A 72089-nucleotide genomic window follows, 5' to 3' on the forward strand; every position below is an offset into this window, starting at 1 on the left:
GCTGCGCGTTTACTCCGGTCGAGGCGCTTGCTATGGCTTAGGGTTTGGAAAGAGGGCGGCGTGGCACAGAGGCTCGGTATTTATGAAGGCCTTGGCGTTCGAGCGGCTCACACCAGACAGAGATAACGGGGTCGAGACGGCCATGTTCTAGGCCGAGTCCGGTTGGAGACGGCTCGATAGAGGGGATGACTAGGCGGGCCCGCCTGTCGGTGAAACAAAGAGGTGGGGCCTAGGCGTCAGCAAGAAGAGGGAGAGGGGAGGGCGCGCCTGCGCTGCTGGGATTTGGCCCGTGGTTTGGGCCGTTGCTGGGCTGCGCGAGGGGAAGATGGATGCGCCTGCTGGGTCGCGGGGGAGGAGCAGGCTAGGGGGAAGAAAACTGGGCCTCGGCCACTAGCCCAGCCGAGAGCAGGTAAGCCCTCTCTTTTCTTTTTTTTTTCTAAATCATTTTCCAAATAGAATTTTGACCAGATATAAAACCAAACACACAGTAAAATAAACGAATATTTTGACATGTATGCACAAGCATGTTCCTAACCTTATGATAGATTTTATTTTCCACAAAAATTATTTAGGTGCTAAATTAAATGCCCACAAAAATTCTTAAATAAATCAAATTAAATCCTATTAATTGAAAATCAAATTTTGGGTGTTACAACATGTGGCTGAATGCCCATATGCACAAGCGCCTGCAGTGGAACTTCTTTACTCAACAATTTCCACACGACTTTGCCGATGATTATGAACTCACAGATGATGAATCGGCAACCCGTCCGCCCCTCAACTTTGGCGAAGCAATCATAGTACTTCCTAGGACTGAAGCCAACGAAAATCAAATCGGCAAATTGTTTTAGACCCTTTACAATGGCCTTTCTCGTGAGCATCGGGCCTAGATGCCCTATATCGATGAAGCGTCTAGATTCCCCCTCCTCTTCAATCTCGCCGATGAGGCGCTGAATAAAGATAATGACTTGATGATGGCCATCATTACTCCCCGAGCAATTCCAGTGAACACATTCAGCAGCGGGATGAACACTAATGTTACTTATGAGTTTTACAATCCATCAGCAGTAGCACGTCAATTGCCTTTCGATCAGGCTTTGTTGTGCCAATGTGATTAAACCGAGAGAAACAATCACCAGTAGCCTCGACTTGATCAAGGTAGCTCAACTTCCTCCCGATGCCGATACCACAGACATTGATCTATCCACCTGGGTGCCGACTTCTTTTATTACCGAATCTTACAAGTCATGGTGGCAAGAATGGAGAGGTCAGTTATTCGCAGCATCGGCCCACACATATCGGCACCTTATCGACTCCGCGCATGTTATCCCCGATAACGCAGTAAGTTTTCTCCCAACACTTAATCCTTTCTCTGTTTTTAACTTTATCGGTCACTAATTCTTTCATTTGACATGTCCATGATCCAGCACCAGCAATGAGCAAAAGTGGGCGGCCTTTCGATCTTCGACCAGTATCTCTGATCTCACCAATCGGTTATAATGCCCCCACTTTGGCAGCCTTGACTCATCGAGGAGCCCGTTTCAAGAAGATGACTACCAAACGATCAACAAGCACTCCATCAGTTGCTGCTGCAACCCTTGCAAAAGCATTCAAGGTAAAAATTCTATTTACTTTATTTCATGCCGATTTCAAACTGTACTGACATTACTTTTCAGGGCATCACGACTGCAGATGGCTCATCATCGGCAACCCCTCCTGCATCAGATACCATCACCCCTGACGAACCTGCAGAGGTACTTTCTCAACTTTATATTTACCTCGTTGAATATCATATCATATATCTATTCTGCAGCAACAAACTGATGCATCGGCAAGAGCTTCTGGCGCTCAATCGTCAAGTGTCGATGCCCCCCAGCCAACAGTCGCCAAGGCTCATACCAAGCGAAAGGCCCCAACAAGCACCAAAACCCAGCCGAAGTGGCCAAAAGCTATACCATCTTCGTTACCTCAGCCGACACCTCTGAATCGGCCGATGCACCTGAGCAGACAATTGATTCGTCTGACCATGGTATGTCATTGGCCGTCGAACCTGAACAAATCATCGTTGCTTCCGCACAAGGTACGTCATCGGTTGTTGTATTCCAAGAACTCACCGCAGATGAATTTGCAAAGAAATTGTCATATTCTCAGAATTAATCAATTTCGTAGCTAAAGACATCCCATCGGTAGATCTAGCCAATCCTCATCAGGGCATAACCCAGATTGCATCCTCTAGCCAAAGGCAAGAGATTGCCTTGAAACAGGTAAGTTGTCTGTCTTAACCGATTTGCTCTATTCATACTTACTTCCAATCGACTCATTCTCTCCCCTTTTCCTTAGGAACAAGATTCTCCCGATAGCCTATTCTGCTTTGCCATCGACATCTCTGATGACGAAGGGGAAGAGGCAAGCTCTTCATTGGCGCTTGGAACAATATCGGCAGAAGTTAGATCCAAGCTGGAAGATCTATTGGACTTACTGCGGCAAGACACAGCTTAATTGGTGGACGATTCTGATCCAGCAAAGGCTATATTTAAAACAATCCGTGACCAAGTCCCTGCTAATGTTGAAGAAACACTTATCCAAGCCGCTCATCTAGAAAGCCGCCAACTCCAATATCAAAAGGCTGCTCAACGTATTGCCGATAGAGCTACTCAGGCTCAACTCAAAGAAGAAATGCTGCAAGTGAAGCATATTACCGATGAAAAGCACAAGAGCATCGGCAGTTTACAAGCCTCAGGTGCCGAGTTGAAACAGAAGATCTCAGACTTATCGGCAAGGAAAGAAGCTCTGCTAGCTAAACTTAAGCAAGTTGAAGAAGCACTGACTCAGGCTGCACAAGAAGAAAGTCAGCTGCCCAAAGCAAGAGAGGGACTCAAGCCCGGAAAGCTCTCTTGATGAAGAAGAAACTCAAGCCAATAGAGGGCTTAGCCGATGAAGACACCAAAGAGACAGAGGAAGCCAACCAGACTCGCCTACGCGCAATATCGGCCATTCAGTCTTTGCTAAAGTTGTAAATCTCTTTATCTATAGTATGTTGCATCGATACTCTTTATAAACACTAATATTTTGTCCACCCGATAGGATTGTTATCGGCACTTAAACTTTTATGCGTCAACCCAAATACTTGGGTAGTATTTCTTTAAATACGTTCTATTTAATGCTCTGGGAAATTCAACCCCTTCAAGGGTTTCTAAGATAAATGCATTGCCAGGAGCAGATCGACTTATCCAATAAGGACCTTCCCAATTAGGAGACCATTTACCAAACCTTGAACTTTTAGTCCCAATCGGTAGAATCAACTTCCAAACTAAATCTCCATTAGCAAACTCTTTGGCTTTTACCCTCTTTTCATACCACCTGGCTACTCTCTTCTTATTTTCCTCAATGCTAACTAGAGCTTTCAACCGATGACCCGCCAAATCTTCCAACTCATCCTTCATCAGAATATCGTAATCATCGGCATTTAACTGATCCTGAGAAAATATCCGCCGAGAACCAGTTTTAATCTCCCAAGGTAGTACTGCATCGTGTCCATATACCAACTAATAAGGCGACACTTTAGTCGCACCATGACACGTCATCCGATATGACCAAGGGCTTCATTTAACATTGTATGCCACCGCCTAGGGTTTTCCTTGATTTTATGCTTAATGAGTTTAATGATCCCTTTGTTAGAAGCCTCGTCCTGCCCATTAGCGTAAGCATAATAAGGAGAAGAATTTAAAACTTTAATTCCCATACCGATTGCAAACTCATCAAACTCTCCCGATGTAAACATAGTACCCTGATCGGTAGTGATTGTGTGAGGAATACCAAATCGGTAAACAATATGCTCCTTTACAAAGTCAATCATATTGGCTGATGTCACCTTTTTCAAAGGAATTGCTTCAACCCACTTAGTGAAATAATCGTTAGCAACCAGTATAAATTTATGCCCCTTGCTTGATGGTGGATAAATTTGACCGATAAGATCAATAGCCCATCCCCGAAACGGCCAGGGTTTAATGATAGGGTTCATGGCCGATGCAGGTGCTCTTTGAATATTGCCAAACTTTTGACACCCTTGGCATCATTTACAATATTTAAAACAATCTTCAAGAATAGTCAGCCAATAATATCTGTTTCTTTTGATCATCCATTTCATCTTGAAAGCCGATTGATGTGCTCTACATACTCCTTCATGAATTTCACTCATCAAGCTTTTTGATTCATCATCGCCAAGACATTTAAGCAAAACCCCATCCAAAGTACGATAATATAACTCATCATCGAGAAGCACATACTCAGTAGCTTGAAACCTAATGCGTCTTTCAACTCTCTTAGATGGGTCTCTTAAGTAATCGACAATTTCCGTTCTCCAGTCATCAGCACCAACTGCCGATATGAGCACCTCTAGGATGGGCTGATATCCCGAGGCGTGTTGAGCTAACCGGTTGCTTCTTCATTATGTAATCGGGGAATATGTTCTAGACGGAAATCTTTAAATTCCTTCAACAATTGCAAGCATCTTTCATAATACGAAATTAAAACTTCACTTCAACATTCATAAATCCCAATTTATTGATTTATAACAAGCATAGAATCACCGAAGACTTCAACAGCATTGGCACGTATTTCTCTGAGCAATTCCAACCCTTTCACCAAAGCTTGATACTCAGCCTAATTGTTTGTCGATGTAGCAACAATCGGCAACGAAAACTCATACTTCCTTCCTCGAGGTGAAATTAATACAATACCGATACGTGCTCCTTGATCACATGTAGATCCATCAAAGAAAAGCGTCCAAGGAGCGACTTCCAAAGAACCCATTGTATTGCAATGTTGAGTGACAAAATCAGCCATAACTTGCCCCTTGACTGCCTTGGCCGATTCATAACGTAGATCAAACTCTGATAATGCTAAAATCCACTTGCCGATTCTACCGCTTAAAATCGGCATTGACAACATGTATTTGACCACATCATCTTTGCATATGACAGTGCATTCGGCCGATAGCAAATAATGGCTCAATTTAATATAAGAAAAGTACAAACATAAGCATAGTTTCTCAATGGCCGAATACCTCATCTCAGCATCCACCAACCTTCTACTCAAATAATAAATGACACGTTCCTTCTCTTCAAATTCTTGAATAAGAGCTGAACGATAACAGTATCATCGGTTGATAAATACAATCTGAAAGGTTTCCTGTGCTGAGGTGGAACCAAGACCGAAGGATTTACCAAATATTTCTTAATTTCATCTAGGGCCAACTGTTGTTCAGTTACCCACACAAACTCCTGATCAGCTTTCAATTTAAGTAAAGGATTGAAAGCTTTGATTTACCCGATAGATTAGATATGGACCTCCTGATGAAATTGATCTTGCCGATCAATGATTGTAGTTCAGTCTTATCGGCAGGAGCAACTACCTTGTTAATTGCATCAATGGATCTTCTACTAATTTTGATCCCCCTCTGATGCACCATGAAACCCAAGAACTGGCCTGCCGATACACCAAACGCACACTTATTAGGATTCATTTTCAAACCATGCTTCCTTGTGCACTCAAGTATCCTTCGGAGGTCGGCTAGATGTTTTACAAAATCCCTAGACTTAACCACCACATCATCAATGTAGATTTCTACTAACGTGCCGATGAACTCATGAAAAATAAAATTCATGGCCCTTTGATAAGTAGCACCGGCATTTTTCAAACCAAAAGTCATGACTATCCATTCAAACAAACCAACATGACCTGGACATCTAAAGGCAGTCTTAGGAATATCCTCCTCGGCCATGAATATTTGATTGTATCCCGCATTGCCATCCATAAAACTAATAATCCGATGTCTAGTTGCAGCATCAACTAGCAAATCGGCAACAGGCATTGGATAGCCATCCATCGGTGTAGCCTTGTTGAGGTTCCTAAAGTCAATGCACACGCGAAGTTTTCTATTTTTCTTATAGACAGGAACAACATTAGAAATTCATTCTGCATACCGACACTGCCGAATAAACTTGGCTTCAATTAGCTTGGTTATTTCGGCCTTAATATCAGGAAGAATATTAGGGTTACATGGGCGTGTTGGTTGCTGATGTGGCCGAAATTTAGATTTGATAGGTAACCGATGTTCAACTATTGATTGGTCTAATCTAGGCATCTCAGTATAATCCCAAGCAAAACAATCTTTATATTCCTTCAACAAATCGGTTAATTGTTGTTTACACTTAGAATCTAATTTAGCACTAATAAAAGTTGGCCTTGGCTTATCTCCACTACCAATATCTACTTCTACTAAATCATCAGCCGATGTGAACCCTTGTCCTAACTTTCCATCATCGGCGAATCTATCCATTAAAACTCTTCATCAGAACCGACTTCTTGGATCGGTGGAATCTCATAATCGACAAATCTGAGGAAATCTTTCTCCCAGGCCTTTCCTGATATGCACTTGGTCCGCTCATAAGTGTCTGACTCTGTTGATGTAATGATGTAAGAAGAATCACTAGGGACAACCTCAATCTTGTCTCTAACCCACTGAACAAGGCATTGATGCATTGTAGGAGGAACAAAACAATTGGCATGGATCCAGTCCCTTCCTAAAAGTAGGTTGTACGCACCTTTACCATTAATGACAAAGAACGTTGTTGGCAAGGTCTTGCTGCCAATGGTCAATTCAACGCATACCACCCCTTTGGCTGGCGACACATTGCCCTCAAAATCCTTCAGCATCATATCGGTCTTGGTCAAGTCTTGATCTCCTTTGCCAAGCTTTCGATACATCACATAAGGCATAATATTAACTGCAGCTCCTCCATCAATGAGTACTTTAGATATTGGCTGCCCATCAACCCTGCCTTTAACGAACAAAGCCTTGAGATGTTGTCTTTCATCATCAGTTGGCTTCTCAAAAACAGCCATCATTGGATCTAGTGCCAATTGAGCCATTTGATTAGAGAGAAAAACTTCTTCATCATCACTAGAAGGTGCGAGGAACTCCATCGGCAACATGAATACCATATTAATCTCTATCGATGGACCTTTACCCATGTAATCTGACTAGTGCCGATTTTCAGGCTTATAAGAATTTTCCTCCCTATACAAATCATCTTGCTGCTCTCGTTGCATCCTCCTCTATGTCCTTGTCAAACCCTCCGGACACCAACGGGGAAGCTTAGTCTTCCAAACCGGCTGATAACGGACTTTAGTTGATTCCACACGATGTATATTAGGATCCCTATAAAATATCTCCTCATCGGGAACCCTTGCATTTGCCATCTCCTCAAGATCTTCTTGAATCCTTGGGAAATAATTGACACGTCTACCAAGCCTTTTGATGTACGCTAAGCCTGGCCCCAGCCGATCACGTACTGATGCTCTACCCCTGATCGGCCCATTAACAGACAAACGCCGATTATTAGGCTAAAATCTCTGATCTGGCCGATTGTTTCGATGGTAACCATTACACTCAAGGCAACTTTCAACCGTCGGCAACTTAATACCCCGTTCCCAGCATTGAACAAAGAACAGGCAATCCCAATGATCCTTATGCCGATTCCATTCTTCCTGACACCTTTCTTCCTACTGTCGTCGATATCGGTTCTCACGCTGTTGCCAAGTCTCCCATTGTTGCCTATGGGTGATCACGACACCAGATCAGGGAGGCCTTTTAGAACCGCTACTTTCCTTCAACAGACCCTTTCCTTTTGCGTCATCGGTAGTTACCTGATGCTGGGGATCCACCGAGGCGTTTTTCTCAGCAACTTCTGATGTTAGAATCTTGGTCTTACTACCTTTGGCATCCAACATGTTTGCGGGAAAGGGATGCTAGTCAATTTTCATCAGCTTCTGAGTCTTAGAGCCATAAAACTTAATTCTTCCAGATTCTATGGCCGATTGCAACTGTTGCCTAAACACTATGCACTCATTGGTACTGTGTGAAGTCGCATTATGCCATTTGCAATACTTGATCTTCTTCAAATCCTCTGCCGATGGAATCACATGATTTGGCAACAACTTAATCTGACCTTCCTGAAGCAAAAGATCAAATATCCTATCAGCCTTAGTGATATGAAAAGCAAACCTCTCTGGCTCTTTCTGACCAAAAGGACAAGATATCAGCTTCTTGTTTTTCACCCACTCTGCTAAGCCGATGACTGGTTCTTCATCAGAATCAGAGTCTCCTACCTCATCGACAAATGACACCTTTTTATTCCAATTCTTTTTAGGCTAAAAAACCCTAGTGTCTTGATCAGAAATTCTTTGCACCAGATGACTCAGGCTTTCAAATTCTTGAGAGGCATACTTATCTTTGATATGTGGTAACAACCCTTGAAAAGCCAGATCGGCCAGGTACCGATCATCCAATACCAGGCTATAGCACTTGTTCTTGACACCCCGCAGCCTCTGCACAAAACATTCTACTGATTCATCATTACGATGTCTTAACCTTACTAAATCGGTAAGCTTCTTCTCATGAACTCCGGAAAAGAAGTATTTATGGAACTGTTTCTCTATATCGGCCCAAGTAATAATAGAGTTTGGAGGCAATGATATAAACCATGTAAAAGCCGATCCAGACAAAGATGATGAGAACAAACGAACCCTCAACTCATCTCTGTTAGTTGCTTCCCCACATTGAATAATGAAGCGGTTGATATGTTGCATTGTTAACGTATCATCTTGTCCAGAGAACTTGGTAAAATCTGGCACCTTGTACCGATTTGGAAGAGGAATCAGGTCATATGCAGGAGGATACAGCATCCGATAAGAATAAGTGTTGACTTTCGGTTTTATTCTAAACTGATCTCTTATGATCTCTGCTATCTTATTGGCCCAATAAGCGTCGGTGTCCTGCCGATGCGCTGGCTGTATCTCTGGCATCTGCTGATATACTTCCATGTGCCTTTGTGGTACATGATCTCCAGCAAACAGTATATTGGCCATTATTTGTGGTCCACCAATCTGCTGAGCAAGATTTATCGGCTGAACTGCTAGTGCTTGATTCTGAAAGCCGGCCTGCATGTAACCTTGTTAAATTCCTGCAACTTGATAATTTTGCTGTGCTGTATGCTGAAAAGGTAAATGTCCTATCCAACCATTATTAGTATTCATCGGCACAAAGCTCGCCGATGGCTGGTAGTTTGCTGTCATTGCCGAATTAACATAGCCAGTTTGAGACATGAACCTCTGCTGCGTCGGCAATGGATTTGCCGATGAACTTGCATTAGATACTTGAAACGATGGCATCTAAAAATTCCCGACAACTGGTCGTACAGTAGTTGTCGTAGCATACTGAGGCGCTTGAGTCATCGGCGAAGCTGGAGGAGCCGATAGCACGGGAGCCTTCCCTGCTGTGTTAGGTGCTTGAGATAAACCAGAATTATTTGCCAAGAACTCTGGAGGCATACCATATCCCCACCAATTAGGAGGAACCTGACTGTTTTGGAATACAGACCCTGACATAGCTAATGCCGATAGATCTGTGTTGAGTTGAACTCGCCCTCCTCCTGAAGGCATTGGATCTGACCTCATCGGTGTAGATTGATCATTAGGCACATCTGTCGTACTTGGAGGAGACGTAACTTCTGTACCCGCAACGTCTGAGAGAGCCGATGCAGCAACAACCGATGACAGCCCTGGCTGATGATAAGTTGGGCTAGCATAAAGTGGTGGTGCTTGTCCTTCTTTGAAAGTTCGGATCACGGCATTGTAAACAGTGTTGGACAACACATTGGAGTGGTTAATTAAAGCATGATTAATTGTAGAATTAACCATCTCTTGAAGTTTACCAGGATTGGAGTCAAAGGTAACCTGCCAAACCGATGAGAACTCGTAAAAAGGAAAATATGCGAATTGACGAAGTCATCGAAAAAGTAGATGCAAAAGTAGGAGTAAACTTGTATTTGATATTGATTGATATCTGATTACATTGCCCTATGATCTATATTTACACCCTGGTTCAAAGAGTTACAACCAAATACGACTAGGACTCAATTTTTAAGGTAAAACAAGACTCTTACATAAAGACATACTCTAACAAACATAGAAAGAAGAAAATAAGATCTATTTATTCCCGTGTCCATCTCATTCACGATGAAGTCTCCATCGGCTCCTGCCCCATCGGCAAGCTACAAGCTCCACCAGCAGTAATATTGACATCTTTCCTCATCGACATCGGCAACATAGCACTATAAACTCTATCGGCAATAACCCCTGAATCGGCAAACATCATCTCTGATCTTATTAACCAACACTTCTGATTTTAGGCTAAGAGAACTCTTCCGCCGATCATCATCTTCCATTGACACCACTCTCCATCGGCTGATCCTCATCGGCACCTTTTTATCAGTATAACGCAACAATCTCTCTATTGTCGATTGGTCTATTTGATTATCTTGACCCGTGTCAAAAACGGTGTCAACAACTTTTCACCTAGAGAACTAAACAAGGCCTGGCTCAGGATATGACATATCGATGGAAGGAGAAAAGAGTTAAAGGTGGAGAGAGAAATTCAACAGTCAATGCTCCGTTTGCTTGTCTTATAAGCCATATTTTTTTGTCAGCCAACAATAATATTTTAAGCTATAATTTTGCATACAAACAAATAGACTCAATGTTCACACATTACTAGGATGGAACAGTTCTGAATCACTTTTTCTACCATCGGTTAGGTTTGGCATTGGAGCTGCCCTAAAAACTTCTCCCTTTTATTTATTTATATTGTAAAGTTTATATAACCCATGACGTTTAGCAACGTGTCTACTTTATCTTTGATCTACAAAGTTAGGTATTCTACCTCATGACCTATCAGAACTGTTTGATTATATCATTATATGATTATATGAAAGGGAACACATGAAGGGAGTTTACATGGGCGATGAAACCCAGGAGACATGGTAATTCTAGGGTCCTTAATTTGTACATATAAAAAATTTGTACATATAAAAAGGTAATATTTATGAGTTGTGTGGTAACAACCACTTGTACAATGCTATATAAGTTGTTTTATAGTCCTCAATTTTTAGCTTATGAGCTGGTTGCTTCGTGAAACAGTAACCTTTTTTTTCTTACCTTGCTCTCTCTTCTCTAGGTCATAAAAAATTTAGGCATTGTTTACTTCCACCTAAAAATCCAAATTTTTTCAAGATTCCCGTCACATCGAATCTTTAAACGCACGCATGAAGTATTAAATATAAACAAAAATAAAAACTAATTGCACAATTTGGTCGGAATTGGCGAGACGAATATTTTGAGGCTAGTTAGTCCATAGTTAGACAATAATTACCACAAACAAACAAAAGTGCTACAATGTTGTGAATTTTTTTTCCTTTGGGAACTAAACAAGGCCTTAATGTGGCACCACATGAGACAACCTATGAAACTGCTTCTATATACTAATGCACTTGCCCTATAGAAAAATAGTATAGTAACAAAAGAAGTATGTAGCAATCAAAAGGTGTGTGTAGGATCGTAGCGTCACCACCGTGTATGGTGCGGTACGATGACCGTAGTTCAATCTTGCAGTGAGTGTGACTCTCGCGATACGATGACCGTAGTTCAATCTTGCAGTGAGTGTGACTCTCGCGATAGAAAGAATTATAGGTACTGCAAAGATGTTTGGTGGGATTTTCTCACTTCTCGTAGTTGCAGATTTAATTTAATTACAAATAAACAAGCCCAAAGCATCCATCCCAAAAATTGAGGATATGAACCTACAGAATTTTGCAGCAGCCAACTCCGAGAGGAAAATGGAAATCTCGGAAATGAACCTTTTGTTTTGAAAAAAAAATCTAATAGCGGAAATGGCGCTGTATGCATTATAGGTGGAACGTTTTTCAAAAGAATAGAAACGATATCCATCAACGGAGAAGCGAGAACCACCCATGGATATCGTATCGCCATCCTCCGTCAATCATTCAACGGTCGGCTCCTTCATTTCAATGCTATATATACGTCACGCACTCATGCCATCATCCTCCGTCTATCACTCAACGGTCCGGTTCTTCCTCCTCTCCATCTGCATTTCGAATCTGAAAACCCCAATTCCTGATATAATCGCAGTGAACAGGCAGGGCATTCGAGCTCAAGGATAGCGGCGGCAATGGGGATCGACCAGCCCATCAAAGCATGTTCTTTTCTCTTCCCAATTAAATCCGCTGCCATCGACTTGTTTATTTATCACCAAGTGCATTCATTTATTCAGTTCGAAAAAAAGTGCATTCATTTATTATCGCATATTAATTAATCTCGTTGACGATCTTGGATCGGTTCTTTAATTTATTTACTGCGATTTCTCCGGGTTTTCTTGAATCGACTCGTAATAATGCAACATTCGTTTGTATTCTCGCTATTGATTCGATTGTCTGAATATTCTGAATCCGTCGCCCTGCTTCTGTTGGTTTCTCTCTGAAACCAGAGGAAAAGGGGGAGGCCCGCTGGATCCCGATCTACCAACTCCGAGATGGAGGAGAAGATGAAATTGATCAAGTGGAGGACGGACTTGCTGGACAGCGGCGCCGGCAGCAGCGAGAGTGACAAGGATGATGATGCCATACCAATGGTGAGGGCCTGCGACCTGCGTCGCATGACTTCACACTGCTGCCTGCATTTCTCTTAAAATAAAACGTTCTGATTCAGAGTAGTACCATCCCGCTGAACATACTCATGTGAAATGTGGCGTTTTCGTGGCTCTACTAACTAAAGTTACACGATTGCAGGATGATGAGCTTGCTATTGTTGTTGCTAATGAACCTGCAGCATTAGCAATTCATTGTGGTGACACGGACGATGATGACGGGGAGGTTATTCCTATAGAAGTGTACTGCCACTTTATTTCTCTTGTACACAGTGTCAATCTTATACAAGTATATACACTAGATTTGCAGTTCTTCTATTTTTTTGCCCCCTTGTGGACAGGAAACAGTGGCAAGTCCATATTGAATAATCATGATATTACTGTGCCATTGGACATAGCATCGTCATTATTATGGGTGTTGGGCCTAGGACGGCCCAGCCTGGGCTGGTGTCAACAGCACCCGTGTTACTGTAGGGTGGCCTATAGCGCCCTTACTAAGGAAGGGATAAGGATAGGAAAGAGATTAGACTAGATCAATTAGAGGAATTTGATCCGTTAGAGATATGATTAGATTTGGGTCAATTAGAGATAGGATTGGATATGATTTGACTGGGCCTTAAGTGGACGCCAAATGATCTAATGATCATAACATCTAGTATCAGCTTGCTTTGGTTTCGATCCATTCCCATGGCTTCTGCGGCGGACGCCTTACGTGCCCTTGCTGAGGGGCATCATCACATGTCTGAGCAGCTCTGCTATATGTCCACAACGTTGGATCGCATAATGGCATTGCTCGAGGCGACGGAGGAATGTGAACGCCTAGCGGCAGTATGCCTACAGGCAGCAGCATGTGGACTCATGTGCAATTCTTTGTAGCATTACTACGCTTAATGTATTACATGACCAGCAAAGAACACTCTATCTGAAATCAATATTTTCACGTCTTTGCTGAATTGTGATATTGTTCTGAACTTATTACTCTAACCTTTCTGATCTTTGAATATTCTCATTGTTGAAGATTGTGAGGCCAAGAAGAGTCGGGCCTAAGAAAAGAAAGCTTCCTGGTGTTCCTCAGACACAAGTAAAGATATACTATCCAGCCCACCAGCAAAGAACACTATATCTGAAATCAATATTTTCATGTCTTTGCTGAATTGTGATATTGTTCTGAACTTCTACTCTAACCTTTCTTATCTTTGAATATTCTCATCGTGGAAGATTGTGAGGCCAAGAAGAGTTGGGCCTAAGAAGAGAAAGCTTCCACAAGTAAAGATATACTTTCCAGCTCCATATTTATATTTGTTCATTTGATACAAAGCTATTAGCTATATATAGAATAGAACTGAAAAGAGCTCTCAGTTTTTCATTTGTAAGATCATAACAGGCTTGATACTATAAAATGGACACTTTATAATTTTGTGGGCTGATTCAGATTTCCTTAATTGGATCTGAAACTCAGAACAGAATACTCGAGAACATATAGTTTGAGTGGATTTTGTTTTTTCACTTTATACTGCTCTATCAGAAACATCTCTATTTTTTTCTTTTCAAATTTGATTTTTCTTGTCTTTCCATTAGTACTAGGCTGAAGGGTTGAACTAACAATGAACAAATTGTGACCTTACAGGGATATGATGCTAATGGCCATCACATAAGTGTAAGGTAAGTATAGTCTTGCTTTATTTTTATATTGTCGTGAGTAAACTGTACCTGAAGTTAGCAGGTACCCTTATGCACTTATTAAATAGTTGTAATGTTGACGAAAATAGGGAATCTGCTGTGGCTAGAGCTGAGGAGATACAGTCAAATTTACCAGCAGAACATCCTAGCATCGTCAAGCATATGCTAAGATCCCACGTTGTCAAGGGTTTTTGGCTGGTAAGCTGATGCTTGTTATGTTTGCTCAATGCTGAAGAAAATTTCTGCTTCTTACGAAAAACATGTTTGAATGAATAGAGAATGCGGGGAAACACTATATTTCTTTCAGAATATCAAATTGGCAGAATGAAGGCTTGAAAGGTTTAGGGCAATTTTCCCCTTGTTCCTGGGACCTGAACATATCATTGTTTCATTCATGAAAATTAAGCTTAAGGAGAGCATAGCAAATCTAGGAAACAAATAGTGTGCAGGCTAATGGCATTTCCTGTTTATATTACAGTTTGGCACTTCATTGAAAGATTCCGTGTTATTAAACAAAATAGACAACCACTAATTCAGTACAAGGCACCTGAGGAGATCAGTATCTCTTTTGCTTCTTTGTATTTGACTTTCGTGTTCCTCGTTTAGGGTTTACCAAAACACTTTTGTGACAAGCATCTTCCGAATAGAGATGTCGGAATTGTGCTAGAAGATGAGAATGGAGAGGACCATCACACGACTTACCTTGGATACAAGCAGGGAATCAGTGCTGGGTGGAGAGGTTTCGCAATTGATCATGGTATTAAGGTTGGAGATGTTGTGGTTTTTGAGCTTGTAAAGTCGACCAAATTCAAGGCAAGTTTTTTTTTTCATTAAACTGGTACTAGACTGCCAGTTCCATTTATTTTTTAGTAATAGAAAAGAATTTAGTAACAAGGAAAGATTTTTCCCAATGTACTGTGGATCGCTTAATCTTTGCATTCATAATCTTTGTTTTATCTACCTAGTCACTTAAGTTCACTCCTGACTATGCCTTTTCCATTCAGGTATATATTGTCAGAGCAAATGGATTTACGACAGCAGATGTAGATTCCAATCTGCAGAATTTGGAAGCGCGCAAGAAAGGTAAGTAAGTTCTTGCTAAGTTTGCAATTATGAATCCATCACACATGGACACATATATAGGCTGACTACTGAATCTCCTGAATGAAGTAGGAGAAGAACAAAGCTGTGAAGATGTCATAAGTGAGGAGGACACCACAACCAATAATCGCGAAGTGCCTCCAAGTGATGGCAGCAGCAGGAATGGCATCGGGATTTCAGATTCAGAGATCGATTTCGATGACGTGACAAGTTTCAGCGACGTCAACGTCATCCTGGACTGCCTGGCCACCGACTGCGAATTCCATGATCGCCTACGCAGGACGTACTACGAGCTCTGCTGCTCCCAGAAGTCGCTTCTTCACGGGCACCTGCTGAAGCAGCTGCAGCCCACCCTCGTTGCGGGAGTGATCATGGAGACGGTCAGCATCGCCGACGGTATCAGGGCCTGCAAAGCGGAAGCCTCTTCCCGCGAGGACTTCCTGGTCTGGAAGAAGACGCTCGAGTCCTTTGAGCTCCTGGGCATGAACGTTGCGTTCTTGCTCAATCGCGTCAACGGACTCCTTGGTGCTGCTTCTCCGTCGAGAGAATCCTATGCAGAGTGGCAGGACAAGTACGAGGAGTTGAAACTGGAGCGGGCTCGTGCCGGGGACAAAATGAAGGCTCTTGAGCTTCGGCTGTCGAATGTGAAGGATGTGCTGCAAAAAGTGGATTCAGAGATGGAGGAGCTGCAGTCCAGCTTGAAGAAAAGCGATGAAGCGCTTCAGGAGCTAGCCTCTGCGCCATGGTGATTCTCAATTGTGAAAGTTGCCACGGACAACATTTTGGGCCATTGCATCATGTTTAATGATGCTGAGGTTGCTAGTCATGAGTTATTGGTTAGTACTAACAGACTTCTGTTTTCCCGGTAGTATTACACTCTTCTGGTAGTGTAATATTGTAGTTCCTGCATCATGTGCTTTGCTCTCAACTGAAAAAGGAGGTGGTAATTTTATGCAAGTAAATGATATTTTATACGACATAGCTTTAGAAAACTGTGGTATAATGAAAATGTGGTTTTTATAGGTCAAAAGACATACAAAACTTTGTGTATAAAATTAAGAATAGAATTGTTTTTTTAGAATCGAGGTAATAGGAAACAGCGACAGGTCGGTCCCATCCTGCCTGGAAGATCTTGCATCGAATATGCCGTGTGCCGTGTGCGTCTCGAAAAAAATCTACAACGACATTTCAGAGGGATGTTTTTTTTTTTTGGAAAATCATTTCACAGGGAAAGGGAATGACAACTGAACCCGGTCGCCCCTTTCGGCCTTTCCTTTACCGGGATTCATGCGTCCGAAGAACAACCGATCAAAAAATCCCTCTCGGACCTCGAGCTCCGCGCCGCAATCCAGTTGAGAAGCTTAGAGCAACTCCACCACCAGATTGAGAAACTTGACCCTCCACGCGTGCTATCGGATTTGGATTTGTATATCCTCCGCCGAGGTATGAGACAGGAGGCGGCAAACAGCATAGTGGTGACCCAGGAGGACGCCCTGCACCACCGCGAGGAGCTGCAGCCGCCCCCCTGCCGCCAGGACGATCCGCCAGCACCGGCTGCGTCGCTCTCATGGCCGTCGTCACTGTCGGAGGGCGAGCCGGCGTCCGCGGCAGCGGGGGAGGAGCTGTTGTTGGTACCACCACTCAACTTCGCCATGGTGGACCACGGCGTGTACCGCTCCGGATTCCCGGACGTCTCCAATCTTCCGTTCCTTGAGACCCTCCGACTCCGCTCCGTCCTGTGAGTGTCGCCCCCAATCCACCGACTGCCGGCCTATTGAACCAACCATTCTTGATTGGTTCTTGAATGCGCTTGCGTCCCAGGTGTCTGTGCCCGGAGCCGTATCCGGAGGCGAACCTGGAGTTCCTCCGTGCCCACGGGATCAAGCTCTTCCAGTTTGGAATCGACGGCTCCAAGGTGAAGAAAACTCTACTGCTAATAGCACTACTCATTCTCTTTCTGATTAATTAAGTGCACACTCATTTCGATTGGTATACTTGCTTTGATCGTCGGACATCTTGGATTAGTTCTATTGTTATTTGTTACTTGGAAATTAGTCCTTAGAAAACCACACTTGTTTGTTGTTTGGTGAAAAGAAACAGAATGGCAGAGTTACTAGTGTATATTCAGTTACTCACTCCCTCTTTCCAATTGTAGGTATAAGAAAAAAGTTCTAAATTTAACCAATTTTTATAAGACTATAGTAACTTAAATTTCAAATAAATGCATTATCAAAGCACGTAGTGAATTAATTTGATAATGTAGGTGCTGGTGGATTTTTCTAAAAGTTTGATCAAAGTTAAAAATGTTTGACTTTAGGACAAAGCCAAAATAGCCAAAATGAACTATGGATTTAAACAGAGGGAGTATTAAATTATTACTCCTACTAGTTCTTCATTGTGCAGTTGATTAATTGCATTAATATTGTTTATTATTATTTTAATTTATTCTTGTCATTGTGCGGATTCCTTATGTCTCAGAGTAGCTGTCAACACAGAATGGCTGTCACACTCATGGCTTTGATGCTGGCAGTGGCTAATGTTCGCCAAATCTTCCCTCTTGTACTTCATATAGTGCCTTCTAAGCACAATTTATTAAAAGATATAGACATATGTCTTGTCCAAACTGAGCTTCTGTCCTGACCAGCACTTTTGCCTGAAACCATCTATCCATTAAGTTTCGCATCGAATAAAATCTTGTTGATATATTTGGTTTAGTTAGTGGGATTTGCTAGACCACACTTTGTCACATGCTCTTGTGGGATAAATGAATAATTTTCCTTGTAAATACAGCAAAAGAAATAAAAAACAACACATGTGCAAACAAGATACTATGCCATACATAGGCCTAGTTTAGAAACTCCAACCCCCTCGGGATCTCAGACTTTTCCGGACATGCCATTCTAATGAGCCGCTTAATTCTCCAGAGGGGCCTTTGCATCCCTGATTTTGCCTCACCCTTACTTCCAAACTAGGCCTTATTCAATTTGAGAATATATTTATGTCCAAAGCGTCTTGATTTTTGCTAAAATGTAGTGGTTAGATGTGTAAAATTTACACTGGGGTATTTTAAATACTGTGTACAAATCCATTTTAGTCACCTGATCTGTCGCAACAATCATTGTAAACCCCATTTCCTGAGAATTCATCTACCTCCTGTCCAAATAATAAAAGAACTGCCGCATATGACTCCTTTGGTTCTCTCCAATTCAGGGAATGCACCAAGAACCCTAAGGTTTGAGAAGTATGTGGGCATGGTGTACTTTGCGATTTTTTATTTTTGCTACTGTCTACAGTTGTGGATTCACCAAGAAACCATGAAAGTATAGGTTTAAAACTTAAGATGCTTGGACAAGAATGGTTTTCTATGTTTAGAACATTATTGATTCCCAATCTGATTATTGCAAGCAGAAGTGATGTTATTTTATTATGAATTCTTTTTCAATTTTACGCTTGGAGTTTTCTAACATAACAACAAAAATATCATAGCACCTTCCTCTCATCCGTATATTGGAGATATTTATTATGATTTTGTATTGCCCAAGACATTGCATCGGAGATTTGTGTATTTTTGTTGGTTAGTGCAATGGGGATTAAACCCTTTGTTGCAACATACTCCTTCCGTCCCAAAATAAGTGCCCTTCTCATTTTCCGAGGTGTCAAACACTTTTAACTTCGAGTAAATATATATGAGAAAATATCAATAGAAATATTAATATTTATAGTACATAATTAGTATCATTAGATAGATTGTTGAATCTGTTTTCATAGTAATGCTAATGTTTTTCTACAAACCTAATCAAACTTTTCTTATGTTAACTTTGAAAGTACATAAGTTTTCAAGTATATTTTTCCTGCTCTTCTGCAAAGTGAATTGAAAGGCAAGGAAGGTGGACATCTGCTTCCAGAAGAACTAGGACTAGTTTGTTTATTTGTGCTATATCTCGGGAGAAACATGTTCTATGGCTTGCATTTGGCAGTGTGGTTATTTCGAAATCTGGTTTCAAAAGTTGGAATTATTTCTATCATGACAAAAAGATAGGAAGCAGTCTTAGCTGGCACCTAGCATTGCCTGAAGACTGCTGTCTTAGCTGGCACGTAGCGTTACCTGACCGTGGTTAATTAAGCACTAATGATCTTAGTTTGAGATTGCCTAAATCTTTGTAGGACATATTAAGCAAGCTCTTGTGGTGGCAACTGTTATTAGTATTGTTTAATACAAGAGTTTTAAGTGTCAAAATTGGAATAATATCAGAATTGGGCTTTTGAAGTGTTTCTATGTATTATGATGATGGCAGTGTAAAATGATACCTTTGTAGTTTTACTTTTGGTTAATATCATGTAATTGATCATTATTTGCTTGTATCATAACATCATGTTGTTAGTTAATTTTGCCTTGTTTTTCACGAAATGGCACCTTTCTCATATCCTATAGCTTAGTTTTAGACTTTTGATGCTGAAAATAACAGGAGCCGTTTGTGAACATACCAGAAGATAGAATCCGCGAAGCTCTAAAAGTTATTCTAGGTAATGAAATTCCTTGTAGCTCATTTATGTTCTTCTTGTGTCCTGATCTGATGGCAATTTCTCTTATAGACGCAAGTAACCATCCGGTTCTTATTCACTGCAAGCGAGGAAAGGTAAGCAGCTTGATCGTGTCATGCACTCAAGCTGTGCTCAAAGTTCCCAATAAACTATAAGCTTGACATTGAAACATGAACCAAAATTTGCAGCATCGAACTGGCTGTGTGGTTGGATGCTTTAGGAAATTGCAGCGCTGGTGTCTAACTTCAATATTTGACGAATACCAGCGTTTTGCTGCTGCCAAGACAAGAGTTTCTGATCTCCGATTCATGGAGCTATTTGATGTATCTAGCATAAAGCATTTGCCAGCATCGTACCCATGCTAGGAAGCAAGCCTCAGCTGATGTCCGTGCTCCGAGACTGACATTCTCCCTTGCTATGCTATCCTTTTGAGTCTGTCTGTTTGATAGTAACATCGATGCATGATAAGAACTTTTGAGTTCTAGTTCCATTACGATGTCATCTTTTTCTTTTAAGAAAAGAATGCCATCCCTGGAAATGCTTAAGGGTAGTCTAATTTTGGGCTTGACCTACAAAACCGGGTAAATGGGACATTAAACTTCCGTTTTTGGTTTGATTTACCCCTGGGTGGTTTTCCAGGGCGGTTTTGGCCAGCGTGGCAGCCCAGCAAGAGGACGGCCCATGGGCTGAAAATGGCTGCCCCTACCCTCGTTTCATCCCCACCCCTTTCTTTCCCCACCCCCGCCGCTCGCCTCTCTCTCCCCCCGCCGGCGAACTAGGTTTTGGAGGTCGCGACACTTCTTGTTGGTGCCAGCTGCTGCCATGGCGGAGTCAAGCGCGCGTTCTTCTCGTGGCTCGGCTTCTGCAGGTCGTGGCGGTGGCGGCGGCTACGATGGCCTAGGGTCGCCGGTGGCGTACCACGTAGGCCCCCTGGACTACACGCCGGCGAAGTACTGCTACTGCCAGCTGAAGGCTTGCCGCTGGATCTCGTGGAGTAAGAAGTCCCCGGGGCGGAGGTACTGCAGATGCCAAAGGAGCGGGGTAAGCTTGTTTCTCCAACATTGGCATTTGTTGTTTGATGCATATCGTAGCTGTTGGATGATTGGTTGAAGTTTGTACAGACTGTTGCAGAATGTGCCTACTTTGTTTGGGTTGATGATGAACCAACTGAGTGGTACTCAGAGCTTATTGGTGATCTGCGTGATGAGGTGTGGAGGATGAGGAAGCAGGTTATGGAGCAGGGGGTTGATGTTGGCTATGTCAGTGCAATGGAGCATGTTCAACAGCTTCAGAAGGTGAATGAGTTCTTGCAAAACGAGCTCATGAAGAAGGAATCAGAACTTGAAGCTAAGGACAAAGCTTTGCAGATGAAGGACAAGGAAATAGAAGAAGGCAAGAGCAAGAAGGGTTCTACTGAGTACTTTAGGTTGTTGTGTTTGTTCTTCATGGGTATGGTTGTTGCCATGGTGTGTAATGGCAAGACTGGATGATAGATGTCAAGTCCAGTAGTTGTAGTTGTGTGTCAGTTATCTGTTGGACCTAAGTAGCTCTAGCTTTTGGATGGTGTGTAATGCCATATTTGCAATGGGTTGTAATGACTTTATGCAGCTATTTGATGTTAGAATGAACCTATGCTCAGATCATAGTTGTTTGCTTATTCACTTCTGAGATGAAAATGTGAGATGAAAAGCTAGATGCCATGAAGGCTTAATAAAGTAGAAGTTCCACAGACTTAGAGTACATAGTTTCAGCTGCTGCTACTACATGCAGTCTATGGTTCTGTGACAGAAAGATTCCTATCTTACAAACAAAAGATTTCTGTCACAGAACCAAAGCATTTGTAGCTCAGATCATAGATTGTTCAAGCATCTGTTCATGCTCCTATGTTACCAGCCAGAGTTACACACAAACCACAGTTACACATAAACTAAACCAAAAGTGTTGCACATCAAACACAGCAGGGCTTCAGTAGTTGTCTCCAAACATGAGATGAGCCAGTCTTCCACTTGAACTTCCCCTTGCTCTTCCTCTTCCCCTTACACTTGAACTTCCCCTTCCACTTGAACTTCCCCTATCTCTTCCTCTTCCCCTTGCAGGAGTTGTGGCACTTGAAGATTGGCTTGCAATTGGGGCTTGACTGCTTTGGGTTGGAGGAGCACTTGCTTTGGACTTTGCCTACATATGTATTAGAATATAAGACACTACTACAGTACAAATGTATTACAACATAACACTATATTTGCAGATTCTTACCTTCTTAGTTGTTGTCTTCTTGGTGCCAGCACTTGCCCCAGCACCTGCTGCCTCTGCCTCCTTTCTCTTCCTTTTCTTCTCTCTGGTGATGTGAGCCATGTTTTTGTTGGAAGCATGGGGGTTTTTGGGACACCTTCTTGAGTTGTGATCACCTTTGCCACACAACCTGCAAGTCATTTTGATACCAACCTTGCTCAGCTTTACTCCTTTAGGTTGTTCCCATTCCTCCCTCTTCCTCTGTGTCTTGGGCCTTCCAGGCATCTTCACATATGCTGGTGGAAGTGGCCTAGGCATGTCAGATATTGGCCAATTTGCTGCACCCTCTACAGGCATCAAAACATGCTCATATGTCCTCATGTATGCTTCTTTGCTGAAACAAGAAGCAATGTAATCTTCCAAGTTCTGGTGCCCTTTGTAGATTGAGCTAATAGCATGACAACATGGCAAGCCTGACAGGTGCCAGTACTCACAACTACATTCCCTAGTGAGCAACTTCACAATAGACTTCCTGTCTTCCCAGTCTTGGACTTCATAACCATCTGCCCCATTCCATAACACAATACACTTGCCAGATAACTCAATGTTCATCTTCAGCTTCTTAAAAACATTTGGACAAATGTTACCAGTCCACTTGTCAGCTCTTGCTCTATTCTCTTGTATCCTAACCATCAGCTTCTTTCTTATGGCCTCACACATAGAAATCACTGGGTAGAATCTGGCTTCCATGATGCTATGGTTGAAGCTCTCGCACATGTTGTTATCCACTGAATCACAGTTGTTGCCACGCCTGAAGTAAGCCCTACTCCAGTGCTCTGGTGAGGTTGTCATCATGTCTGCTGCACCCTCAGGCGTGTCTTGAGCAAGGTAGGCCCTGTACACATTGAAAAGCACCCTGTTTGAGGCTTTGGCACACCTCCACCATTTCTTCTGTAGTTTCTTGTCGGTATACTTCTTCCTCCTGTTGGCATAGATGTGCCTAGCACACATTCTATGTTCTGCATCAGGAATTAACTCTTTGACTGCCTTCAAGAGACCCTGCAAGCAAAAGAAATTAGGTAACATCCAAAATTTGAAGTTCTGCATATGAGATAGTAGTCAATCATACCTTCTGCTGATCTGAGATTACCACCCACTGAAGCCCTCCATTGTTGATATTGAGATCCTTCTGCAGCAAGGACAAAAACCAATACCAACTATCATAGTTTTCTATTGGAACTGCAACCCAAGCTACTAGGTACATCTGGTTGTTTGCATCTCTTCCTATTGCACAGAGCAGATTACCATTGTGAGCACCTTTGAACCAGCAACCATCCAATCCAATAACCTTTCTACATCCAGCCAAGAAGCCTGTTGACACCGTTTTTGGGCACGTGTCTAGGATGGCAGGATAAGGTGGCAGTACGATGTTTACAAAGCGGGTTGCCGATGAGGATGGTTGCCGATGAGGGAGAAGTTGAATGTGACTAAGTCCACGGGCAGTAATATGGTGCCGATGGCTAGATAAGAAAGTCTGCCGATGACTATGGCAAAGGATCTGCCGATGATGCAAAGGAGGAGTCTGGAAGCTGCCGGTCGTTATGTGGAGGAGTTTCGGTTTGTCACGAGGGATAGTTTTGTTATTTCCTTAATTATTTGCATCGTTTCGTATACGGTTTCCGTGTAATTTGGAATTCGAATTCTAATCGTGTCTGGTTGTAGCTCTTTGAGCAGGGTATAAATATAGACCCTAGGGCCTTGTAATAATCAATCAAGAAATCAATCAAACACACGTTTTTACTCATATTCCAGCATTTACTTTTCGACGACTTCGTCATACTTTTTCCTTTTGTTACGAGTTCTTAGGAATTCGTCGACTTAAGCTCGGCGTGTTCTCAAGTTCCGCGTGAGTACCTCTTAGCCGTGACATCCGGGCGCATCGCTGTTGTCAGGACTAAAGTATTCGAGTTATCACCTTTGCCGATAGCAAGGTCAAATCGGCTGGCACGCCTTAACGTTTGAATCGGGTATTAGCCCTTTGTGTTTGCAGACCAGTTTTGCATCAACACATCTTTTGGCACGCCCGGTGGGACCAGATTCAAGATCAAGATCAACATGTCGATCTCTGACCTCGATCAAGAGAACGTCATCCCCGTGACGGAGGCCAACCTCAAGGATGAGCAGAAGCAAGCTATTGCCCAAGCCATGGAAGAGTTCAAGCAGCAATGCCTGAGGTCTTTCAGCATAAACAGGAGCGGCGAAGTGGTCCAGAAAGATGCACTGCCGGCACCACGGCAGGTTACCTTTGACGCCAATCCTGGCAAGCTTCAAGATATGGTTGACAATGCCATCAATCGAGCGTTGATTAACCAAGCTGGTGTACTGTCTAATACGGTTTTCAATGCCGTGGCAAGAACTTTCAAGGAAGGACAAATCCCACCAGATTATGTGGGCCCCTCCCATCATCAGCCAACGGCACCAGAGGTCACGGCTCCATCGGCTGCCTTGACGAATGCAAGTGCACAATCTGCCGTCCCTCCAAGTACATCGGGGACTACTGGTGCACTATCTATGCCGATGGCAACCAACCCACAAATTTCAGTTGGGCAGCATAAACTGACAACAGATATGTTGGCATCGGCAATGTCAGGGTTGACTCTTCCTCCCAACTGGTGGGGTTACGGTATGCCTCCAGAGTTGACGCCGGGAACATCACAAATAACTGACATGAGGGGCAAAACTCCTATGACATTGGCACCTCCCAATGCGCCGGTGAACCAGAGTCCTCGGTATACCACAACTACTACTGCAAGGCCTCACACTGGAAATCCTCAAGATTCAATGTTCCAGATGCCCAACGCATCGGCAGAGTCAATGCTGATGCAACAGAGGCCTATGGCCCAGTCGGGGTATGTCAATTCAACGACGGTACCCAATTACCAATCATCGGCAGCACCTATGCCGATGAACGCTAATAATGGATGGCTTGGACATCAAGCCTTTCCACAATCGCCCCAGCAGAGTTACCAGACTACAGGGTTCCAGCAAGGGCAGGTCTATCCCGGGTTCCAAGGTCAGGGGATTCCCAACCAGCCAATGAATTTTGGACAGCAACTCGGAGGACAGCCAATCGGTGGACAGCAGTTTGGTGGTCCGCAGATTGGAGGACAGGTGATCAATACAATGTTCCGTGCAGATCACGTCCCGAACAGACACGTGGAGGTTCGCCACCAAGTGCCAGATCCGCAGCCGCCTCATCGGCAAGATGCCGATGCATATTGGGCCGATAAGATTGCTGAAGTAATGAGGGAACAATTTGGGATAAAATCCAAAGTCAACACTTATTCTTATCGGACACCGTATCCTCCCGCGTATGATTTGATCCCGCTTCCACATCGGTACAAGGTACCGGATTTTACAAAGTTTTCCGGACAGGACGACACGTCAACCATGGAGCATGTCAACAGGTTCATTATTCAATGTGGAGAGGCTGGTAACAGGGACGAATTGAGGGTTCGTCTATTTTCGTCATCATTGTCTGGATCGGCCTTTACTTGGTTCATATCATTACCTCCCAACTCAGTAATTACTTGGGCCGATCTAGAGAAGCAATTCCACAAATACTTCTTCTCGGGGGTTCATGAGAAGAAGATCACCGACTTGGTCAAGTTGAGGCAACGTAATGATGAGTCGGTTGAGGGATTTGTGCAGAGGATACGAGAGGTCAAGAATAAATGCTATAGCCTGGTTCTGGATGATCGGCAGCTAGCCGATTTGGCTTTCCAGGGTTTGTTGCCGCATATCAGGGATAAGTATGCCTCTCAGGAGTTCGAAAGTTTAAGTCATTTGGCGCAGAGGATTTCTGATCAAGACATCAAGCCTTTCGAGCCTAAGAGAGCATGGAATAAGAAAGTGTCATTTGTTGATGAAGCAACAAGCTCAGATTCTGATGAAGAACCAGTAATCGGTTTGACAGAGTGGGTAAAAAACAAGAAGCCGATGTCTTGTCCTTTTGGGCAGAAGGAACCAGAGAAGTTTGCTTTTGACACCGCTAAGGCTGATAGGATATTTGACTTTCTACTTCAGGAAGGTCAGATCAAACTGTCACCTAACCATGTGATCCCATCGGCAGAAGAGTTGAAGAGGATGAGATATTGCAAGTGGCATAATGCAACTTCCCATGACACCAACGAGTGCAAAGTATTCAGACAGCAGCTGCAATCGGCTATTGAGTCAGGGAGAATCAAGTTTGACAGTTCCAAAGCCCAGAAGCCGATGAAGATAGACCAACATCCTTTCCCGACAAACATGTTGGATGCTAAGGGGAAGGCTAAGGTCTTAACATCGGAGACAGCTGAGAAGAGTGCATCGGTAGATCCTCAGCATCAAGTTACTACTGCCGATGCAAGAAGTAAGGGCTTGGTCCAGGAAGGAACTAGCTCAGGAAGGCCTCCTCGATCTGGTATCGTCATAACTCATAGAAGACCTCGAGAAAATTGGCAACGACGGGAAGATCGGTATCGGCGCCAGCAGGAAGATTATCGACGGGAAGAAGAAGGATGCCGACAGGAGTGGAATCGGCACAGGGATCATTGGAATTGTCCATTCTTCATCCATTGTTGGGAGGAAAATATCAAGCTTCCTACTGACAGAGACTGCCCTGAGTGCAACGGTTATGATCGGTACGATAGGATCGATCGGCATTATCATGATGATGAACGGCGATTTAATGGGCCGATCAGAGGAAGGGTGTCAGTTCATGACCGGCTGGGGGGCAGATTTAGTGGGCACAACAGACTTAGTAACCGTGTCCAGTATTTTCCCAGGAACCAAGAAGAGCTCGAGGAAATGGCTGATGCGCGGGTTCCCGATGAATTCATATTTTGCAGGGATGCTAACACGCATCGTATGGAGTCAAGGGAGAACCGACGCCCGACGGCAAGGCAAAGGCCACTTCCTCCATGGTGCCCTGGAGGATTAACCAAGACACAGAAAAGGAGATTGCAACGTGAAAGGCAAGAAGAGCTAAACAAGGGAGAGAACTCTGGAAGTCGGCAGCCGTCAGACACTAAGAGGGAAGGTCCATCGGCAGGCGTCAACATGGTCTTCATGTTGCCGATGGAGTTTCTTGCACCAGCCAGTGATGATGAGTTGGAATTTTCTGATAAGATAGCTCAGTTGGCTCTGGATCCGATGACGGCTATCTTTGAGAAACCTGCCGATGACGAGAGGCAGCATCTTAAAGCTCTGTTCCTCAAAGGAAGGGTTGATGGGCAGCCAATGACCAAGATCCTAGTTGATGGTGGAGCTGCTATTAATATTATGCCGTATGCAGTATATCGGAAGCTTGGGAAAGGGGATCAAGATTTGACCAAGACCGATATGATGCTCAAAGACTTTGAAGGAAACGTGTCTTCAGTCAAGGGGGCGATATGTGCAGAGTTGACCATCGGCAGCAAAACCTTGCCGACAACTTTTTTCGTGATCAGCGGAAAAGGTGCTTACAACCTATTATTGGGAAGAGATTGGATTCATGCCAATTGTTGTATCCCATCTACAATGCATCAGTGCTTGGTTCAGTGGGTAGGTGACAAGATTGAGATTGTCCCAGGAGATTCTTCTTATGTTATCGCATCGGCAGAAGCGGATACTTACGAAAGGACCAGGTGCATTTCAGGAGAAGTTTGGGAGAAAGATTTTCTCAAAGTTGCCGATTATGAGATTCCACCGATCCAAACAGTCGGTTCTGACGACGGTTTTTAATGGATAGATTCGCCGATGATGGAAAATTAGGCCAGGGATTCACATCGGCCGATGATTTGGTAGAAGTAGATATAGGTAGTGGTGATAAGCCTAGGCCTACTTTTATTAGTGCTAAATTAGATCCTGAGAGTAAGCGACAATTGACTAGTTTGTTAAAGTAATATAAAGATTGCTTTGCTTGGGATTATACAGAGATGCCTGGTTTAGACCGATCAATTGTTGAACATCGGTTACCCATCAAGTCTGGATTTCGGCCACATCAGCAACCAGCCCGCCGATGTAATCCTAACATTCTACCTGATATTAAGGCCGAAATCACTAAACTTATTGAAGCTAAGTTTATTCGGCAGTGTCGGTATGCCGAATGGATTTCTAATGTTGTTCCGGTTTACAAGAAGAACGGGAAGCTTCGGGTGTGCATTGATTTCAGGAATCTCAATAAAGCTACGCCGATGGATGGATACCCAATGCCTGTCGCCGATCTACTGGTTGATGCTGCGGCTGGTCATCGGGTCATCAGCTTCATGGATGGTAATGCAGGTTACAATCAAATATTCATGGCGGAGGAGGATATTCCAAAAACCGCATTCAGGTGTCCTGGTCATGTTGGGCTATTTGAATGGATAGTCATGACTTTTGGGTTGAAGAATGCTGGTGCTACTTATCAAAGGGCTATGAATTTTATATTTCATGAGTTCATCGGCAAGCTCGTAGAGATTTATATTGATGATGTGGTGGTTAAGTCTGGAGATTTCTCAAAGCATCTTGCCGATTTACAAAAAGTGTTAGAGTGCACAAGGAAGCATGGATTGAAGATGAATCCCAACAAGTGTGCATTTGGTGTATCGGCAGGGCAGTTTCTTGGTTTCATGGTACATCAGAGGGGTATTGAAATTAGTCGAAGATCTATTGATGCCATCAATAAAATAGTGGCCCCTACCAACAAAACCGAGCTCCAATCCTTGATCGGCAAGGTAAATTTTATCAGGAGATTTATATCGAATTTGTCTGGTAGGATTCGTGCTTTCAGTCCTCTTCTTAAATTGAAAGCCGATCAAGAGTTTATTTGGGGAGAAGAACAGCAGTTGGCTCTGGATGAAATCAAGAAGTATCTAGTAAATCCTCCAGTTCTAGTTCCACCTCAACAAGGGAAGCCCTTCAGATTGTATTTATCTACCGATGGATCGGTTATCGGTTCAGCTTTAGTTCAAGAATTTGAAGGGAAAGAAAGGGTAATTTATTATTTGAGTAGGAGGTTGATTGATGCTGAAGCCAGGTATTCGGCCATTGAGAAACTATGCTTATGCTTATATTTTTCATGTATCAAGCTGAGACATTACCTGTTATCGGCCGAATGCACTGTTGTTTGCAAAGATGACGTGGTCCGATACATGCTATCTATGCCGATTATGAGTGGTAGGATCGGTAAATGGATTTTAGCGCTGTCGGAGTTCGATTTGCGTTACGAATCGGCTAAGGCAGTCAAAGGGCAGATTATGGCCGATTTTGTGACTCAGCATTGCGGTCTAGTGGAAACCTTGGAAATTGTACCCTGGACGCTCTTCTTTGATGGATCTACCTGTGACCGGGGGGCAGGAATCGGCATTGTATTAGTTTCCCCTAAGGGGAGGAAGTATGAGTTTTCCTTGCCGATTGTTGCCACATCAACAAATAATCAGGCTGAGTATCAAGCTCTGATCAAGGGATTGGAGTTGTTAAGAGAAGTTCGTGCTGATGCTGTTGAAATATTCGGGGATTCTATGTTGGTTATAAATCAATTGGCCGGAAGCTATGAATGCCGAAGTGAAGTTCTCATAACTTATTTCGAGAGAAGTATGCAACTGTTAAAGGAATTCAAGGATTTCCGATTGGAGCATGTTCCCCGATTGCATAATGAAGACGCTAATCGGTTAGCTCAGCATGCCTCGGGATATCAGCCAATGATTAATGCGACATCGGCAGTCGGTGCCGGTGATTGGAGGAAAGAAATTATTGATTATCTAAAAGATCCATCCAAAAAAGTTGAAAGACGGGTTCGATTTCAAGCAACCAAGTATGTGCTCCTTGAAAATGAATTGTATTATCGAACTATCGACGGAATTCTTCTCCGATGCTTGGGTGATGATGAAGCTAGAAGTTTGATGGGGGAAATCCATGAAGGAGTGTGTGGAGCGCATCAGTCAGCTTTTAAGATGAAGTGGATGATTCGAAGGAATGGATATTTTTGGCCAACCATACTTGAAGATTGTTTTAAATATTTCAAGGGATGTCAAGGTTGTCAAAAGTTTGGTAATATCCAGAGAGCACCCGCATCGGCTATGAATCCTATAATAAAGTCTTGGCCGTTCCGGGGATGGGCCATCGATCTGATCGGCCAGATTTATCCACCATCTAGCAAAGGGCATAAGTTCATTCTAGTTGCCACTGACTATTTCACTAAGTGGGTTGAAGCTATTCCTTTGAAGAAAGTCACATCGGCCAATATGATTGATTTTGTGAAGGAGCATATTATTTACCGATTTGGGATTCCCCAAACGATTACTACCGATCAGGGCACCATGTTCACATCGGGGGAGTTCGATGAATTCGCAATCGGTATGGGAATTAAAGTGTTGAATTCTTCTCCTTATTATGCTCAAGCCAATGGGCAGGCCGAAGCGTCTAACAAAGGAATTATCAAGCTTATTAAACGAAAGATTGAAGAAAATCCTAAGCGGTGGCATACATTATTAAATGAAGCATTGTGGTCTTATCGGATGGCTTGTCATGGATCGACCAAGGTATCACCCTATCAATTGGTGTATGGACATGATGCAGTGTTGCCTTGGGAAATTAAGGCTGGATCTAGGCGATTATCTTTTCAAGATCAATTAACTTCCGATGGTTATGCCACTTTGATGACCGATGAATTGGACGATCTAGCAGGGCATCGGTTAAAAGCTTTAATGAGTATAGAAGAAAATAAGAAGAGAGTTGCTAGATGGTATGATAAGAAAGTGAAGGCTAAAGAGTTTGCCGATGGGGATTTGGTATGGAAATTAATTTTACCAATTGGGTCCAAAAGTTCGAAGTTTGGAAAGTGGTCTCCTAATTGGGAGGGTCCTTATCGGATAAGTCGATCGGCTCCTGGTAATGCCTACATTCTAGAAACCCTCGAAGGAATTGAATTTCCCAGAGCATTAAACGGCAAATATTTAAAGAAGTACTACCCCAGTATATGGGTCGATGCATAGAAGTTTAGGTGCCGATAACACTCCTATCGGCTGGATCCAAATGCTTGGGGACAAGACTTGGTGTTTCAAAAGTTTAGGCGCCGATAACAGTCCTATCGGCTAGACTAAAAGCTGAGGAAGCAGGAAAGCGCAGATACAATGCCGATGGGTGTTAAGCAGCGTCTGGATTGCCGATATAGCGCGTAGCCGAATTTGGTTGGCTTCTTCTATCTCCTTGATGTCATCATCGGCAGAACCTTCTATCGGCTTCAGCTTCTTCTTCAGTTGGAGTGCTTTGCGACCATGAGCATTTCGCTCGCGCTCAAGAAGCCTGATGGTCTCTGGCAATTGGCTCTCTTCCTGTTGGGCTTGGGACAGAGCGTTCTCTACTTCCTTGAGCTCCGCCAACAGGGACTCTTTTCTTGCTGATAGATCGGATATCTTCTGCTTCAGCGCGTCTCCGGAAGATCTCAGGATACCGATGTTCTTGTGCTTCTCATCGGTCAAAAGCTTCTCTTTCCTCATTTCATCGGAGAGTTGAGTCTGAGCGGCTCTATCGGCAAGCCGCCGAGAAGCTCTTTGGTACTGCAGCTGGCGACTCTCCAGATGAGCGGCTTGGAACAGGATTTCTTCAACATCGGCTGGGATTTGGCCTCTGAGAGTTCTGAACAGGGTCTTGGTAGGGTCGGAATCATCAACCAATTGCGCTGTGTCCTGGTGAAGGAGAGCTGACAATTCTTCCAACCTGACCCTGACCTCTGCCGATGTGATGCCGACCGTCTGAGAAGTGCTTGCTTCTTCACCTTCTTCTTCAGAGAAATCGATGGCGAAGGAGAACAGGCTATCGGGAGAATCTTGTTCCTGGGAGGGAAAGCAAAATTAGCTCATACTTAGAGAATCGGCAAATAGTGCTAACGGTAAACGGTGACTTACTTGCTTCAAGGCGATCTCTTGTCTTTGACTGAGAAGTGCTGACGGAGCTGCAGGCTGATCGGCCAAAGATGCCGATGGAGCTACAGGTTGATCGGCTGAGATTGCCGATGGAACGATATCAACTGAAAGAAGACAAAAGGAGTTATGAGACTAAATAAGAATAAGTTCATCGGTAGCGATATTGTTAAAGTATGTTACCTGGAGGAGGGACAACGGTTGTCTGAATCGGGAGAACTGCCGATGGTATAATTGGACCCACCGGACCAGTTGTTTGTTCACCCGTGTCAGCTGATGTATCTTCTGTTTGAGATCCTTCCTGTTGGGGTTCTTCTATCTGTGGTGCTTCCTGCATAGGTGGGGGAGATGGTGCTTGCTGTGGCTGGGCTTCTGGAGAAGAAGGAGAAGACTCCACCGGAATTGGAGATACCGGAGGAGGAGGGGGAGTTGCTACCTTCTGGCGCTTTGTTCCAGTCTTAGCACCCGTGGTGCCCTTTCTCTTGGGTTGGCTAGACTGGGGGGCATCGGTACTCTCACACCTGGCTTTCGCCGATGCGCCGGTTTGCTGCAATAATGAACAAGAGTTTATAAGCATAAATATAGCCGATATAAAGATAGTCAGCATAAAGGAAAAGATTTGACAAATTGCCTTGAAAGCCCGCGCAAGAGTGGGAGCAGCAACCGTTGGTGATGTCTGAGTTCTTCTGGTGGTGACTTTCCTGAGACGTACACCCCGATGCACGATGGAAGCTAGAGTGGGAGCATTGTGGCCGATTGAGGAAATCGGGCCTGATGGAAACAAGTCGATCGGCCTGCCACTCCTGCTAACCAATGGAGGAATATTGTCAACCTGCAAAAGGAATACAAGGGTAAGCTGCCGATGGAGGTAATATTGAGAAGATGAAACGTTGGTTTGAGTTACTTACAGTGTCATCGGGAACTTCGTATTTGGAGTCAATCATGCCGCGGTATGAAAGTGCCGATCTGCAGAATAGATGCTCTTCCCATTCTGCCCACCATGACTTGTATGCCTGAGTGATAAAAGCAGCCGGAACCCATTCTGACAGATTTACATCTATATCGGCGTTTGGTGGTAGTTGAGCTGCTCGAGTCCACTCAAGAAGGTTGTTGATAGTTTCTCTGGGTTTTATCACATCGGCATAAGGAAGTGCAATCGGCAACTGGCCGAAAGCTAACTGGCGAGCTAATGCCGATGGATTGTAAAATTCGTAAGTTTGAGGGGAGGTTTTTGTGCTACCAAAGAAATTCACTGGAATGATTCTGGGGGTCACAATTGCCATCATCACCTCATTGTCCCTGTCGAGAGCTTCATCAAATGGATTGAAGGTCAGAGGGAGCATGCTATCTGGGTCATCATAAGCCAACCATGGTCGTTCGTCTCTGGTCAAACCCTCATACAGAGTCTGGAAGAATCGGCCGATCTGATCTGGATTACCCCCTGAACCAGGCAGAACTATGACAGCTTCGCCAAAGTTCAAGGGGGCGCGTGTTGCCGATTCCTCTTCACCCAATACATGGTTTTCAGCTATATCTCTTGGGAAACGCTGTGTGAACAGGTTGAAGTTGAGACGCTTGTGCAGATGCAGATTGAGCCACATGTTGACAAACCACCAGGGGCCTCCCAAGTTGCCAATGGATTGGCCGAGCAGAAGTTTCTGGGCTACTTGATGGAGAAGGTGGTAAGCAGCGCCAAGCAAGTATCGGCCGAGAGGGAATCGGCCACCGTTAGCCAGTCTTTCTGCTGCCGATAGGTAGACAGAAGTCGGTCCTGCCGATCGACCACAGAATACAAACTTGTCCAGCCACATGTTCAGAAAGGTAGTTTGTTCCTTTATGGTGACAGATCCTTTCCCACGGTACTTCTGAATGTACCCCGACCAACCGCCGATAGCGCGAGTCTCCACTTTGGCACTAGGGGCAGTATCAAAAAAGTGGGTGCTATCGGCAGAAGATATATCTAGACCAGTAAGCATGGCTACATCGGCAAGAGTAGGGGAAGCAGGGCCGTGGCCAAAGGCAAAAGCATTGAGGGTGTCTGACCAAAAGTAGGATGCAGCTATCAGCAGTGACTCGTTCCTATGCATATCGGTAATGGACAATCTAATGCATTGGGCTAGATTCCTTTCACCCCACTGAACTTCATTAGAGTTGCTGACCCTCAAGAACCAGTCTTTCCACCCTACAGTTGGGCTGGGCCAAGAGCGGAAGGTGTCCTTCCACAGATCTAAGGAAAAATTTTCGGCTCTGAAGGGGATCCTGTTGGTTTCTGCGTTGATAAGGTCAGTTGGATCTGGGTCCCCTAGAGGGCCGAGGCATTGAAGGTGTGGTTGATCGGTGGGGATGACAATTTTGTTGGACAATTCCTAGTGATTTTGGGCGTAAAAAGAAATACAAAGAGGAAAGAAAAGGAAGATGTTCAGTAAAATGAATTGCGAGTGAACAGGGATATGAAGAAAAATACAGAAGACGGGGTGGAGATTTGACCTCAGGGACGACGAACCCGACAGCCATCTTGCTGCGAAGGAGGCGTGTGAAGGCGCCGGAGTTGATGAAGAGGGGTACTTGTCGGAGACCTTAGGAGTTTTTGGTGGCGCCGCCGCTGGAAAAGTAAAGTTGGGTAGTAGAATGGTGTGATGGGGAAGGAGTACCCAAGAAGGAACTATTTATAGGACAAGATGGGCAAGGGCAAATCCGACTTATCTCTTTGCCGCATCCGAGAAATCCGAGGGTACTCAGGTGGATATGGTAACTGTTCGCACGGTAATCCAGGGATTGTGCAGGTGATCTGACGGGAAGCGGTCATTATCTGAAGATATTTTACTGTGCGAGATCTCCTGGTCGGTCCATCGGCGATATTCTATAACGGTCATATTGCCGATGGGCGGATAGAGGGGAAGTAACCGTTTTTGCGAATATCCTGGTCAGAACATCGGCAGATCTTTGTAACGGTATCGTTGCCGATGTACGACTGAGAAAAATGCCCGTTTAGGAAGTTGGGGATTTCGAGGAATCTGCGGAGGATTAGGATCAGAGTTGTCCAGATTGAGGTTGTCGGTTACCAGATTAGGAGCATTAATTGCGGGAGAAGGCACCATTACTGCAGAGAATTTCGGAGCATTAATAGTTTTATACTCCGAAACGGGGGGGCATGTGTTGACACCGTTTTTGGGCACGTGTCTAGGATGGCAGGATAAGGTGGCAGTACGATGTTTACAAAGCGGGTTGCCGATGAGGATGGTTGCCGATGAGGGAGAAGTTGAATGTGACTAAGTCCACGGGAAGTAATATGGTGCCGATGGCTAGATAAGAAAGTCTGCCGATGACTATGGCAAAGGATCTGCCGATGATGCAAAGGAGGAGTCTGGAAGCTGCCGGTCGTTATGTGGAGGAGTTTCGGTTTGTCACGAGGGATAGTTTTGTTATTTCCTTAATTATTTGCATCGTTTTGTATACGGATTCCGTGTAATTTGGAATTCGAATTCTAATCGTGTCTGGTTGTAGCTCTTTGAGCAGGGTATAAATATAGACCCTAGGGCCTTGTAATAATCAATCAAGAAATCAATCAAACACACGTTTTTACTCATATTCCAGCATTTACTTTTCGACGACTTCGTCATACTTTTTCCTTTTGTTACGAGTTCTTAGGAATTCGTCGACTTAAGCTCGGCGTGTTCTCAAGTTCCGCGTGAGTACCTCTTAGCCGTGACATCCGGGCGCATCGCTGTTGTCAGGACTAAAGTATTCGAGTTATCACCTTTGCCGATAGCAAGGTCAAATCGGCTGGCACGCCTTAACGTTTGAATCGGGTATTAGCCCTTTGTGTTTGCAGACCAGTTTTGCATCAACAAAGCCTTTCTTCAGAGCATCAAAACAAACATAAAACCTCTCAAAGACTTGGTTGCCCTCTATGTCTGGGTCCAGGCAGACAACCACAGTACTACCAGGATTGGACCTAAGTAGCTCTAGCTGATAGTCATATATCCTGTTGTACTCTCCTGACATAGCATCAAGTGCTTGCTTCTGCACCAGAGACTTGGCCCTCTTGCACTTTGAGATAGACACATCAGCTAGAAAATCCTTGAGCACAGCAGCCTTAATGAGACCAGCAAACCAGGTAGGGTTGTCTTTGATCTGATTGTAATAGTGCTTAGCAATTACAGTGGAGGTCACTAGGTTGTTGTCCCTCCTGGGTGGGCAAGTGTGGACATCTGAAAATGTGACCACCTTAAACCACTGAGACCTTGTAGTCTTTGACCCATATATCATCCAATTGCACCCAATCCAGTCACATTTTGCCCTCACCCTTAACTTTTCATCTATGTCAAACTTCAGTGATTTGTGTGCCTTAAGTCCATACTTGACAAGGGCATTCTTGAACTGCCTGCTGTCAATGAAAGCCATGCCAAGTGAGAAAACTGGAACCTCTGCCTTATGGTCAAACCTATTTTCCAATGTCTTCCACCTTCTGATCTCTTCATCACTGTCCTCCTCATATGAGTAGTCCTCACTAGAGTCAAGAAAAGGACTTCCAGGTTCATCCAAGTTTGGTACTTCATCAACTAAGTCCTCTGCCCTTATTTCACCAATTAGCTTGGCATGCATCCCTAACTTCTTTGCCTTTATGTTTCTCTTAATCTGCCTAGCATAGTTCCTGTACTACAAAGCTTCTTCATCCTCTGCACTGCTGTCTTCCTCTGGTGGCAGCTTGTAATCTTCATCTTCAGAAGAGCCTTCAGCACTATCCACCTCATCCACATCCTCTGCTTCTTCTTCTTCTTCTTCTGCAGGAGCTTTGCCTTTGCCTTTATCATCTAGTTCTGTAGGTGACTTGTCATCATCAGTAGGATCTTCAAGGAAATCTTCATAATTCTCATCATCTACTCCTTCATCATCTACTCCTTCATCATCCCCAAGCCAGATGTCTTGATCATCTGCTCTCAGCTCTGCAACATCCTCATCATACATATCAACACATTTATATCCAGTGTGGTGTTCAGCCATAACTCTGCACGAATCATCATCCACCAACAGCACGAGACCATTGGTGATATGCTTCCCAGGAATCAGCCAGTACAACGTCAACACTCCAGTGGAATTGTAGTGATCAGATAGGTGACCCAAGATCTCAAAATAGGATAACTTGTCCATGTCAATCCAAGACTCAGCATTGTCTCCTCCAACATAGAACTGGGCACCACCCACACTAGTAAAACTACCACCAAAATGAAATCTTATGCAAATACTATCATCCATCCTGCCATGAACACCACAGAACCACACTCAGAACATTTGTACTGAAATCCTACGATTTATACAAACCCTAACAGTACATCACCACAAACTAAATGCAAAACAGCATCACAGAAACATGGACAATGGTTCATAACTCAATCGGATCCAGTACTACAACGACATTGAACCCTAATTTCGCCGATAAACAAAACCCCAATATCCGCCCTAACCATATCCGCGCGGTGTGACACAACGAGAAATCACTCCAAGACCAAGAAGGAGCTACTCACCTGACCGACGAGCAGAGGTTCCTTCAAGGTCCGGTGCGCCCGATCATCGCCGTCGTGCCGTCCGAGTCGCCAGTGCTGAAGGAGACGAGTCGCCTTTTCGGCAGAGAGCGCGGGGGAGGAAGCGTGTGGGAGAAGAGTGAGACTAAGAGAGAGAGGGAGTCCGAGGGGCGTCTGTCTTCAAGGCCCATGGGCCGTCGGCCGCCACGCTGGCCAAAACCGCCCTAGAAAACCACCCAGGGGGTAAATCAAACCAAAAACGAAAGTTTAATGTCCTATTTACCCGGTTTTGTAGGTGAAACCCAAAATTAGACTACCCTTGATAGTTCAGGGGGTTATTTAGACTTTTTCCATCTTATTTTCATTTTTGGAGCATAGTGTTTAGGAGAAGCAAGTCTTAAGAATAAGTCCTTACTACATGTAGTTATCAGTTCATATATGTCACAAAGGAAGGAGCTTAACATGTGTTGCTACAGAAAATGAACGAAATCACGCAATTCACATGAACTTGCAACAATGCAAATCCGACGAATTCTTAGCAAAAAAATATGAAGCTGGAATCTTTATTTTATAACTTGAAAAAGACAAGAAAAATCTGATGCTAAACGTCTAAACCTAAGTACCTAACGCCGTATAACGTACTCCTGTCTTAAAATAGAAGTCATTCTCGCTTCATGATAAATCATTTTTTTAATTTTAACTAAGTTTATAAAAAATATTAGTATTTATAATACCAATTAGTATCATTAGATAGATCATTAAATATATTTTTCTAATAAACTTATTTGGAGATATATATGTTATAAGTATTTCCTATGACTCTATAATTAAAGTTGAGAAATCTTAACCCACATATATCCCATAACGACTTTCCCTCCAGACCGAAGGAGTACGCAAGTGCAGTTCACTTTTCACTGGTTCATCTCCCTTTTTCTTTTGTTTTCTTTCTTTCTTGTATTTTTAGGAAGTTCACCTGTTCAACCTATGCTGTGCAGATAAAGATCCTTGCATTGGTACCAAGCTCACGCCAACGCGGTCATACAAGTTTTGGTATCTTTTTGTGTTCCGATTGCTTGGTCCAGCATGTTGGGTCATGTCTAAGCAAGATATTTTATGTGCTCTTCGAGACTTGGACAACACAAAGTCCTGCTCCTGCATGACTGAAGTCTGATGCGCCCGTGCCGGCCTGCGTGTATTCTATCTGCTCCAAAACAAGAGCTGATAGACAACTCCCAACTCCATAGCTCTGTGCCACTGGTACATGTGCCGCTGCTCGCCTGCTCCACTCTGCCACGCTGGCAACAATATTCAGAGTGCCCATCAACCGTTCGTTCGCTAGCACACTATATATATATATATATATATATATATATATATATATATATATATATATATATATATATATATGGGTCGAGATTGTACGGAGTATGCAATTGCCCTCTATGTCAAAAATATACTCTATGAAAGGAACTGCAAGAATGACCATTGGATAGATGGCACGCGCGTAAGGGAAGAAAAGCTAGAATTCAATGAGAAAGAGTGACAAATTAAAAAGGAAATATTCCATATGGTCAAGTGTCTTGGTAGAATTCTCCAAAATTTATGTGGACTTTAAGAGTTTCATAGGATTTATAAAAGCTTGATCCATTGTTTGCTTATCTAGAAATTTCCAATATGAATCATTTGAACTTTCATTTTCCTTTGTTTTAAAGGGTTTTATATGTTTAAAAAATTGTATATGATTGACTTTCTGTAAAAGAAAAAGTTCAAGAGGTGGAAAAACAACTATTTATTTTGAGAACTGGGAAAACCCTTATAATCATAATATGCACCCCGTTGCACAAAACTAATTATTATTTTTTAGAAAAGAAGGTTTTCCCCATTTTATTGATAATGAAGCGTTAGCAAATGATTACAACGTAGGCATATAGGCGCGCCTGCAAAAGACAAACAATATAAATGTCATTGTGTTCAATCCCAAAGTTCTCAAATAGCACCGAATCATAATTGAGTTAAATCACAGCGTTGGAGCCCTACTTCGAAGGATGAGAACCCAATGTTGGTGGTCTTGATTGATGCAAACCTATTCTAGGAGGCTGAGATGTTTTCCGCTTCATCTTCTGGATCAACAGCTCCATCTTCTCCTCTATTACTCTAGTGAACATAGGCTTCCATCTTCTCAACATCTTGGAGATCTTGTCCAAACAGCTCCCTGAAAGCAAATATTGTTACATAGTTTCCGAAGACACCATGAAGCGGCAGCAAGAAACCACATTGGTTAACAAATGCTTTTTGCATTGTTGGCAATCCATAAGGAAGACACAGATTCATATGACCAAACACCACTTAAATCAAGGCACTCAGATAGATAAACCCAGAGAGCCTTAGCCACACAACAATCAAAAAACAAGTGATGAATCCATCCAGGTTCAAAGCAAAACATAAGTTTTGTCATCTACATTCCTCCTCTTGACCAAGTTATGTCTAGTAAGCAATTTATATTTTTGACATTAGTCAGAGAAAGATTTAAAGTCTTGGGTGTATCTTCAGTTTCCAAACGGCATGCACAAAGACAGGTTTCACACCATGATAATTAATAACAACATGTAAAGATTGAGCTGAAAACTTCCCATTGGAGATAATCTGATCAGACTCATCATTGAGACTCATCTCCTCCTTGATGCCTACCCGCTCAAACTAGAGATTCATAAGATTCTCAGAGACACTCCTAGTAAAAGAGAGCATTAGTGTTCCTCCATCCCAGGCATGTTACCATATTGTTCACAAATCACTTTCTCCATTCCAAATTACAAGACGTTTGACTTTTCTAAATTCATAGTTTTTGCTACATACCTAAATATATTGCGTCTAGATTCATAATAAAAAATATGAATAAAGAAATGATAAAACATCTTATAATTTTGGGCAGAGAAAGAAGTAATAAGGGCCAAAACTGAGTTGTCGAACTTGAGTTATCAAACTAGTGATCTTTCCAAAATCTAATCTTTTTACCATCCCCATCCTTCCACATAATACCCAAAAAAAGTAGAATTGTTATGTCTAGCCCCGTAGATCCAAGTAGGATCTCAACAAATCTACGATTTATTTGGGTGTTATCTTTACAGATTGGGGATCTAGGTAATATCTAGTGTTATCATTATCAAGTGTCTAGAATTTTTCATAAGAAAAAAAGGTAAATTGCAGCCACCTTACATCAACTATATATATATATAGGTGGATGCAGATTGATCAATCAACATGTAATCTAGCCAATTTGGTGTGATAATTTTGAGAAACGGGTACATCTACCATCTGTGGTGATATATTTGACCAGATTCGATGCTCGGTTCATATAGTGGCTTATTTGAATGAACCATCCTAATGGACTGAACAGACCGCCATATGCCTTCTCTCTCTTTTTTTTGAAGGAACAGTAGGGGAACCCCCTACCTATATTTTTTGTATTTCAATTAAATGAAAGAATAGAGAGTCTCTGTACAAAAAGGGCAAAAGGAAAATACAAACAGGCCAGTAAGCCCAAGCGAGAAAAGAACAAAGAAAAAGTTAAGGAAGAAAACTATCACGCCACAGGGATAGGGGGGGGTCTTCTTTTCTCATTGGCCTTGATGCAAACCAAGTCCAACTCAGCTTTGAATCGTCTTCTCCAAGCAGCAATGGAGCGAGGTCCATTTTCGAAGATTATAGAATTTCTCAGAGTCCAAATTGCCCAGCAAGCTGTGATAACTATTTCTCTGAAAATCTGGTTTCCAAACTGCTCTCTGGCATTCAACATCATGTCTAGAGGAGGTAAATTGAGATTCCAATTAATTGAGATGGATCCCCAGCAGGATTGACTGAAGCTGCACTCGAAGAAGAGATGAAAACTAGATTCTTCTGAACCTGTGTTGCATAACACGCAGCTATAGTCATCCAGATGCATGTGCCTTCTCTCTCTTAGTAGCTTACTTTCCAAGTCCAGCACTCAACTTACATTCATACCGTGCGTGAAGTTGGTTCTGAATGTCGTTAATATAATCCAAAACTTAGAAACTTGTGGTTCTTATGTACTATAGCGCATGCTTTAAACGATATTATTGTCTTTTTTTAATAGGATATTATTGCATTCAACCAGAAGAACATACGTGGACACAAATGAAACACATACTTGGCTGATAAGACATAGCTAAAAATATTGTTCGCTGTTTTTTATGCTAATAAATTCGGTAATTGTTAATATATATGGGTTTGTTTAATATTGCCGCTCAGTCAGCTCCCAGACGTTCGAACAAGTCAGCCAAGAGCCGGGATCAGTTGCCTGCCGGGGCGCGGTCCAAACAGGTCCCATATGCGTGGAACTCCCTAGCTAATTGATCGACGGTAAGTCGGTAACCGGGTAATCTTGCAAAAAGAATCTCACCACCGCCCAAGTGCAACATAGTCCTAGGCGGCAACCATACCTACTATACTACTAGCACTAGTATATAGTAGCATTAGTATATGGTGAGAGTACACGTACACCCAGCGCCCAACATGAGTGACGACGAGCCCGGAGGCCTGGCCGCTCCGGACATCCCACCCCTGATGATTAGCTGCATTTTGTGATTGCAGGCAGTGTCAGGCATGCATGTTTGTTTTAGCAACGGGTCTGGTCATCGACGACCACTAAAGTAAAAAAACTGTGTATGGTTTTCTTTTTTATCCGAAATTGCTTGTAAAAACTAATGTTATTGCACGTACGGTACGTAAGGAGTGTATGATATGAAATGATGGCGTCTGCAGTACCGAGAGGAGGAGAGGCCGGCATGAGCCAGCAGATGTATGTTTTGTTGCCTTGCGGGTGGGGTTAGCGCCAAACCCATCCATGCCATGTGAATCGCAGACACCTTTTTGGAGTCTTCCCCGTTCCCGCGCTCGAAGAGGAATCCATCACGAGCGCTCTAACCTTGTTTACTGCAAGCAAGACTGATGACAACTAACATTTGTCGCAGGGAGCCGTATTTATTTGCAGTATGAGAATTGGAATTGCCGTCAAAATCCGAGTGAGATGCAATGCAATGCAACCATGCAAACCAATTCCTTTCAGGAGCTGGGACTCAACTTACAAAACCGTACGTGAATGATGGTATGGTACAGAGACGAGAAGCTACAACTACAAGCACGCATCCATGACAAATAAAATTTTGACTGCAAATCAACAATCGCCACCAACGCAAAATGTGTGTTCTTTTTCACTGATGATGATGGTGCGCTGCCGTGGACGCTGACGACGAGGACGAAGCAGCCATCCCCACCGCCGCAGCAGCTAGAGCAGGTATCCTCTCCATGGCCTGCAGCGCGTCCCTGATGGACGGCCTCTTGCTCGGGGCCATGGCGCAGCACGCGGCGCCCAGCCGGAGGCAGCTCGCCACGGCCTCCTCCCGCCCTTCCATCTCGCCGCGCAGCGCGGGATCCACCACCCGGAGCGCCTGCGCCTGGGCCTTCTCCTCCGCCGCGCACTGGCACAGCTCCAGGCTCGTCAGCGCGCGCCCGGCCACCAGCTCCAGCAGCAGCACGCCGAACGAGTACACGTCCCACTTGCCGCTCGCCTTGTTGGGGCTTCTCACGGCCTCCGGCGCCCGGTAGTGCGCCGCCGTCGTGTCGGCGGGAGCGCCGCCCGCGACAGGGCTCGCTGACGCGCCGGTCGTCGTGCCTACGTGGCTCAGCGGCGGCGACAGGTCCGGGAGGCTCTTGGCCGAACGCTTGCTCCCGATCCGCCCCGCCAACATCGCCGACGACGACGGCTTCATGAGCCCGCCGCCGTCCGCGCCACGGACCAGCCGGTCCACGCCGAGGTCGGCCAGCAGCGGCTCCATGTCCGCGTCCAGCAGGATGTTGCTCGGCTTCACGTTGCCGTGCACCCACTTCTTGTCGTGGAGGTACGCGAGGCCTCTCGCCACGCCGCGCGCGATGCGGAGACGAGCGCTCCACCCGAGGTTGATCGGCGATGACCCCGGCTTCCCTGCGGATCGATTATGTGATCACAATGTGCGTTATTGATTAGCAACATTAATAATTGTGTATAGCGACGAAAATAGCAAAATTGATCACAAGAAAGAAACAAATGGGATGATGATGATGGATTGATTGATGAGATAACGTACTTTTGACGGAGAGGTTGGCAAGATTGCCATTGACGGCGAAGTCGTGGATGATGAGCATCTCGTCAGGGCCCCAGTAGAAGCCGCGCAGCCGGAGGATGTTGTCGTGCCGCAGCTTCGCCACGGCGCGCATCTGCGCGTCCAGCTCGCTGAACCGCCGAACGCCCGCGCAGTCGCTTCCGATCCGGCGCACCGCCAGCGCCGCGCCGTCGGCCAGAACGGCCTTGTACACGATGCTGCTGCCGGCTGCGCCAAGGATGTACGCGGAAGCCTTCAGCAGCGTCTCCAGCTCCAGCTCCACGCCGCCGTCCACTGTCACCAGCACCGCGCCGTCGCCGCCCTTCTTCTTATTGCCCGCCGCCGCTTCAACTCCAGCCTTGCTGTTCGTGTTTGTGATGCCCTCCTTGGCGGCGAAGGTGGCCGACGTGTCCGTGACTTCCTCCGATTCGTCGCTGTCGTCACCGCCCTTCTTGCGCAGGCAGCAGGAAAGGCTCCGGCCGACGGCGTCCGGAGACTCGTCCGCCTCCGTCTTCTTGAACACGACGCCACCCATCCTCTGCTTCGCCACCTCCTGACGCTGCCTCCTCTTCCTCACCTGGTACACGTACAGGACCACCACGAATAGGACGGCGATGCCAGCCACGTCGCCGGCGGCGATGGCGACGATGGTGGCAAGCCGCATCCTGCCGCGCTGCTCCCCGGACGCCGACGCTCCGGCGGCATTGCTGGTAGCATCGCCAGGAAGCGCCTCGGTCTGGTCCCTGGGGATCGCTGCGATGGCCGGTGGCGACTTTGCGGTAGCGTTCGGGGGTTCCACGGCAGAGGAGGACGTGAAGCCGCAGAGGCCGTCCAGCGGCCTTCCGCAGAGCTCGGCGTTGCCCTCGAACGCTGTGGGCCTCTGCGCCGAGAACGGCGGCACCGCCGGGATGGCGCCGGTGAGATTGTTGTAGGACAGGTCGATGGTGACATTGGCCGGCAGATGCGACGCCATCTCCGGCGGTATGGCGCCGGCGATGCGGTTGGACGAGAGGTTGACGTACCGGAGCGCGGCCCCGCCAAAGTCCGACGGCAGAGTGCCGTTCAGCAGGTTGGCGCTGACGTCGAGCACCTGCAGCGCCGGGAAACCCCCACCGGGGAGCGCGCCGGAGAAGAAGTTGTTGGCGAGCGAGACGGCGGTAAGGTTGGGGAGCAGGGTAAGGTTCTGCGGAACGGTGCCGGAGAGCGCGTTGCCAGCTAGGTTGAGCGCGCGGAGGCTGCGCAGCTGGCCGACTTGCTCCGGCAGGTCGCCGGTAATGCCATTGCCAGCGAGCGAGAGCACGCGTAGCTCCGGCGCGCGGAGCAGGTCGGGCGGGATGGTTCCGTTGAGCGCGTTGCCGGAGAGGTCAAGGTGGCGCAGGTGCTCGATGAGGCCGAGCTCCCGGGCGACGGGGCCGACGAGCTGCGCGTTGGGCAGGACGACGCTGACGACTCGCGAGTCCGGCGAGCAGACGACGCCGTTCCATGCGCAGGGCGTGGCGTCGGCGTAACCCCAGCCGGAGAGGGAGCCGAGAGGGTCTGAGGCGAGCGATTGCTTGAAGGACAGCAGCTGTATGCCGTCTTGGTTAAGCGCCGAGGCGAGGCATAGTAGCTGTAGTAGCACTAGTAGTTGCAGCAGTGGCAACGACGAGGTGGTAGCAGTGGTAGGGAGCCGGAGAAGGCGAGGGGCGCCATTGGTGCCGGCCATGGCAGTGGAGGTGAGGTGAAGTGGTGATGCCGTGGCATGCAGCATGCATGGAGGGAGGTTAAGAAGAGGAGTGGTCAGCAATGGCAATGGTGGTGCCGGTATTGCTTTGGCTCGCTTGGATTTGTTGAGAAGGTGGTTCACCAAAACAATGGCAAAGGGAGGAAGGAGACGACTTTGGAGGGGGATGAGAACGAGTGGAGTTGGAGCAGAGGAGAGTGAAGAAAATACGGACACAGATTGGGTAACGTTTCTAGGAGACTTCACTTTTCCTCCGTGTAGAGTGGGAGTGCCTGGCTCATTGGCCGCTTCCCATCGTCCAAGGAGCGGAGCAGCATTTGTATATGGTGAGAGTACACGTACACCCGGTTGCTTCTCGTTCTGCTGCAGCCGCTAGAACGTGCACACCCAGCGCCCAACATGAGTGACGACGAGCCCGGAGGCCTGGCCGCTTCGGACATCCCCTCCCCTGATGATTAGCTGCATTTTGTGAGTGCAGGCAGTGACAGGCATGCATGTTAGTTTTAGCAACGGGTCTGGTCATCGACGACGACCACTAAAATCAAAAAGTTTTCAAGATCTGCTGTTACATCGAATCTTTCGTCATATGCATAAAGTATTAAATATAGATAAAAATAAAAACTAATTACATAGTTTAACTGTAAATCGCGAGACGAATCTTTTAATCCTAATTAGCTTATGATTAAACAATATTTACAACAAACAAACAAAAATACTACCGTAGCCAAATCTTTTCGCATCTAAACAAGGCAAGTAAAATGCTGTGTATGGTTTTCTTTTTTATCCGAAATTGCTTGTAAAAACTAATGTTATTGCACGTACAGTACGTAAGGAGTGTATAATATGAAATGATGGCGTCTGCAGTACCGAGGAGGAGGAGTGGTGGGCATGAGCCAGCAGATGTATGTTTTGTTACCTTGCGGGTGGGGTTAGCGCCAAACCCATCCGTGCCATGTGAATCGCAGACACCTTTTTGGAGTCTTCCCCGTTCCCGCGCTCGAAGAGGAATCCATCACGAGCTCTCTAAGCAGAGGATCAAAAGATTCATCTCGCGATTTCCAGCTAAACTATGTAATTAGTTTTTGCTTTCGTCTATATTTAATGCTTCATGCATATACCGTAAGATTCGATGTGACGGGAAATCTTGAAAACTTTTTGCTTTTTAGGGTGAACTAAACAAGGCCCAAAAAGTTTTCAAGATTTCTCGTTACATCGAATCTTGCGGCACATGTATGAAGCATTAAATATAGACGAAAACAAAAACTAATTGTACAGTTTAGCTGTAAATCGCGAGATGAATCTTTTGATCCTAGTTAGTCTATGATTGGATAATATTTGTCATAAACAAACAAAAGTACTATAGTAACGAAATCCAAAAATTTTTCACATCTAAACAAGGCCTTACTGCAACTGCAAGCAAGACTGATGACAACTAGCATTTGTCGCAGGGGAGCCGTATTTATTTGCAGTACTGCATTATAGTGCACAATTGATCGATGAAGAAGCCATCGCTGTATGAACTAGAATTGCCGTCAAAACCCGAGTGAGATGCAATGCAGTGCAACCATGCAAACCAATTCCTTTCAGAAGCTGGGACTCAACTTACAAAACCGTGAATGATGGTATGGTACAGAGACTATAGAAGCTACAGAGCACGCATCCATGACAAATAAAATTTTGATTGCAAATCACAATCGCCACAAACGCAAAATGTGTGTTCTTTTTCAATGATGATGAATTGATGATGGTGCGCTGCCGTGGACGCTGATGACAAGGACGAAGCAGCGGCCGCCACAGCAGCAGCTAGAGCAGCTATTCTTAGATCTCAGAGCAAATCGTATGGTCCACATTTTGAGGTCATATATCCTCAAAGATAAATTTTACTTTACCAGGTATCCTTTCCATACCCTGCGGCGCGTCCTTGATGGACGGCCTCTTGCTCGGGGCCACGGCGCAGCATGCGGTGCCCAGCTGGAGGCAGCTTGCCACCGCCTCCTCCCACCCATCCATCTTGCCGCACAGCGCGGGATCCACCACCCAGAGCCCCTGCGCCTACTGCGCCTTCTCCACCGCCGCGCACTAGCACAGCTCCAGGCTCGTCAGCACGCGCCTGGCAACCAGCTCCACTAGCAGCACGCTGAACGAGTACACGTCCCACTTGCCACTCGGCCTGGTGGGGCTTCCCACGACCTCTGGCGCCCGGTAGTGCACCGCCGTCGTGTCGGCGGGAGCGCCATCGGCGATCGGGCTCGCTGACGGCGCGGTCATCATGCCTATGTGGCTCGGCGGCGGTGACAGGTCCGGGAGGCTCTTGGCCTAACGTTTGCTCCCGAACCGTCCCACCAACATCGCCAATGTTGTGTATTTTAAACGCACGTAGAAAAATCCGCAAGCACACAGATGCTAATGTAGCTTTCACCTGGGAGTATTCTAAGGTATCAATTTCCACGGGGAACGAGAAGTGTACTAGTTGAGTTTTAGAACGCCCAAGGATAACTATATATAATTTTGTAGGGTAGAGAGGAATTTTCCTAAGAGTTCTATAGGTTGATCTAGGAATCAGGATTTACTCTAAGATTATGTATTTCAGGACATTAGAACACTAACCACGGAAAGAGATGAGATAGGGGTTAGGAAGCTCTGACTACGGTCCTACAACTCCAATCCGAACATGGTGGAATACGTCGGCCGTCAGGATTATCATGATCCTGGGGCTACCACAACAATACAATGGATTGAGTGCAATTCCAGGTAATTTCAAGACTAAGCACCACGCTTAACCTATTAATTACTACTCTAGCGTATCAAAGAACTAGAGCACTTGATACAAGCGGGAATCTAATAAATAACTTAAAGGTAAATATGAAAATTAAATAAGAACATAGGAATTATGGAATTGAAGTACCTGGAGATTTGCCAAAGATGAACTAGTTGATGCAAATATACAATGTTGAGCAAGATCCGACAGATCCGGCTCCTCCTTGGATCTCACCTCTTCTCTCTCTCTCCATTCTAGATACAACTAGACAACTAGAACTAGAACTAGATGAACTAGAGGGACCTCTACTTCTCTACTGGATGTAGCTAATGAAGAAGATGGAGATGCCACTAGGGGGGTCAGGGTTGTATTTATAGCCCCCTAGGAAGCACCACAACCCTTAGATCAAACTAACTTAAACGTGCGTTTAAGATTAATCCTCAAAGGCGATGGAGGCAGGATCCGCGAGGTTGAAGCTGATTGGTTCAGCTAGTGGGGTAGGCGCCCAAGGGTCTCCGGGCGGCCGCTCGGCACCCGTGCCTGTTTCACCTCCCATTCGGTCTGGAGCCTCCTCGAACCATCTGGATTACAGAAAAGTTGACGTTCGCGGTGTTCTCTCTATGTAAACCTAACATGTGGACCATCTATGGTTGTTTTCAGCTGACACCCTGCAGAAACATATATTCACCAAAACTCGTGGAATTTTGTTAGTGATAACCCTATATCTACTAGTTGTTTGCATATAGGTCCATTTTCATATTTAGTTGACGGTTAAAATTAGGAATTATCTACCGTCAACAAACTCTCCCAAGCTTACCTTTTGCTCGTCCCTAAGCAAAGATGGACTCAGTAATAGATGAGGAGTTGCTACAATGCTTTCACGCCTCATAAGTACACATACGTTCAAACAAGGACTTACCTCTGAATTAGAGTGAACTATTCTGACTCTAAGACTCACTCATATTACCATTCACCATGGGACTTATAGCTATCAATTAGGTCTCGAGCAGTTGAAAGACAGAACATTTAAGTCGAGCGCTATGTTTCTCACCCTTTTGATCAACTATTATTCTAGAGTTTTTGCAATGTTTTCAAATAAAACTCAGAGTTCCTTGTATGACCCTTTCCAGTCTCTCATATGTGGTATTTTTGGATCCTCTCACAAGTGAGTATGCCATCTCTCTGCTCTCAGAATATGTGGTATTTGTAGGACTAAGACATAGTTGCCTTCTCTCTCTCACCCTACTTCTAATTAGCTTATGTGGAGCTCATAGGTGGGAAAGACAATTCAAACCTACTTGCATATTTTGCATAATTAAACCATGGATCAAGAGAAACTAATTATACAATCAAGTCATATGCGCATGTGAGTGCAGTGAATGAAATGAGTGATGAGAATAGTGAGGGGTGATAACTGATGGTGAATATCTAATTCTATAATTGCTCCTTGAGGATAACATACCTCCCTAATTTGAGAACAAGGACTTAACTATCTTTCTTTTCTTTTAGATTGGGACCTTTGTCCTCTTTCTTTCTTTCTTTTAATTTTTTTCTTTTTTAAGATTAGCTATCCATTTAATCCACTGATAACAATAGGGAGTATCAACTGAAATATCTGGAGCTTTATTGGATAAGTAGAATAAGATATAATGACTATTTTTGGGTGTCTTCTCCCACTGTAGGAGAATAAAATTTTCTAAGTGGATGACGAATATAAATGTGGATGGATGAATGCGCACTCCCAGGGTAGGAGCAACACAAGTGCGTGTCTCTAGGATAGAAATTGCATAGAGTATAGTGGGTATATGTGGGTGGTACTTTCAGGAACAAAAGTAGCACAAAGTGAATGTGTAATGGATGTAAGTGTGGTTGCATACTTCTGAGGACAGAAGTAGCTAAGATCAATGGATGGAGAGCACATAATATTGACTTTAACTACATGACTAGTTCCTTAGGGTCTACATAGCTTAAGGCCCTGTTTGGTTGAGCTGTAGATTTTGAAAAAGCTGCTGTGAACTGTGGGCTGTGGAAAAGCTGATGTGAGCCGAGAGCTGTGGGAAAAGCTGAAAACCGTTTGGTTAGAGCAGCTGTGAAACTATAGGATGTGTAGAAATGTCTGTAATGCCCCTAAAGGCCTAAGAGACTATTTATATGCAAATTACTTGTAAATAAATATTGTACTCACTTATTTGTATGTAAATGACAACTTTGGAAAGAAAAAATAAATTTGTTCCAAGCTTTTTAGAAGTTAATGTGATAATGTCGATACGAATATAATATTAGCATTTTACAAAAGATAAGGGCTCATCCAATCATGTCATCCCTCAACATAACTATATCGCACTAAACAAAGCATCGGCTATTCTACTACGAATGATATTCATGGCATCCTCATTCTCCACATCTTCAGTCTCATCTTCCGGTGTTGTGTCATCCTCTTCTACCAAGTATTCATCATCAGCATCACATCTTTCAAACTCCTTATCATGTAAATTGCTATCACGAATAAAATTATGCAATGCCAAACAAGCAAGAATGATTTGCTTCTGAGTATGAGTTGAGAAACTTGGTATGCCCTTCAAAATATGCCACTTCTCCTTCAATACTCCAAAGGCCCGCTCAATGACATTTCGAAGGGATGAATGATTGAAATTGAAGACCTCATACTTCCCTTGGGGTGGTCCAGAACGGTTGCAAAATTCTGGAATATGATACGTGCTTCCTTTAAAAGGGGCCAGATACCCTGTTCAGTTTGGAAATCTAGAGTCTAAAAGATAATACTTCCTGAAAGGATCAAGATGCCCAAGAGGGGGGGGGTGAATTGGGCTTCTCTAAAAATTTAAGCAACCTATAAGCTCCAATTCAACCCCTTGTGCCTAGTGAGACCTAGAGAGCTACCGGATAAAAGTTATGCAACCTAGTTCCAATCCTATTCTAGCATGGCAATTCTAAGAATGTAAAAGCACAAAGTAAATGCTAGAATGTAAAGGAGTAGTGGAAGAAAGTGCTCAGCGATGTTTTGCCGAGGTATCAGAGAGTCGCCACTCTCCACTAGTCCTCGTTAGAGCACCCGTGCAAGGGTCTTGCTCCCCCTTGGTCTGCGCAAGGACCAAGTGCTCTCTACGGGCTGATTCTTCGACACTCCGTCGCGGTGAATCGCCCAAAACCGTTCACAAGCTTGACACGAGCCACCCACAAGAACTCCGAACGGTCTTCGTGCCTCCAATCACCACCGAACTGTCTAGGTGATGGCGATCACCAAGAGTAACAAGCAAAGAACTCTCACTTGACCCAAACAAGGCTCTAGAGAGTGGTGGATGCACACTTGACTCTTGGAACTCACTAGAGAAGGATTCTCTCAAGAAATCACTCAAATCTCAATCCTCTCTAAGCTCTTGCTACTCTCTTGCAACACAACAAGTTTCTCTGATGTTCAAATGGGCAAGAGACCTCTCATGGACGAGGCAGAGGAGTATAAATACTATCCACGAAGTCCAAGGGTCAGCCAACCGTTTTCCACTGAAAACGGGGTCACCGGACGCACATTATGTTGCACCGGACGCACTGCACCGAGCGTCCGGTGCTCCATAACGGCTAACTGTACTTGCTTCTGACAGGTCACCGAACGCTAACTTTCAGCGTCCGGTGCACCGTTCGGTGCTCCGAGGAAACTTACATGCTCCCTGCGCATGGGACCGGACGCTACCCGGTGCGTCCGGTGCTAGCGTCCGGTGCTCAGGGCAGGTTTGCAACCTCCCTGGGTAAGGGACCGGACGCTGCCCGGTGAGTCCGGTGCCAGCGTCCGGTGCCTAACCCTAAGCACGGCACTGTTCCAACGGCTAAGGACCTCACCGGACGCACTCACAGAGCGTCCGGTGCAGCGTCCGGTGCCCCCTTGGGCACCCTAACTTCGTCGAAACGCGATCGCTCCAAAACGAAGTTTGTTCCTCTCGATCTAAGGACTATCTCTGAGCTGCCTAGTGCTAGGTTTACCAAGTGTGCACCACACCTAAACCTAAAGCCTTGCCTAAGTCAAGCTACTAGATCAAAGCCCCTCTTAATAGTACGGTCAAAGGAAAACAAAATCCTAAACTACTCTAAGTGCCCTTCTTCACCATATGGCACTTAGACCTAGTCTAGTCTTGACGATGTCCATCCATCCTTTGAAAACCGAAACGATTTCCACTATTAAGTAGGCATGTACGTCCCTGTCCATCGAGTACCTATTTACCATGACCTTACCTATGATTTTGCCTCTGCAAAACACACGTTAGTCATAGTAATCAATAATGTCATTAATCACCAAAATTACTAGGGGCCTAGATGCTCTTTCACTTCCTTACAAAGTAAAATCAGTGTAAGCAAATAAATAATACAAGTACTTCATGTTGACGGTCGATAACGTCAACTTTTATTATAACTTTAGACCTGAAGGAAAACATGAAAACACAATAGTCTAGGGTTTTATTTGACAATTTCCACAAGTTTTGTATATCCTGTATTTTCTAGGGTGAATTTCAGGAAAGCTAAAAAGAGGGTCTGTAGTGCAAAAAAACATGAAAACGTATTCGCCACGGGAAACATCACCAGAAGACTCAGGAAGGATCGAGAAGGCACCCAAAGCAACAGGGGGCCTGGCGGCTGCTAGGTGGGGCCGGTTGGCCCCACCCTAGCGCCGGTCGGCGCCCCCCTTTATGGTTTTGGCCCCCTCTTCCGGAAGCTTCCTCCACTGCCTCTCCTGATGCATCTCAGCCCTTGGTTAAGTCGGTTTGATCCTACGGCGCACACGCATCCCACCATACTATAAATACAAGGGTAGACCCCCTGGAGACAGCAACCAATTCATTATTCATCAAGGCCTCAAGCCATCAAGCATCAAGCGCCTTCAAGTTCATCAAGAGCCTTCTAGTTTATAGTTCTAGTTAGTTAGATTAGAAGTAGAGGAGATCTAGTTCTTCATCAGAATCTGGAGCCCCTGGCGTCGGTCTGGAGCGCAAGAGTTCGGTAATAGATCTAGTTCTTACTTTATAGTATTCAACTGTATATTAGGGAGACTTTATTCTTAATAGATTCATATGCTCTTAATTGCATTAGTCATTGTCTACTTTGATTTTATGTCTAGACACTACAAGAAATGTGCCATCTTTTGACATTTTGTATATGTCATAATACATGCAAAATAAGTCATAGATCGCCATTTATGACACAAAGGTGACGAAAACTGAAATGTCAAAAGATGCCTGTCTTTAATGACAACTTGTGACTTTAAGTGTTCATGTCATAATATTATGACATTGGTTTTAGACGTCACAAGCGTTTATGACTTCTACTTTTATGTCATAGGTTCTTAGGCCTTGTCACGTAGGATGACTCATTAATTTGGCTCGGTCATACCATCACGTACCCAACACACAGACCAAACAATCCACATTAACATATGTAGGTCCAACAAATATTTCATTCATGACCAAATCAACAGGTTCACAAGTCATTCATCAACATATCCATTACATTCATCATCATGAACACCAAACTAATATGTTAGATAAAATAAACAAATGGAATCTCACATCCCTATCTCGCAAGTGACCTTAGTCATCAAACTAGTAGTTCAACAGGTGCTAGTAGCTAGGTCTTTTTGGTGTCCGGAGCATGAGTGAATATCTTAGGTTGCTGGAATTTCTCCATGACCTATAGAAAACACATTAGAAACAAACATCACTTATTGAAACAAATGAAAAAAGTCAAAAAAGGGACTTTACATACCTGTGCGAGTTGAGGTGGGGCGGCGGTGCAGCAGCAGGAGGGGCAGCGTTGGGTTTTTTTGGGAAAAAAATGTAGCACCTGGGGTTGCATGCACCTAGGTAGGAAAAAATGCAGCAGAAGACTTGTAAACATTGAATACTACTAACACTACTATTGCCATGTTTCTCTATGAAGTATTTGGTTACTACTAAAACTACTAATATAAAGTAGTATTCATTATGCGAGAACGTGTTAGAGGTAAGTCACTATGTTCGAAAATATACTACTATACCACCAGAACTACTGCTAACTTAAAAAGCGTTTGCAGATAGCCTAAAATGGATCTGATAAGAATTTGGAGAGCTGAGTTAAAAGGTTTACTCTGATGAACTGAGATAATGGTATGAGATAACTTGTAACAATGTTAGTCAATAAACGAACTATTAATTTTGGAACAGCACTAAACTCGCAGATTCTAGGAGCTCACGAATCCTATCTTTTCAATTAGCCAATAAAGATTGCATCAGGATTCCTAATAATCTTACTGCTCGCCTACAGCTAACACAATTGGCCCTTAATATGCATACAATGTACACTGCATGAAAATCAAACACACCCTATCCTTCAGATACACTATGGCAGATCGAGAAGCAATCAAAAGACTTTTATTAGTAATATATAAAACTAAAGTAAAGATATCCTAAAACGATCTGGATTGACTTTCTTTAACATTGTTTAAGTGAAGTTCTTACTAAAAGCACAGCCTTGCCACAACTATAAAATATGCAGACAATATCACAGGGAGAAAATAACATTGGTTAACCTCCAGATCTGTCGCTGGCTCTGCTGGACCTCCGCTGCTCACAGGCGTGGAGCAGGGACAATATATTGCTGAAACAATAGATAATGGATCAGTAGATTCATATAGGAAACTAGTAAGATAATATTTTAAAATGGAAATGACAGAACAAAATATGACAACTTTCTAAAGTCATTTTCAGGAGCCTAAAAGGAGAGGTGACATATAAACAGAACACAATAGTCAATTATCATGAAACCATAGAGCAAAATTAATATTTTCTTTCTATCAGCTCTGCCCTATAGATACAACTACCACCATATTTGTCAATGATAACTGAACAGATACATGCCAGCAGTTCACTAGCAGCTTGAAAAGACATGTACAGCAAGAAAGTGACAAGCCTGGCAATATCACTCAAGCCTTAAATCAGCTCAGTACCACATATTGCTACCTAGATCTAGAGAACTTAAATAAGTCAGCAGGGAGAAGAGGCTCACAAGGGATCAGACAACTTCACCAAAATTGCTGTCAAATTTGAGGCCAGCATCCTGCGTACAAGGTAGGAGCAAATCACAAAACAGCAGAAATTAGAACTGGAAAATCATGAGCAACCAGATACTAGCAGCAACAAAATAGTGCTATTGAGCGTAGTGCTGCCGACAGTAGGGAGTAAATGGGGCCTGCGATTTGTAGTTCTTAATCTCATAAATCCCATCCTGCTCGACCTTATCTTATCCCGTGGAAACAATTTCAATCTCCTCGATCCTGAGCAAGACAGATCCCATTAATCCCCATCCTACTCTACTTCAACGAAATACGCAGCTAGGGTTAGGGCCATCACAGGCGTTGCTAGGGTTACACATGAGCACACGGAGCACCATGACCGAGGGGACTTGAGATGGCTGGGCTATATGGAACGCACCTGGATCTCGCTGCCGCCGTCACCCTTGTGTCGGAGTCTTGCCGTGACCGCCACCCGGGCTGGGATCCCGCCACCATCGGCTCCTGTGGGGGTATAAACCCCTATACCCTTACGGCTAGACTTGGGCCGGGAGACTTGGCCCATCACGAGACAGTTCAAGGATTGATCCAACTGCTCGGAAGTTTCACGCAAGGAAACAAGACGTGGAGATCAAGTCATATTCTGGTCGGTTAGAATAGGATTTGATATCGTACTATCTATGGCAATTGTAACCGACTAGGATTAGCTTCCAAATCTGTAACCCTGCCCTCTTGACTATATAAGGAGACGCAAGGGATCCCCCTAGACAATTCATCTCAACTCAACACAATCCACAGCAATACAATCAGACGCAGGACGTAGGTATTACGCCCACACGTCGGCCGAACCTGGATAAAAACCTTGTCCGTGTCTTGCGTCACCATCAAGTTCGTAGCTTGCGCACCTATCTGCCGATAAACTACCACCGTGGGTATACCCCAAGGTAGAATGCCGACTAGCTTTCGTCGATAGTGGCGCGCCAGGTAGGGGGTGTGCGTACAGTTTACCAGACGATCAAGATGGTCATCATCCCAGCTTCCGCTGCCGTGGCCAAAGGTCTCACGTTCACCTCGGCCAGATCACCTGGACGACTCACGATGGCGGCCTTACGACCACGACCTTGGAAGAAACTCAGATCCAATCTAGGGTAGCAGAGGTGATGGTCCCGATCACACCAACCACGGTCGCGACGACTCCGAGGGCCCGACCTCCGCTCCCTCGTTACAAGGGAAAACGAGTCGGCAACTCGGATCTTCTCCAAGCCCTCGATCGCGCCGACCACAAACTTCTCGAAGCCTCCAACCTGGTGGACTTGATTTCACGCAAACGTAATCAAGCGTCAGCACCGGATTTTTTTGACTGCCATCGACCAACTCGTGTCACCACGCACGAACGGTTGGGAACGTCCCTGACGATAACGTCGACCACCGTGGGATAGACTGTCAAGTTCAAGACAGCCTCACCAGACCAGACCTTTCCTCATGGTCTGAGCAACGCGGCTGATCGGTTTTCGCGGCATACCCAATCTTTATTCAGGAAGATGGGCTTATCGCTGAGCCAGAACAGGCGAACAGCTCGTCACTTCGTCAATATGGTGTCCATCCGCACTTTGCCGGAAGATAAGTCCGACAACACAGACTCCAGCACAGGCTCCGTCCCTACCGAGGTTTTACACCCCGAGGACGAAGATTACGACTTAGATCTGCCGCCCTACCCCCGGGTTTTTCCCGCTTTCCAGTCTTTCCACCTCGACGAGGAGACCTAGTCCTCAACGTCAACAATGATGAGCCAGTTGTCGACGGTGAAACCGACGAACAGAGACAGCAGCGCGAACAGCGCAATGCCGACAGTGCCCAACGACGAGCAGATGAGGAGCGGCAACTCATCCCAAACAACCTTGGTGATGCTTTCGACATGGTCGGAAATCAGCAAGTCTACAAGACACGAAGTGCTAATGTAGCCGTCGCCATGGCAAACTTAGATCGACTCCCCGATACTACGGAATACCAGGACATCCGATCTAATATACGAGCACATCTGATTGCCGCGATGGGACACACTGCTACTTTGCTCAAAAGGGTCCAAGCCGTCTCCTATACGGAGGTTTCCTCTGACCAGACCCACCGCAGCCGAACTTCACCGCGACCCAGTGGGCATCGTCGTAGCTATTCGCCCGTCAACGACCGCAGGAAGGGTACCCATCGCGACAACCGTGGTCGGGATCCTGGCAATTACCACGAACAAAGATGAGGGCGTGGTCAGGAGGTGAACCAAGACTAAGACCTATGACACAACATCCCCCCTAAAGATGTTCGCGAGCGCATCAACAGGCGCATTACGGAACGAGCAGTACACGAAAACGTGCAACGCATCGAGTACGATGCGGCACATGGCCCCCCGGCCTAAGACAGTTCTCCACACACCTTCGCCAAGTTGTATGGCCCCGCAACTTCAAGCTTGAGAAGCTTAAAAAGTACAATGGCAAGGAGAATCCAGAAAACTGGATCACTCTTTATGAGATCGCAGTCCAATGAGCAGCAGGAGACGAGCACGTCATGGCAAACTATTTCCCAGTCGTCCTTGACCAAGCTGGCCACCAATGGCTCCTCGGTCTACCCGAGGACTCTTTTGATTCTTCGGAGAAAATGCGCTAGGCGTTTATTGATAACTTCATTGCTACCTACGAGCAGCCTGGAAATAAGTACGATCTTGAGAGGATAAGGGACAGGACGAATGAGCCCCTGCGTGACTACATCCGACGCTTCTCGGATATGCGCCTCAAAATTCCAAAGATTTCCCACGATGAGGCCATATCAGCCTTCATCAAAGGCCTACGCTTCTACGAAGCATTAAGAAGCAAATTACTACGCAAAAGGCCAACCACGGTCGCCGAGCTCCTCGCCACAGCCAAGAATTACGCCGATGCCGATGACGCAGAAAAGCTCATCTGAGAAGACGTACGAGGAGCCGAGCAGCCTCCCCGACGAGACGATAGTCGTGGGTGTTTCGACAACCGGAATACCCGCCGCAGCGACAACCGTGACCACCGAGAAGGGTGGGACAGGCGTCGTGATAATCGTGACGATTTCAGAGGCAAGCGACCTCGTGACAGCAATCACGAGGTAAACACAGTCAAGCGTCCTAATGGACGACGAGACTACCAGGAAGACTACAACAAGACGCTATAAGGACCGTGCCAACTCCATCCCAAGTCCAACCACACGATGCAAGAATGCCGTGTCCTCAAAAGCATCTACACACAGCGGGCCGCTCAGGGAGATGCCGCCAAGAAAAATGGGAAACAAGACAGAGTAGTCAAGAGGACGAAGACGATGACTAGGATAGGGACCCACGGCACCAATACGTCAATCCCACTGACGTGGTACACTCCATTTTTGGAGGGAAAGTCTCCATCGAGTTAAAACGAGAAAGAAAACTCTTGAAGTGGGCTTGCCTCATTGTGGACTGCGCCGATGGTCTGATCGCTGACCCTAAATTCCATCCCTGGTCGCACCGAGAGATTTCCTTCAACAGACAAGACCAGTGGGCTGCAATTCCAGAACCAGGGCATTTCCCGTTGATCCTGGACCGTGCATCAACAGCGTCAGGTTCGAATGCGTGCTCGTCGATGGGGGTAGCTCCATCAACATCCTGTTTCGCAACAGCCTGCCTGCTCTCAAGTTAACTCCGGCGCAGCTAAAACCATATGACGCTCAGTTCTGGGGCATCCTGCCAGAGCAAAGCTCAGTACCCCTTGGCCAGATAATGTTGCTCGTCCAGTTCGGAACGCCAGACCACTTCCGCACAGAGTTCGTCAACTTTGTGATCGCCGACTTCGACGGGACCTACCACGCAATTCTAGGCCATCCTTCACTCACCAAGTACATGGCAGTTCCGCACTACTCATACCTGGTCCTCAAGATGCCAACCGAAAAGGGTGTTGTTGACGGTCCTTAAGTACTAAAATTAGGATATATCTAGGTGACATTCAGTTGTTTTCGCCTCTTCTGTCAACTGAATTTTTTCTATATACTTACACTGTCTTCTAGCTATATTTACACTGTCTTATCACTATATTTATAATAATTTATTCAGTGTAATTTATTGGATAGAGTGATGTAAGTTGAGGATATGACATGTACATACCAAATTTTTCAAACAAATTTACAAATTATTTCTATAGAATACAAACATCAAAGAAATATATGTCAAATTATTCACAAATTCTTCAGAAATTAAAAAAAAACAAAATATTCACAAATTTTCAAAATGTCATGCCACGCTGCCGCCGCCGCCGCGGACACCGGGAAAGCGTAGCGTCCGGCCTCAGCTAGTAATGCAAGACATGGTACTGCCACATCTGCTACTTTGGCATGATTTGCTGCAGCTGCTTCATCATCATTGCCGATGAGGTCGCAGCAGGGAGGCCGGGCCATACTATGGGCTGCACACGTAGTGTGGTATCTGCAAGTCCACCCTCTCACAAAACGCGATCGATCAGATGCAACGCTCAAAGGGCGGGGGCAGCGTGATGCTAGAGATCAAGCGGCAGCTTTTGGGCCGGCATCAGATCCAACGCTTGAAAATTCGGTTGATAGAAGCAAATAAATCATGCGGTTGACGTATAGCATTTCTCTAAAATTAACCTTCAACTAAATATGGAAAAGGATCAATACGCACCAAGCATCTAGAAATTAGGGTTTTATCTGACAGAATTCCACGAGCTTTGGTGTTTATCTATTTATGCAGGGGTTATCAGAAAATATGGAGAGAAAGCCCACATGTCATGTTTACAACGAGATAATTACGTGCCGCGCAATTTTCCTTAATCCAGAAGAGTCCAGAAGCCACGGAAACGAACGGGAGACCGGACGGGCTCGGGGGCAGGGCGCCCGCCCTCCCCCCTTGGGCGCCCGCCCTGGCCTCGGGGCCAATCAGAACCAAACTCTTGGATCGTGCTCCACCGACATAAAGGATCAAGGAAAACCGTGCGATCAATGTTGGTTTGATCCGACGGCCCAAATTCACTTGAAAGGACTATATAATCAAGGCCTCTCCACCCCAGGGGGAGAGAGGAGAAATCATTATCAGAGGTAGCCATCAAAGTTAGGGTTTAGACATCTCTCCCACACGGAATTAGAATTAGCTACTCCCTAATCCTTCAAGTTTAGAGGATTGATTAGATAGGAATTAGAGAAGTAGAGCACTACGCTCTGGATTCGGATCTTCGTTAATAAAGATTGGTATTATTTCATATCTTTCTCTAATACTTTGTTCTAATTGCATTATGTCTCTATTTATTATGCTCTTAGTTTGCTCTAGTTCTATATTTGATATAGTTATGATTGATAATGAGTTTATGTATAAGTTTGCAAAGCGCTTAGCTCTTGACACGTGGGAGTTAAGTGGTAGATCATATGTAGGCATGGTGCTTAGATGTTATTTACCTTCAAATGTATCCTATTGGCCGGGTTGTGTGGTAGTTCGCGATAGTGACAGCTTCGTTGATTCTTATATAGTCCACCCTCCGTTGATAGGACAGGCAGAATTTGTATTGCGGAGTAAGTCTTGCGATGCTCTGATTTACTTTAGCAATGTTCCTTATACATGAATGAAGAGTCTTTTATGCTATATATGATCTTGTAGATAACTAGAGTAGATTATGACTTAGTAGATAGTAAATGACTTAGAATCCATTCTCTAGCTAATCCGACGTCACCTTACATATATGAGGAGTAGTCTATTTTCTAATCGCTGTGTTATTTACCCATGAACTTATAATTCATTATCATTATGTTTATGGTTTACCCCCTGCCAAAGTAAGTGACTGTGTGACGAGTTCCTCATTAGTAATCATGTTCTTACAACTTTATCTCTAGTCTATGCCTTGATAGATATTATCCTTATCTTCATTTAATCCTTTTTTCTCGTGAGTAAAATTATAAATAACGATACCTGGAATACTTACCTGGTGAAATGCTACAATGAGGTGTTTTATCTATGCGCTTGCGGATAGAATGATTGATTATTTTCTAGAGAGCCTGCATATTTATAAATACCTTTGTACACTCTGGCGCCATGCAAGGGATGACAACCTAGTATTCAAGTGGTGTTAGCTAGTGTCAACAAGCATTTCTGGCGCCGTTGCCGGGGAGTCAAAAGGGGAACACACAAAAAGGAAAACACATAGAAACGGTAAAGAAAGTCAGGAAATCAGTCAAGGTTATTCATATAAAATATTAGACTAGACTATGGAGAAATAATTGCATAAACAGCTACTAAGTGAGAAATCATAACAAGGCACCTCTGCTTTGGCAGGTTCACCCTGTTGTTTTTCTATGTTTACATTTTTATACAGGGTATATCAGGATTGACTTTGGGTACATTCAACTCTTCATCATCAGAACCAAAGCAATCAAGAAAGAAAGAAGAAGCTAGCCACCAATTGTTGAAGCTATGGCACAAAAGACCTTGCAAGAATTCTCTGCTTCAAGTCTTGAGAAGATTCCAACTGGTCCAAGATTTGCAGTAGAAGAAGGAGCACCCGAGTTTGAGTCAAGTCAAGCCTCATCAATTTGGTGCAAGCTACACAATTCAGTGGAAAGGCACATGAAGATGCTACTGCACACTTGCAGAATTTCTTAGAGATTGGAAGCACAATCCACATCAATGGAGTCGACAAAGACGTCATACTGCTTTGCCTTTTTCCAATCTCACTAGAAGGGAAAGCGATGAAGTGGTTTTACACTCATCAAGATAACATCAACAACTGGACAAACTTGTCAGATGCCTTTCTATCAAAGTTTTTCCCTATAGGCAAAACAACTGCCTTAAGAGGAAATATTGTTAGTTTCCAACAGCAGAAGAGAGAAACCATTTCAGAAGCATGGGAGCGTTTTCAAGGATGCATATCAGATTGTCCTCACCATGGAATGGCCACATGGTTACTTATGCATACCTTCTACCATGGATTAACCCAGAAGGCTCGTGAGTGCCTAGATGCATCTGCTAAGGGATCATTCTTGGAGCTTACATTTGGAAAAGCAGAGATACTTTTGGATAAGATAGCAGAAAACCAAAGCTGGTTCCAAGATAAAGCTCAACATTGTCATCAAACTGAAGAAATACCAGAAGAAGTAAATGCATTGTCAACCAAGATAGAAAATTTGCTCCATTGGATTGACCAGAGGGCCAAGTTCAAAGAAGATCAAAGGACCATTGAGACAGCATACAAATATCAACCTACCTCGAGTCAACCCAATAGCAAAGGTATGAATTCAGGTAACACTTTCAAGCAACTTTCATTAAAAGAGATAATTGCTCAACAAACCAAAATTAATGATGAAGTTAAACAAAGGCTAGACACAAATGAATCATCTCTCAAAGATATACACAGTAAAATGGATTTTCTATTAACTGCCTTTGATGAGCAAAACACTCTCAATAAAAGGGTAGAGCTTAAATTAATAAAGCTAGTTGCTGCATTGCCTGTTGCCACTAACATTGAGCAGGTAAAGAACATAACTACTAGAGGAGGCAAAGCCACCAGGGATCCCCCATACCCAAAAGAGAAACAGAGACCATCAGCACCAGTGCAACTAGCAGTGATAGAAGAAGAAAGCCCAGCTGAAGCAGAAAATCTGCTACAACCACCAAGAACTGGAGAAATGAGGAAAGATTTTTACGACACCAACTATTTGCCATTTCCTAGAAGAAACAGAGGACTGCAGTCGGATGAGCAGTTTGGTAAGTTTGTAGAGGTCATTCAGAAATTATATGTCAACATACCTCTGCTTGATGCCATACAGGTACCTACATATGCAAAGTACATCAGAGATATTCTTAACAAGAAGAGACCACTGCCCACCACTAAGGTTATCAAGCTGACAGAAGAATGTAGTGCGGCCATCCTCAATAAACCACCAAGGAAGAAAAAGGATCCAGGATGCCCCACTATTAATTGCTCAATCGAAAACCAACACTTTAACAATGCACTTTGTGATCTCGGAGCAAGTGTCAGTGTGATGCCAGCATCAGTCTACGAGAAGCTTGAGCATACGACCCTAGAACCGACATCAATGTGCCTGCAACTAGTAGATCAATCAGTTCGACACCCGTTGGGTATCGCCGAAAACATTCCAGTCAAAATCAGAGATTTCCTTGTGCTAGTAGACTTCGTGGTACTGGACATGAGCCCTAACTCAAAAGTATCCATCATCCTTGGAAGGCCATTTCTGAGCACTGCCAATGCCCACATTGATGTTGGGAAGGGAGAAATCAAGTTCAACATAAACGGAAAAGAAGAACACTTCACATTCAAGCCCAGACTAGAGAGAGACTCTACAGTGAAGGAAGTTCATGAAGAAGAACCACTGGAGACACCATCTCCGGAGGAAGGTAATTCAGAAGATTAAAAGATTTAGAGGTCCAGCTTGGGGGACCTAAAAATCCCAAACCCTCGCTGGGAGGTAAATTGATATTTATCCGCATCATTAATTCTTGCATAATTAATTCTTGCATTAGTCATATTTATTCATAGCATTATTATAATAATAAAAAGCCCCATATAAATAATATTTATGGTGTGTAACAACCCATATTTATTAATTATTGTGGAGGCACAAACATATTTTTCATTATCATTTCAAATAAGTTTCAATTCTCATAGATTTTCCTGCATTATATTTAATTATAGCAACCTTCTAGAAGCATGACCCACACTCCTTGGGTCCCACATGTCATACACCACACCTCACAAACATCCCATCACATTATTTGATCCACCAACATATCTCCACTCACCAGCACTTTTCCACCGACCAACCACCACCATTGAATTATTTTTTTGGCTTAAAGATTAAGCAAAGGAGGGAGTGGAGAAAAGGCAGCCAGGATGGGCACCAAAGGTGGGCGCCCGCCCACCTATAGAGGGCGCCCGCCCTGTCCCCCCTTCCTCCTATAAATTGCCACCTCCTGCCTCCATCTCCATCACACAAGCCTCCCAGAAAACCACACAAGTTTCAGTTTCCAGAGAAGGAGCTCTTGTAGTGAAGTGAGAAGAGAGTAGAGAGGAAGAGAAGAGTGGGGAAGAAGTTGGTAGTCTTTGAGAGAGTGAGTTTCACCTAGTAAGTAGTGATCCCGCTGTCCAGAGCGGAAGTAAAAGTTGTCTAGGGGGAGGTTCTGCCAAAATAAAAACTTATCATGAACGACTAACCCCTGGACTGCTGACATTCCGGACAGCTAACCACTAACATTTTCTCTCACATTTTCCACTAGTTGTGTTTTTGCCAACTTTTGTTTATAGGATGTTCAAGAAGGTGAAGAACGCAGGGAAGGCCCTCAAGAACATAGGTACGAGGAGTTCATCTCGACACTCCTCGCACCCGTCAGAGATGAGCGTCGACCCGACGCCTACACAAGCTCCGTCATCTTCATCTGATCAGTAAGTCAAGGTCCACCTCAAGATAGGAGACCTTGGACTAAAGACCCGTAGGGAAAAGGAAGTTTACCAGCAGCTAAAGAACAAAGATTTCATTCACACCCCCACTCTTGATCCTATCTTGCTACAAGAAACAGGTATGGATACTGAATTTGACTTAATTTTCCAGATGTTAGGTTGGACAAATTTTTGGAACATAACTGACCTGGGTTCCCATCTTCTCACCCTTGAATTTCTTTGCACTTTACAATATTATGAGGGGGGAGTTGCTTTTCGGATGTTCAAATAGGATATTATATTGTCTTGGAGAGAATTGAGCGACCATCTCGGTTTCTCTTCAAGATGCATCTTGAACATTGACTCTGACCTACCTAATTTTGAGAGACACTAGTTCTGGAGAGAGATATCTAGAGATGATTTTTATAGTCAAGCCCGAACCAGTGACATGGAACACCCCACTCTTAGGATGTTCCACAAATAGCTTGGGTACAATCTTTTACATCGTGATGATATTAGAAAAGTGAGAGTAGGATATTTACAACTTCTATATGCTGCTATAAATAAAGTACCCACTTCACCTGTTACACTTTTAGTTTCTCATTGGCTTAGTATAGCTAGTCTTCAGGGACCTGTAGGATGTACTTCACTTATCACTCGTCTAGCCTCTAGTCTTCATTTATAAGAAAACTCATCATTGGAATTCATAGATGAGTTACGGATTTATCATAGCTATGACACATTTAGGCAAGCTCGGATGTTGAAAAAAGAGGGGAATATAATGTATATGTTGTACGATAACAAAGGCAAGATTCGGTTACCTAACCCGAACCTTGGCCTCTATGTTGTTCAAAATTACTTGATTGAGATTGCAGTAACACTGGTAAACCAGAGAGCTCCACAGCGAGTGGCATCTGAAAGGATGACCACCCATCGAGAACGCACCTGGTATGGAGCTGATCCTGGGCCAGAAGAAGCAGCGCACCTGCATTATTGCGACTACAACCCCCGAGTCCTACAAGACCCATGTGTTCGACATGCGCAACCACAAGAGCCGACACAGGAGACATGGCCAGAGAGCCAAGATCACCAGTGGACAAACCCGCCTTTCCATACAGGCAGGTACTCCACTGATCCATATGGAGATTCAGGGTCCAGACCTCCGCCCCAATTCGATGCAGGACGATACTCCGACGCCTCTTATGCTTTCACGAACGACTACTACCAAGAGGCCGGCGCCTTCTTCACCCGTACCGACAACACCCTCCTCGACATCCAGAATATGCAAGCAGAACATGGACGACTCCTGGAACAGCAACAAAAATGGAACCAGGACCACGCCACTACAGTACAAGAACTAAGACAATGCACCACGACGATGAACGACAACATCACCACCATGATGCGATTCTGGAACATTGGGTAAGACCGACAACCACATCCAGCTTGGGGGAGTTCCTCCCCATTTTATCAAGTAAGTTTTTATTTACCCTTCTTATTTATTCTTTTCTATTTTAGTGTTTTATTTATCTTAAAGAGAAAAACTTAGAAAATCTAATAAATATTTTCTTGCTTTAATTTACTGCATTTTATAAACATGAAAATAAAATAAAAATAGTGTGTAGATAAGTGTGCTTTATTTTTCCTGCTAAGTTTAATCTCTAGAAAAAATAAAAGACTAAAAAGATACATGATGGAAATGATGAACAGTTGCTCTGTTTGCTTACTTTCAAGTACCTAGCTTTTATATTAAAATTCTTCCATGAATTACTAAAACTAAAATTTAATACCTACAGGAGCATAAACATAAAACTAAAGTCTAGGTAAGAGAAAGGCATGATACAAAGTTTGAGCTACTGTTTATCTTGTTCCTACTACAGGAGATTTATTTTGAAAACTTGCAAATCACATGATGAGTTCCTAACATGACAAAATTCCTACCACAGCCATACTTGCTATAACATCTTTTCCTACTTATATTTACATTGAGTTTGATCGAGCTGTGTAGACCCTTAGGAGCTTTTCATGTGGTTAAATTAAGATATTCACTTGCACACATCTACTACACCATCCACCACCATTCATTAAAATTGCTAAAAATATTATTATCACTCACTGTCCCAAGTATTGTTATTCTCACTCTCTAAAAAAAGATTCAATGCAGAAAAGGCATGGGTTATGCAAAAATATGCGAGGAAATAAAAAGGGGCAAGTGCCTAGAACCTCGAAAAAGAAAGAAAAAAGAGTGAGACGAGAGGTAAAAATGGACAAGTGTCCGGAGTAGAATTAGGGGTACAAAGATGCCCACTTGAGCGGAAAAATGGACAAGTGTCCGACGGTAGAATTAGGGGTATCTACTACCCACCTGAAAAAAAAGAGAAGAGAAAAAGATAGCCAATGTTCTCCCAACGCAAAGATCAAAAGAGGAGGAGAGATAGCAATATAAGGAGCAATGAGAAGTAAGTTTTATCATCACTTATACATTTTTACCATCACTATCATTTACTCCCCCACACATGTACATCTTGATTTAATTATTTGCTGAGTTCCTTTTGGATCCATGGCCCGATTAGACAACATATGTATGAGCTGTTTTTCACTCCTATGAGCTCCACTTAAATATTCCATTAGCTATAGGTAAGTAACATTTTGGTAAGGATCCACAAATACCACATATAGAGAGACTTGAGAGAATCATTGCTGGGAACTGTTGACGGTCCTTAATGCTCACATTTAACCATCAACTAATCATAGAAAAGGATCCAAATGCAAGCAACACCTAGACTTAGGGTTTTATCTGACAGAATTCCACAAGTTTTGGTGTTTGTCTATTTCTGCAGGGGGTTATCAGGAAATACGGAGGAAAGGCCCACACGTCTGGTTTACATAGAGATATTAACGTGCCGCACAATTTTCTATCATCTTGGAGACTCCAGAAGCCACGGGACCGAACGGGAAGGCAATCGGGCTCGGAGGCAGGGCGCCCGCCCAGCTACAGTGCCCAATCAGGACACGTTTCGCGGATTATGCTCCACCGACCTAAAGGATCAAGGAAAATCGTGCGATTAATGTCGGTTTGATCCGATGGCCCAGATTCACTTGAAGGGACTATAAAACCAGACCCTCTGGCCCCTGGAGATCATACCTCTTCTACAGAATCAAAGCTAGGGTTTCAATTCTTCATCCAAGTAGAGAGGATCCCTCTAGTTCTTCTAGTTCTACCTCTAGTTCATCTAGATCTAGTTCTAGTTCATCTAGTTCTAGTTCTAGTTCCTCTAGTTCTAGTTCTAGTTAGTTCTAGTTGTAATCTAGAAAATAGGAAGAGAGAAGAGGAGAGCGGAGGAGGAGCCGGATCTGTCGGATCTTCCTCAACATTATACTTTCGCAGCATCTAGTTCGTTCTTCATCGTTCTCCAGGTTCTTCAATTCATAATCCTGAGTTCTTTAATTCCTTTTATTTACATTCAAGTTATTTATTGGATTCTCGCTTGCATCAAGTGCTCTAGTCTTTATAACGCTAGAGTAGTAATTAATAGATTAGACGTGGTGTTTAGTCTTGCGATTACCTGGAATTGCACCCAATCCTGCGGATTGTTATGGTAGCCTTAGGGTAGTGACAGCCCTAATGGTCGACGTATTCCACCACGTTCGGATCGGTGTTTGTAGGACCGTAGTCAGACCTTCCTAGCCCCCTTCTCATCTCTTTCTGTGGTTAGTGCTCTGATGTCCCGATATAAATAATCTTGAAGTAATTCTTGATTCTTAGATCAACTAGAGAACTCTCAGGAAACTTCCTCTCTTCCCACCAAAAATAATTATATAGTTATCCTTGGGCGATCTTGATTCTTAATTAGTACACTCACGTTCCCTGTGGAAAATCGATACTCTGGAATACTCCTGGGTGAAAGTTACATCGGTATCCGTGCGCTTGCGGATTTTTCTATTTGCGTTTAAAATACCCAACAAGCTTTCATGGCGCCGTTGCCGGGGAACGGTAGCTGTGCTAGTTTCGAACCAAGTCGTCCGTGTATCCTTTTTCTTTTCCTTTTTTACCACACTCACCTTATCACTTTCACCATACCACATGGATTTCACTCTAAGCATTAATGAGCATGGAATTTATTTCATAGCCACTTCACTTACTCCATGCTCATATGCAACATCTTCACAATCCATTGGTCTCTCCAACATCACCACATTCGAGATCTCCAACCCCCTCTTCCTTTCTATTCATAAAAACTTTAAAAGGGCGGTTGTCGATGCATATGTCTATAATAAATTTTGCAGATCTCATTGAGTTGATCTTGATATAGGTCAGCGTTGGAGGGGAAACCACTTCACTGACATAAATTGATGGTTTCCCAAGGACAAGCTTAGCGTCCTAAAATAAGCACTGATCAGACCATAACATAAACTTTTAATTATTTGCAACATTACCTTGTGTGTTGAGCATATCAGGATAATTGTAAAAATATTCCTTCGGGTATTCTTGTCACTAACCTTTCCAGGATTGGAGCAAGAAGATCGGATGAATGACAAGCACAAGGTATGTACAACCAATCATCATACAACATTGAATTAAATTCATCCAAACTTGAATTTTGCAAAATTCAAGCTTGGGGGAGTACTTTACATAAAAACATCCTTTGCCATGTTGCTATGTTGGTTGTCCCTACCTTTGAGACATGCTCAATTTGTTAAAGACTAATCACACTACTTCATCTCCACTTGAGTAGATCTCTATAAATGCTCTCATGCAACCTTTATTTGCTTTAGTATATGTTTAGGTTTGGAGTAGTTCCATTTATCTCTTAATTAAGCATGGTGCTTAGCTAGGAATGATGATCTTACTTCCAAGGGATTTTAAATTAAGCATGGTGCTTAGGTTAAAATGCCCTCCTGAATCAAATTAGACATGGTATCTAGGTTGATTTTTGAGCTGATAGTATGCTATAGTAGATATGGGATATTTTGTTGGATTAACCCCTGCAGGAAAACTTTCAATATCGACCTGGGAAGTCCTGAGATAAACTCACATTGGAGACAAAGAGAGAGACACATAAAGTTTAACAATTTACACAAGGAAGGCATAGCTCACAGGAGATGATCCATGGAGGGTGCCACAAACACGATGCACAACCGCTAAGAGAGGAAAGCTTCCACAAGGTGATACTGTACCATCACTCTTCAAGTAAGGTAACATCTTAAGGTACTTGACTATCACTTCTATAAGCTTCTCCTTGGTTCTGGCGTTCACATGAATAAAAGAGACAAACATGTATGATCTACAACTCTAGATTAACCAACCCAATCGATTCAACATGTTTAGTCCTTCCACCTTTGTGATTCCACACTCCTAATCATATAAGCTAAAATGTTGCACACTCAATCTTTAGAAGATATAAACAAAACATATAGATAGATAGATTATCTTTCCATAAGGTTGAGCAATCTAATCTGACAAATGTTAAATGCTACACTCATGATCTTATTATCCATCAACTTTGTCTTGCTCACTATGCTTAAGGTTAGAGAGAACAAATACACTTTTGGTTCTGTTGGTGTTTTCCACCAACAGAGCCCATGCACTTGATCTCTGCCTTGTCTCTATGAGCAGGTACACTTCGAGCAAAATATGAAGGACTTTTATAACTCCCAGACTCCACCAAGTGAAGAACCTAGATCTACGAGCACAAACACACTGGAGATACTGGACACTCAGGCAATCACTGCCCTGAGATGCTTGAGGATGTAACTACTGGAGTAACCCTGTTGTGAAAGTAATTACTGACCTTCTGCCGGTTAAGAGATACAATCCAGGACGTCCCGTCATCCCGATCTCCATCGGCATGGTGGACTTCCCAGAAGCACTCTGCGACTTTGGCTCCAGCGTCAACATTATGCCCAGGGTACTCTAAGAAAAATTCTTTACACATCCTTTATCAGAAACAACCATGGGTTTGCAGCTTGCAGACCGTACACTAAGTTTCCCAAAAGGAATATTGAAGAACCTCTGTATACGAGTTGGTACCTTGTACGCCCCAGCAGACTTCGTGGTGATAGAGACTGGTACTGATGAGAGGGCACCCATCATCCTAGGGAGGCCATTCCTGAACACCTCGGGAGCTATCATCTACGCTAGTGCTGCCAAGTTCAGTTTCTACATCAAGGGGAAGAAGGAGACGTTTTCCTTCAAGAACAAGACTACACAAATCTTAGAGCAATCCTGACATGAACCAAGGAAGGACCAACAGGAGGAACAGGAACAAGCAAATGTGGACCAAGTCAGCTAAGATGGTCACTGCAGCTCAAGGAGGTCAAGATCGTCAACTCAAGTCGCCTTTCTTGACCAAGAAGGACGACCCTGGTGTTCCAAGCATTGAGTGCACAATCAATGGATATTCTTTTCAGATGACACTCTACGACACCAGATCAGGCGTCAACATAAAGGCTGCAGTCACCTATCAGCTCCTATTCGGAACTATGCCCCTAAAACCGACATATATTCAGCTCCAGATGGCAGATCAGACATTCCGAAATGTTGAAGACAAGTATGATCCACCCATAATTCATAGGAGACCGTTCCTCAGCACCGTTAAAGCAACCATCTACATTGGAACTGGAGAAGTCCACATGCATTTCCCCTCTGAGAAGGTATGCCGCTATTTTACTAACCCTAAATATATAGTTGAAGACTCTAAGCAGGTCAGGACAAGAAGAAGACAATGCAACCGCAACCAGAGGAGGCAGATCGTCAAGGACGGATGGGCAGACTACGAAGGAGAAGTAGTAAGGTCTGAAGACATATAACTTGAACAAAACTGTCCTGAGGAGACCATAGCACCGAGTCAGGTGTGGCGAGAGAAGATAGTTATACACAAAGAGCAGGCGCCACCGGAACCACCGACTACGTCATCCAGCGAATCCCAGGACAACTGAGAAAACAGAGAGTCCCGTTCGGAGGACGTAAAAACACCGAACGCCTTGCCAAGAGGTAAACTTGGTAGTTATCTTTTTTCTTTCAATTATTTTAGTTAATCAGGTTCACATCATCTTGAAAAGAAAATAAAAATGTTGAAGATAGTAAGCCCCATGTGAATATGCTCATGGCATAAAACCCATAAGTACATTCACTGTGGTGGCATAAAAATGAAATAAATATATTCCTGTCCTATAAGAATAAAATTATAAAAATAAAATTATGATCCTACTAATGAGTAACATTTATTGAGGAGGCTCAACATGATAGAGGCTAGATATTTATGCTAACACTTAACCAGTTCCACAAAGCTTTGTTGTCTATTTGAGCTCCACAGAATTCAAGGATCAAAGAAGACTAGCAGACGGAGGATATCCTAATCACTGTCAGGGTGCTGCCGACATTCAAATACACCTCCGCCACCTGCTAG

The 72089-nt window shown here is 44.2% G+C and overlaps 3 protein-coding genes across 8 annotated transcripts; 2 read left to right on the top strand and 1 right to left on the bottom strand.

Moving 5' to 3' along the window:
* Positions 11853–16315, top strand: LOC8062592 (B3 domain-containing protein Os01g0234100). Of its 2 annotated transcripts, none has more exons than XM_021453891.1 (11): positions 11853–11981; positions 12056–12112; positions 12404–12547; positions 12705–12803; positions 13581–13643; positions 13781–13828; positions 14190–14224; positions 14332–14440; positions 14849–15055; positions 15247–15325; positions 15416–16315. In XM_021453891.1, the coding sequence occupies exons 1-11, from the start codon at positions 11871–11873 to the stop codon at positions 16090–16092; spliced, it is 1629 nt and encodes a 542-aa protein (XP_021309566.1). In that variant the 5' UTR covers positions 11853–11870; the 3' UTR covers positions 16093–16315. The 2 variants fall into 2 exon arrangements, with proteins under 2 accessions (XP_021309566.1, XP_021309567.1); XM_021453892.1 differs by having other exon boundaries at positions 12705–12788; positions 15413–16315.
* LOC8062593 (probable tyrosine-protein phosphatase At1g05000) lies at positions 16547–38895 on the top strand. 5 transcript variants are annotated; one of them, XM_002459843.2, is made up of 6 exons: positions 16551–17081; positions 17165–17258; positions 19810–19867; positions 19937–19980; positions 20074–20926; positions 21007–21540. In XM_002459843.2, the coding sequence occupies exons 1-5, from the start codon at positions 16789–16791 to the stop codon at positions 20248–20250; spliced, it is 666 nt and encodes a 221-aa protein (XP_002459888.2). In that variant the 5' UTR covers positions 16551–16788; the 3' UTR covers positions 20251–20926; positions 21007–21540. The 5 variants fall into 5 exon arrangements, with proteins under 5 accessions (XP_021309569.1, XP_021309570.1, XP_021309571.1 ...); XM_021453895.1 differs by lacking the exons at positions 20074–20926; positions 21007–21540 and adding an exon at positions 38555–38895 and having other exon boundaries at positions 16548–17081; XM_021453893.1 differs by having other exon boundaries at positions 16550–17081; positions 19810–19980.
* On the bottom strand, positions 42557–45749 carry LOC8063861 (probable LRR receptor-like serine/threonine-protein kinase At4g37250). Its single transcript, XM_002461988.2, has 2 exons — positions 43700–45749; positions 42557–43557 (listed from the first exon to the last, which is right to left on the bottom strand). The coding sequence occupies exons 1-2, from the start codon at positions 45462–45464 to the stop codon at positions 42788–42790; spliced, it is 2535 nt and encodes an 844-aa protein (XP_002462033.1). The 5' UTR covers positions 45465–45749; the 3' UTR covers positions 42557–42787.

This window comes from Sorghum bicolor, chromosome 2, assembly GCF_000003195.3.
Source record: "Sorghum bicolor cultivar BTx623 chromosome 2, Sorghum_bicolor_NCBIv3, whole genome shotgun sequence".
In the NCBI taxonomy this organism is placed as follows: domain Eukaryota; kingdom Viridiplantae; phylum Streptophyta; class Magnoliopsida; order Poales; family Poaceae; genus Sorghum; species Sorghum bicolor.

Bases quoted from the DNA above. Each gene is read 5' to 3' on its own strand.
- LOC8063861 (XM_002461988.2), bottom strand. From the start codon at position 45,464: ATGCTGCATGCCACGGCATCACCACTTCACCTCACCTCCACTGCCATG. The intron at 43,558-43,699 runs GTACGTTATCTC...ATCGATCCGCAG, and splicing joins TGCCAACCTCTCCGTCAAAA to GGAAGCCGGGGTCATCGCCG.
- LOC8062593 (XM_021453893.1), top strand. From the start codon at position 16,789: ATGAGACAGGAGGCGGCAAACAGCATAGTGGTGACCCAGGAGGACGCC. The intron at 17,259-19,809 runs GTGAAGAAAACT...TGAAAATAACAG, and splicing joins TTGGAATCGACGGCTCCAAG to GAGCCGTTTGTGAACATACC. The intron at 19,981-20,073 runs GTAAGCAGCTTG...CAAAATTTGCAG, and splicing joins TTCACTGCAAGCGAGGAAAG to CATCGAACTGGCTGTGTGGT.
- LOC8062592 (XM_021453891.1), top strand. From the start codon at position 11,871: ATGGATATCGTATCGCCATCCTCCGTCAATCATTCAACGGTCGGCTCC. The intron at 13,644-13,780 runs GTAAAGATATAC...TCATCGTGGAAG, and splicing joins CTGGTGTTCCTCAGACACAA to ATTGTGAGGCCAAGAAGAGT. The intron at 13,829-14,189 runs GTAAAGATATAC...GTGACCTTACAG, and splicing joins AGAAGAGAAAGCTTCCACAA to GGATATGATGCTAATGGCCA.